This window comes from Chironomus tepperi, unplaced genomic scaffold, assembly GCF_022539635.2.
Source record: "Chironomus tepperi strain 1889 unplaced genomic scaffold, CSIRO-AGI_Ctep_v1 contig_85, whole genome shotgun sequence".
NCBI classification, from domain to species: Eukaryota; Metazoa; Arthropoda; class Insecta; order Diptera; family Chironomidae; genus Chironomus; species Chironomus tepperi.
The window spans coordinates 6,923,919-6,996,007 of NW_027226207.1; the positions used below are offsets into that span (position 1 = coordinate 6,923,919).

General features: G+C 31.8%; 2 protein-coding genes across 2 annotated transcripts; both read right to left on the minus strand.

Moving 5' to 3' along the window:
* Positions 1–2,813: 2,813 nt before the first annotated feature.
* Positions 2,814–10,790, minus strand: LOC139086335 (uncharacterized). Its single transcript, XM_070634754.1, has 8 exons — positions 10,240–10,790; positions 10,018–10,179; positions 9,850–9,954; positions 9,761–9,771; positions 9,511–9,689; positions 7,348–7,461; positions 5,336–5,638; positions 2,814–5,191 (listed from the first exon to the last, which is right to left on the minus strand). Exons 1-8 carry the CDS (start codon positions 10,258–10,260, stop codon positions 5,001–5,003), a joined length of 1,086 nt encoding a protein of 361 aa, XP_070490855.1. The 5' UTR covers positions 10,261–10,790; the 3' UTR covers positions 2,814–5,000.
* A 9,518-nt stretch (positions 10,791–20,308) lies between these two features.
* Positions 20,309–48,936, minus strand: Dfd (homeotic protein deformed). Its single transcript, XM_070634489.1, has 7 exons — positions 48,159–48,936; positions 46,818–46,921; positions 46,575–46,755; positions 24,043–24,217; positions 23,924–23,944; positions 22,772–22,928; positions 20,309–22,535 (listed from the first exon to the last, which is right to left on the minus strand). The coding sequence occupies exons 1-7, from the start codon at positions 48,790–48,792 to the stop codon at positions 22,335–22,337; spliced, it is 1,473 nt and encodes a 490-aa protein (XP_070490590.1). The 5' UTR covers positions 48,793–48,936; the 3' UTR covers positions 20,309–22,334.
* Between the last annotated feature and the right edge of the window lie 23,153 nt (positions 48,937–72,089).

Consider the following 72,089-nt stretch of genomic DNA (forward strand, 5'->3'; position numbering starts at 1 on the left):
GACTACTGCTAAAGTTGAATTATCAATTCAGAAATATTCTAAAGAACCGAGAGTAAATTTCTGAATTTTCCATCAAATATCACAAAAAAAATCCCCAAAAAATCTCAAAACTGATGAATTTTTCCATCAAAAATGGATACAAAACCTCGATTAATATGAATTTTCAGGACTTAAGACTAAGTCTAGTCCCGCTAATCTAAATAACAGCTTAGGGTATGATCTTGATGACCATCTCTTGTGTCTCGGTACACTAGTGTCTAGAAACTATTGAAAATTCTAAAAGTAGTCAGTTTTAAAATCAATTTTGTCATTTTCTAGCAATAACCAATGTAACCTAATCAAATGCAAGTACCCGAGGGGTTAACAATACTTTAAAGCTGGTCATCAACTGGACATTAACTTGCCATCAACAAATTATTACGTATTCTTGTCCCCTCGGTATATTTTAGCATCCATGCACCTTTCCTAATCTCAACACTTCCTCTTTTTAAACTCCTTAAACCACCGACACCCATAACCATCAACATCATCATCCAAATTCCCTTCCAAAAGCAACTTCCACCTCTATATAAATATTATCATTATTTTTTATTTTAAATCCTTACTTGACATTTTCTAATAAAATATATATATATACGTTGAGATGAAGGTAGATTAATGAAATGACACGATAATCCTCAGGTAGATAATAGAAGTGAGAAAGTTAGCGAATGATTGAGCAAGCAAGCGAGAGGAAGAATTTACAAATCATCTCATTTAATTACTGTAGTTTGCAATTTAAATCAACAACGAAATAAATGCTGTAGCTGTTTGGTCATTAAAATACATATAAATGATACCACAGACGGTGGCACGAAAAATGAACATTTATATTGTTGGCGTTTAGCACAGTTCATCATACATTCGTGAATATAAACTGAATGCTGAATGGAATGTTTGAAATTTGAGCGCGTCATAATAATTAAGCTTCTTTTTATGGTGAAAAAATAAGAAATAACGTAAATTGATCCCAGGTAATTCACAAATTGGTTTTTGTCAAATTTATTTATTATGGGGCAAGTTTTAATGATTAGACAGTACGTGAGACTGTTAATTACTATGTTGATGGAGTGAGGAATTTTTGAATTATTAAAAATATTTTAATGATGTCCTTCAAAATTGTCTCAAAATGGTGGTTTGAGATTGAATGAGTGAGTCAGGGGTGGATTAGAGTTTATTCTGCACTTGTCATCTGTAATTGGCAAGCGGTTTGCAAGCGATAGAGCCAGCTTCATATGCAAACTAAGAGAGATCATGGATCACAATTGAGGAAGTGAGTATCATTGATATTCTTATATTCAGAACTCAAAGTCGACTTCAATTTTATGATGTTGAGTCGACTTTAATCGACTTTCCCATTCAAAATTCGAGTCGACATCGAGCATTGCTAATATTTTTAGCTTAGGAACTTATGGAAACAGGCTATTGAAGCGTTCACTCATTGAACACAGCCAGGAGGTTTAATAGGTTGCAGAAATCAAGGAGCTTACTTAAGCTTGAATAGTTTAGCTCGAATAGCTCAATTAAAGCTAAATTTTGCCCACTTATTGGTTAACCGCGCAATATTATAATAAAAAAGACAACATTACCCTTAGTATGAGTAACTGGAAGACGAAACACAGCTTCACAAGCCATATAAATGTAGCTATGGACTAAAATTGATCTAAGAAGTCAACAGAATAGTCGTCAACTCACCACGTTCCTGTTTTGGCTAACAACATGCTCTACACAGCATGAAATCTATTAAATTCCCATAGATTTAGGTGTCAGTAGCCTTTTAATCTAAAGAAATATTTATGTATGCCTATTAAATCTGGAATCTCATGATAAAAATCATCTGAGAATTAATGTATTGAATTCACTGAAATTTTAAAATATTTTTAATATAGTCAATTAATATGCTTTCAGTATTTTGCATAAATATGACAAAAATTCACCTAAAACTATTTTAAAAAATTTAATTTTAATCATCAAACCCCAAAAAATGACTCTAATAATCACCATGGATGCTGTGCATTATAATTTAACGATATCTGCTTATGCCAATTATATCATTAATGTTTAAACTAATAATTTCATATAATATGAGTGTCGAGAGCTTTTGTGCCTGTCCCATATTTCCTCAATACACAAAGCACATGTCATAGACACAAAAAAATGTGTTGCATGGGTAATGACACATGCTATGCATGTCCCATATAATTTAAAATTAATGATATTTTTGTTTAAAAATCAATTAAGGAGTTTTGTGGATGTGTGTGATTGACATTTATAAATTCATTTGTTTGGATAAATTATCATAATTGACTTATTGATGTAGATTCAAATTTAAAGAATATTTTTTGAATTTTAGAGAAATCTAGGGATGTAAATAGAGTTAAGGAAGATTCAAATGGACGAGAAATTCTACTAAAATATTTCAGATTATGTCTCTAGTCTTTAGAGCAAGAATAGCTGCAAGAAAGCCAATATTTTGTATGGAATAGTCAATTATGGTTGAATTGGCAGCTGTCCCGAGTGGGAAAATATGACAAATGTTCCATAATAAGGAGCTGTCAAGTCTACTTCAAACTATGCTCTATAATAGACAACTAGAAAATTTCAAATTGCTAAATCAAATCAACTAATTCTTATAAATCTGCTAATTTAGATGAGAAGTCACAAAATATTAATTAGATTCTAAATAATTAGTCTAAATCAGCTAATTTAGCTACAAAATGTCAAAATATTAAAATTACGACTAATGCATTAGCATGTACACATTTAAAACTAGATACTAGTTACTGAAAAATTATTATGAATTTAAATTCGAAATTTTTTTATTGCTTTTCAAATTAGCATACTCAAACTTCATTTTTATGATTCAGAATAGAGTAAGATACGTACTTATTTTAATATTAATAGGATTTACTAGAGTTTACTAGTGTTTAATAGAGTAGAATCAAATATCAAAGTTAACATGAATTTTGTAGAAAATTAAACAAGTTTTTCATACAAAATTCATTAAAATTGTACTTGACATCGAGTTTAAGTAGAGTAAAGTTCAAAAATCGAAGTCGTTTTAGAGTTGATTTTATTCAACTCTAGTTAATTTGATCAGTGTTGTTATGAAGCTCATATTTGTTGACTTTTTTCTTGATCGAAGGTCAAAGCCAACCCGAACAGCACAACTCTATTAACTGTTCTAAAATCCGGCACCAAGCCTTTTTGACATTGGAATTGTGCCAGATTCAGCAAAGAACAAACTTTAGGCATACATGACCTTCATAACAACACTGAACTAGTTCGACTTCTTTCCGAATAGCTCAAACTGATTAATCGATCAAATATACGGACCCAGATCGACGTGATACTGATCTGGTCAATGTATTTAATATCGAACTTTGGATCGATCAATCGGTCTATGTTATTCGGATTTATGACTTCAAACTCTGATAAAAGTCTAAAAAATAAATATCAATCAAAAATGGTCCATAACTTTACAGAGCAATATCCTCTTGTAGTTGTCTTGCAATTTTTAACATAATTTTGATTGACTTTCTCAAAATCAACCATTTGGTCCTACTTAAGTATAGCAAAAACAATAATGCGTTGAGCGGCAAGTGCGAGGAAGTAAAAAATCTAAAGGTTTCAGTCAAGGTACTTCCAATAATTTCAAAATTTTTCATTAATCTACCTTCCTTCATCCCAAAAAAATCAATTTTTTCTTCCCGTAAGGATTTTCAAAATTATTGCTGCTAATTATTCACTAAAATGTATCAAATTTTTTTTTTCTTAAATTTTGTATGATTTCTAATCATTTCAAATTGTTTTTTAAGCACCGTATATAACGCCAAATATTCAAAATCCTAATATTTCTCCTTTTCTTTGCAATTTCATTTGCAAATTTCCAATTAACAATTCTTTCAATATTTTCAACAAACAAGTTTTGAATTTTCATGAATTTTGAGAAGTTTTGTTAGATTTTTTGGTAAATCACTTTAAGTAATTAGGGATAAAGGTTCAGGTTTTGGGCGGATTTGTCATTTTTGAGACCTTAGCCATGGACGTTTGAAGTTCTCAATTTATGGGGTTTCTTCAGTTTGGACTATTAGTCTTTATGACCAGAATCAGCTAGTGATCATGAATCATGAATCTATGGATCACACTCAAAAGCAAATTTGGGCAATTCTTGGAATAACGAAATCAGTCAATTTTTGAAAGGTTATATGCACACAAAATATCACTAGCTGGTCCGAATTCTGTGTCATTGGAATTAGTGACTAGGTTTTAAGTATTTTGATCACTTATACACTCGATGTTGGTGCTGCTTGTATTAGATTCTTCACAAAAACATTTAATCGAAGTGATTTAAGCCTATACAGAAACCAAAGCTCGAAAACAACTCAAATTTTAAATGGAATCGCAATACAAAGTCAAGTTTGAGCTCTGACAGAAATTCTGGAACATTGATAATGAGTTTCAGAATAAATAACAAATAAAATTAGCTAAGTTAGGTACCAGAGTAGGTACTTAGGTTGTACTATTTCGATCTTCATTCAAATCTTTGACTCAACACAATTTTTTTGGCATTTTACTCTTGGTTCTATTAATTTTTCCTGAGTTTAACAAGCTTCATTAATTCAAACTGACATTAATCAATTTCTCTGCTTTATTTTGCGATTTATATTAAAATATTGGACAATACTAAGGGATTAAGGAATACTATGGGGTATTGTTGGATTAAAAGTGGCATCTGCGTTAATATTGGTGGTTCTTTGTGGCTGTTGAGTCAAGGAATGTGAAAAAATTGATTTATATCCAACAAAACTTCCCAAAAATCACGAAACTCTAAAATTTTAGAGCTGTTCCTAGAACTACTTGAGACTAGGCCATGAATATCAATACCAGATCATATTCATTAAGTCACAAAATGTCAACAACTCTATACCAAAAAAAACATTCTCCAAAAAAATTCACTGTTACTGTCGCGCTCGATGCTTCGGTGACGAAGATGGAGAATTAAGTGATGACGAACGCGACACAAGTGATAACCTAGATCCACTCGATCCACTTGATTTACCTAAATACAAAACAGAACCCGTCGATGGTCGTCCAATATTATTTATGTCAACACGCGAACTGTGTGCTGAGGTGGGTGCTGAAGGTGAACCTTGATAAACAAAAAACAGAATGAAAAAAAAGAGCAGTAAGAAGCACAAAACAGCAATAAAATTAAATTATAATAAATTAAGTTTTTTTTTTTTGTCTTTACTTTTTCCCATAAATTAATAATTATAAATGTTAAACTACCAACCTGTATACGAACCATAACCGCTACGCTGTTGTTTATAAGTGTTACTATAGCTACTGGAACTACGATGAAGTTGTCTACAATCATTATTCATATTTGATGAGGATGGATTTAATGCTGAATTGAGACTAGCTGATGATGCTGTTGGAGGTAAATATTTAGAATGTCGGGGTGATGTAGGGCATGATGTTGTGCCTGTTGATCGACTAGATTGAACACTTAAACGACTAGATGAGGAAGCTGTTGATGGTCGACGACGAAATATTCCGCCTGTATATTTTGCATCATGATTCATGCGACAAACGCCTGAAGGAAATTCATTTAATTTTTTCAGCAAATTTTTTTTGATTTTATTTTTTTCCTTAAAAAACTTTTTTTTCGATTACATCAAAATCGCAAAAGGATAAAAATTGTCTCTAACAGAACTAAATGTGATTAAACTTAATGACTAGAAAAATAAGTGAAAATTCTTCTAATTTAGCTTTTAATGGATTTGATTCATGATGATGACTTGATGAGGCTAAAAACGACTGATTTCAAAATATGCAAACTTTTCATTTTCTATGACTTTTTCGTCTAAAAATAAATAAATAGAAATGAAAAAAAAATAAATATAAATAAAAAAATGTATCAAGCTATGATATTGTCTCAATTGATTTTTTGGTGATGAACAAGCACACAAATGAGGTGGATGGGAAGGAGGTGCAATTATTGATGATTTACGTGTTTATAAAATTGAAATTGAGATTGACACTAATCTATCATAATGAAATTGACAGACTATAATTTGGTTTATTGGTAAATCGATTAAGAAATTGATAATTTTTTTTGATTCAATATGTCATGATGAATTATTGATATAAATTTTAGCACTTGAAAAATAATTGTTGATTATCATCATTTATCAATATTTACTATCGATGCAGAGTTGTAAGGTGTGAATTTTACCCGGATTTTTAGAATTTAGCGTTCAATTACAGAGGACATCTCAAGGATATTCTAAAAGCAATGTCATAATCTGGACTTCTCTTAGGGATAGCCCTATTCTAAGTCATACCCGACACATTGAGCTACGGATTCAATTAATAAATTTACAATACTAAATTTGAGATCAGCTTCTTGCGCCACAACCAAGCTAAGACGTGACCCACTTGGCTCATGGGTGACAGTAGCTAGACAGTGAATCACTTGGCTCGTGAGCTCTTGAATACTGTGCCAAACTGCGCCTCGCAAAGTGACCTACAGAATACATGATCTATGACATGTTGAGCACATATTGTGCATTATACATTTGGTTCTCTATATAATTAACACAATATTATAATGTGTGACTGTATAAGGTACATATGGTTGAGTGTCGTAAGGATATAAGCCCCATTGATTGGGTTGAAATGAGATTCTTGTAATGGCAGACATCATAGGGTCACTATGAAATATTGTTGAATAACCCCGTGTAGCTCAGTATAGGAGCAAGCGACAATAAATCGTAGGACATACCTTCAAATCCACTCAAAATCAGTTATTCAAAATTATTTCATTTTCTATTAGATCAACAGCTTGCTTTAATATCGACAATATACAATAAATCCTCCATAAATTCCCACAACTACAACAACAACTCTGCTCAATCCATCAACAGGTAAAATAGTAAGAAAAATCACCACTTGACATACTGAATGAGTCAGTTTGTGTACAGCACACAACACACAAATTATCCATCGCAACAATAAAACCCATTAAAATTGAAAGAACCCAAACATTTTGATAAATGACAACACCTTCACATTCAGTAAGGAAAATTATTTTCAAGTAAATGATATCCACAACGAGAGAAACCCACCCCTCCACAATGTATTGCATGCATGAACCTCACCAAGTAATTACAGACATACATACATATAAAATTGGTATTTATATGGGAAAAAAATAAGAGTATGAAAACCAAAGCATGGATGGTAAATAATGAATGAAGCAATAAAAGCACATTAAATATAAATGGTATTGTACACACTCACCTGTTGGACAGTTCTCATTTCGCTTACAATTAAAATGACACAAATCATGTGATGTTATTAATGCATCAAAGTGCTCTAAAGCTCTCGCTATATAAATCTGATCATTTTCACGTACTAAAATTGTAATGAGTAAATTATATAGTCAGTATTAATCAGTGGATATAAAGCTTTTGCATGTAATCGTGCAAAATCAACTTCTAGAACTATATTATGGCTTTATTTTGAGCAATGACTATGCAAATCCACGGAAATTCAATTTATCGACTCCCCAACCAAACTAAAATTTTTAGTGGCGCTGCTCCTATATGAATAATGCATACGAGCCACAAACCACAACAATCTCATATCATCATTCATTATTCAATTCGAGTTTATTGGCCTCAAGATATGTAGGCTAAAAAGGCAATCCATTACACATGCCATACATCTTCTCTTGACTTTAGTAAATCTCAGTGAATGAATTTTTTATCGATAATATCCGTAAAGGATGTGCGGATGCAAAAGGAAATGGCTTGATTGGCCTTGAAAAAAATTGTGCTTTTTTTTTTCGTCACCTTAAACTGTCCGGATGAAGGTTTTGCAGCAGAAAGTTTGCTGAATATTTTATGGAGTTTGTGGATTGCTTTGCAATTTTGATAAGATTTTTTATGGGATTTGACGTGAAATTTTTGATGAGTTTTATGCTTTTGTTGGGCATTTGACTTTGAGATGGTCCTTGAAAGATTGTTAGGATAATTTAGAATTGGCAATCAGGAACTTGCTTTACATAATAATTAGGCTGAATAGCACAGATCGGTTAAATGATCAAAAACCCAGCCTCAGGCCCGCATGCCGCTGCTTTGGTTCCTGATTCGATTTAAATCCGCTACCATGCAAGTGTCACGTCAGTCTTCAACCTGATTCTGGATCGATCAACCTCCTCAATGCTATTCGCTTCCATTAACCTTCACTAACCCCCCAACCACATAAATTATGAGCATATTCATCAAGTTAACTCAACAAACAACAAAAGCCTAACATTCCAAATATCAAGAATTTCCGCGGTGTTCCGGTAAATGCCAGAAAAAGGGAGGAACAAAAATATTTTTTTCAGGTAGATGAACTCAAATTCAAGGAAAATAAGCTATTTCCTCATAAATGCTACACGTCAAGTAGAAAAATTGCGTGTTTAGGCTTAATGGAAAATTGCGGTGAGTTTCTGGCGCGAATTAATTTTTTTTAGAACTGGAATATTCTTTTCTTTTGAGATTATTCAGCTTGAATTTGAATTTATAGTTGAGAATTTAGACAGAAAGGATGTAAAAATCGACTGCCTACAACTCCTCCTACACGATTAGTTTGAGAAATTGTTGATTTTTGTTATGGTCTGACTATGAAGTTGAGGATTGCTTTAAATTTATTTATAGAAGATAGGCTGGAGGCAGAACAATTAAAAATAGAATCTAGGTCGGCATAAGATAGCTAATTGAATTCAATATTGACCTCAATTTAACATAAATTATCTGGATTGTACAGTTTTATATTATTATAATAATTAGCTCTTTGGTTTAAAATCCTCAGGTGGTGTCAGTAACTGCTTTTGTTTGGAATGTCATTAAAGGAATCGATTTGGATTCAACAGATTTTTATGAAGTGGATCATTTTAAGGCTTTTGACATCTGATGAGATGTTATTGATGGAAAATGGGATTTAATGAACATTTCAGGACAGAATGAACAAGCATGAATAGCACAAGATAGTTAATCGATCCAAAATCTGACACTAGACCTGCATGACCATTTCATGGTCCTAAATTTCGAATCCGGCACCAAGTCAGAGACGTTAATAAAGAGACTAAACAGGTTTCTGTTTCCAACAATAATGGCAAATTCTGGTAGTTTCCATCACCGTTGCTCCTCCTATACACCCATATTATTCAACATTTAGAATCAATTGTTCAGCCAATTCAAAGGAGGAAGTACAGTTAGGATGGCACAGAAAAATCCATTGTCTTACATCGCATTTACCAAGGACATTTTGAAGCTTTTCAGAATTTATATTCATTTACTGCGTCATACCCAAAAACCCCTTTGTGAATTGCCAAAAAACAGTCTTTCAAATCATAAAGCCATTGTTTCTCAAAGTAGCAATGCTCAAAAGTAAGAGATAAAAATCCACACTTACTTGCCAAACTAGGATATCTCTCCTTCATCCTCCTCCTCTCATCATCCACCCGATTATTCTCAAACTCCTGCAGCTGTAGTTGAAATCCAGAATTAGGATTGGCAATTTTACGACCAACACGGACAACCCGCAATGCATCACGCCAACATAGATGTGAAACACTCATGATATATGCGACACTAAAAATAATAATAATATACAAAGCATGTTAATAATTTAATGAAATGTTCATATTCTTTTTTATACTTACCATATCGTCACCTATATGTGTGCATGACATGAAAAAGTAAAGAAATGAATATTTGAGGTCATGGAGCAAATTAAGATAAAAATCCTTACACTTCTCGACATGCCGGCTAGACAATGTATGAGCACATTACAATCCTGTCGTAATCGTGCACCATGAATGAAGTCATTACACACCGAAAAGAATTGCGATAGATCCTGTGGAACAAAGGAGGTACAGGATTAACTTCTGTAAATCACATTAATAATTCAGAGATTTACTTGATCAGGATTATCAGCAGCCATAACACACAAATAATGCTTCTCAGGAAATAAATGCTTTGGATTATCATGTATAGCTAGTATATGAGTTATTTTGTGCATTTCTAATTGATTTAAATCCTTTGAATCCCTGTAGTTTCCAATATATATACCTGGAAACACCTATAACCAAAATATACACCTTAATCAGGTATCATCTGATCCATAATCAGGTACACTTACCTTATTCATCCCATTTCCCATGGCTACAAATTTTTTTTTTTGTTTATTATTTTATTCTAGATAAATCCACTAGAAGTTAAAGAGATTATTCTGTTTGTAGTGGAAATGGAAACTAATCCTCTCGACAAAAAAAGAGATTTTTTTTTTTATTTCAAGGACATCAAAATGTAGCTGTTTAGGGTCCTCATCTCATGAAATATTTAATTCCATTTTTCCCATTCTTTTTATGCATTTATTCTAATTTAATTATCGCACCGCGATTAAATATCACTTTCCTTATTATATGCTGACTAAAGAAATAAGTCCTCCTTTTTTTAATATGCCTTGTGCCTTGATCGATTTTCTTCTATTTTGCTTATTTTACAAAAAAACATGATTGATTGTTTCACTTTTTTTTTGATATAATTTCATCAATATGAATCGACATTGAAGGTTTTTAAACACTGATTGAGTTGTACGATTGAGGATAAATTATTGCTACATTTTCATACTTAAAAAACTAGGAATAAAAATTATAAAAATGAAAAAAATTTCTCCTTTCCACTCACGAAACACACCGAAAAAGTAGAAAAGTTATGAATGAATGAAGAAAAGTTCTTTTGTTGTTTATTTTTTTTCGTTGTGTAAAAAAGTTGGATTATAACAGTTGAGGAAGTCGAGACACATGTGGATGTCAAAAAGCTACTGTGGTTTGTGTCTTTGATAAGCTTCTCTATGGTGAGTTTGTTTTGTACGTGAATTTGCTGTTTTGTACGTTTTCTACTCATTATTGCATGAACTTACTTGACTGCCTGCCTATCTGCAAGTCAATTGAGTTTTCAACAGCCTTAGTTCCTTTTCTACATCGACTTGACAATTCTATATCAACACAACCCCAAAGAACCCTCCATACAGCCTCACATTCATCTCTCAAACAACAAAACTTCTACCTTCGTCCAACTGTCTTCTTTTTACCCATCCAAATGTCTGTCTAGCTGATTGAAAGGCCATTTTCTCTTTCATGTGTCTTTACATCTCTCTTTAAAAAGGAAAAATATTTCTCCCTTTATGTTTTTGATTAATGATTCACAATTCTAATTCTGATAAACTCTGAAATGTTCTGAGTAGTGTTGCAATAGATGAGAATATTTTTTAGAAATTTTTGAATTTTTTTTTTTGTGCTACCCTTAGAGAAAGAATTACTTCAAATGGTCATTTATTGAGACTTTTTTTAGGGAATTTTTTGAATTTAGATATGGAGTTTGGAATTTATAAACGCATTTTTTGTAGCCAAGAATGATTGAATTAGATTTTCTGCTATTCTAACAGGCGCAGAACCACAACGGTACCTAAAAGCGCTATATTTGCGTATTAGTGTTATGAAATTCACATAAAAAAGCAATAGTCTTGAGTTATCCTGGTTGTGGCTTTGAATAGGTTCCTAACTGTATCATGAAGGCTTTTGCACTTGCCTTGACGATAATTTGACTTAAACTGACTTTAGTCTAGGAAAGGTCATTTTCTGGCATATGAAGCAGTTAATTATTACCTCACATATTTAGTTTTCCATGCAGATTTATAACAGAAAAATTGTGAACTATGAAGCTTCTGAAGATATCGCCTGAAGCTAACTATACTGATGTGTAGAGTTGGAATAGGCATCGTAGGTGTGAAATGATAGCTATGTCTTTAACTTGGTATCTGATCTGAGGCTAGACAAAGGCCAAATGCAAAATTGAAGGCTAATTGAAGAACATGCTTTGGATAAAAACGATTGCCAAGGCATAGACATTTCTTCGATATAGATTCTTATGCAAAATGATGATCCTTCCAAAATTTCTCTAATAACTGCGTCTACCGGATAGATTGATTGACGAACTAACGAAATAATAAATGAATGAACATACAGAATGACGGTAAACTTAACTACTTCGCTATCCTTACAGACCAATAGTGATCCATGACCTCAGAATGACGGACAGTCAAGACTCCGAGACTGGACAAATCTCGACCATCATCTCATTTTTCACAAAATAATCCCCAAAAAATCTAATAAAATTTTTCCACCCACAAAATAAGCAAATTTTAATGCAAACAAATTTTCACTTCTTCTTCTTATTCTTGTTGAAATAAAATTAAATCTCATCAACATAATCACATTATGTCCCCACTTTACTTTCAATTGTCAACAGTTCTCATCCTTTTGTCCATTCATTTAATTCTTCTCGGTCATTTTGTTGTTGTGTGTATATGAATTTTTGGGAGCAAATGACATTGAAGATTGTATGTGAAAATTTTGTAGCTCCACTTGAGGTTAAACAAATTTGAAGTATGAAAATTGAAAATCATTGTTGTATCATAAATTAGTTTAAGCTGTTGAATAGTATGCTTGGTTGTTATTGAATTACTCAGTCAGAATTGCATCATTTCATTCATAAAAAAAAGTGTAGATAAAAGGTACGTTGAAGATTTCTTTAAGGTTATCGATTTTTTGAATGTGATGAAATGGAGATTTTGGGTGGATGAAAGGTTTGGAAATTTAATGAATGAGATTATTTAATTGAGATTTATTTGATTTAAAAGGAAAAATGGCGATTTTGATTTGAATTTGGTGGTAGATTGTGAAATATTAAAGGATTTGATGACACAAAGTCAACAAGATGCTGGATCTTTGTTTTGATTACTATTTGAGATTATCATGTTACTGGATTTCAATCAGTACTTCTATTAGTGTCAAATTTAGTAAGATATGGACTTGATAGACTTATAATTAGTTGAATTCTTTCTACTTGAGTGATTTAAAGATTAAAATATGAGAAACTTGAATGAAATTCTTGAAAAGAATTCTAAATAAATGAAACTCTAATTTTAAGCCAAAAGTATCGCAGTTCGATTAAAGAAATGTAAATTTTTGATACTAATCAGCAGATAAACTGCTTTTTGATATGAAAATACTTCAATATCCTTGAAATATTTAGAAATTTTAAAGTTTAATGAATTTTACTTACCTGGATCTTCAAACTCCAATAGATTTTACTTTAAGAACCAATTAGGAACTATAATTCAATAACAAATTTCTTCTAACTTCAAAATAACACTCTAAACTTATTAATTTAAATATCAAAATTTAAATTTGAATACAAATTGAATTATTTCTTTGCTTCCTTAGATGCAAATTATTCGCATCACAATTTTTAAATTCTAAATATCCGTTATAAACAAATTATTGTAAATTATACAAAAGAAAGCAAATTTAATTGCATAAAATGTTTAAAGATGTACTAAATTTACTGAACCTTAACTAAACTGAACTGCATTTGTTCTATTCAAATCAATTATCAAACTCAGAAATAAACCATATATCACAATTGATCTACGGCGAGCGAAGAAAATAAGTAAGAACTAATTATTTATGAAATCTAGATAAAATTATCAAAATATCAATTTCTACAGCAATATCATATCCAACTCCCAACTTGAGTCAACCAAATACTCAACAATATCCAAAATATTCCACAAAATCTCAAAAATCCTCCTCAACAACACAATAAATTAATTGAAAATCCCATCAAAAAACACAATTTATTGCACAAAGAATTCATCAATGCTCAATTTGCACTAAAGACATTCCATAAATACCTTAAATTGCAAAAACTAATTTTTCATTTATTGCGAAAATTACTATCAATTTACTTCAATTTATAAGACGCGAAATAAGCAGCATGAACAATGTTGGCTGAATGAAAACAACAAAAAAAAAATTCACAGCGGATGAACATTTCGTCGCTATTTATTTACCGACGGGGAGTTCATTTAATTTATTGTAGAATAAAGTATGAAAAACTTTAATTGTAGATTCGAGTGGAATTCTTGCAAGATCATTGTGGATTTATTGGTTGGACAGGAGTGTAGGTAGGGTATTTTGGAAGGGGATTGGGTTTGGATGGACAAAATTGGTGAAGGAGTCACTCAAGTGCTAGAAAATCAAAGAAATATGGAAATTTGGAGTATAATTGATGATTCTATGGCTTCGAGAGTCTACAAGCATGAACAGTGCTTACTTACTTGCATAGTTGGTCGTACAGATCCAAGACCTTCCAGAGATGTCACTTAAAGCTTGCCCCATCGCTGCCCATTGCTTTCTAACTTCCAATATCTACTAACTCACATACCAGATCATCCCTAATCCCATCCATATCCCTAAACCCAATTCTAGCGACTCAGTTCCATTTTGATCTTATCACAAAATTCCTCTCAAGTGGGAATTAAAATAGCAACCATGATTACAACCAGGCAAAAATACAATTTTCTGTATTAGACACATTCAAATGAATGAAGTATGTCATAAATTTTGAAGTTTTTTTTTTGTTGTTGTCATGAAGGGAAGGAAAATATGGCAGCGGCAGTAGCATATCTCTTTAATATTTATTTATTTTTATAATAAGGTTCTATATGGTGGGGTTTATTGTAAGTGATGTTTTATGCAGCTCTAGGAGCCAGTATTTGCTCCAATACTGGAACCATGCTCTGATGTGGAGCCTAGGTTTCTACAAAGACCTTTCATCTGACTCTAACAGCCAGTATCACTTGATATATTCAGGAATTTCATTATATTACGGATTAAGTAGGGTTAGCGATCAAAGAACCCAAAGAGACGCAGTTGATGTAGACATCATTGTCCTTAGTACTAGTATTAGTGATTGGCAAGCAGCTATTGGAACAATTTAGGTGCCTTCAAAAGAAGATCATGGAACACAGTAGATTAATGAGGTCAGTAAAGCATATAAATAGTTATCTCGGTAAACATACGGCATAGAAGCGAAACATCAGGCTACAGGAGTACTAGACCCTAGCTTAGAGCTGTCCTGCTCGGTGTACCTTCTGGATTAGGTTAAATCATTCCTAAAAACTAGCATCAGCTACAGTTGACATCATTCCCATACCATCCCCAATCTAAAATCAACCAAAAAGCAGCACATCGAGGCAACAGCAAAAAAAAATCTTTTTAAAAAAACTCACGAACGAACGCATGTCAACTAAAATAGAGTGAAGTGAGCTAGCGACCCTCAGTTCTCAGTCCTCTATTCTTCGTCTATTTTAGACATTTCATCCATGTGTACATTTTCACAACACACAGTCATAGCGATCGACCCTTTATAGAAAAAAATAAAATAGAATTTCTCTCCCTCATATGAACCCTCATTTCCTTTTTGAATGGCAATCGTCGTTGTTGACGTCGTATGTAACTAATTTTCATTTCTTTCAACGTGATTCATGCCATCATTTCTAATTCGAGAAATGGGATTTAGTCCTCTTTAGTTTTGTGCCCTTTTTTTTGCGTACTATTTTTTTGAATTTCTTTTCATTTGGAAATAATGCAAAGAGAAAGGAAGGAGGAATAAAAGAGTGTGGAAAAAAATGGTAGCTGAAATAATGTGGAAAAATGGAAGCAATGATTTGATGTTTTTGTTAACGTTTTGTCCTGATTTTTAAGGATTGCTGTTGGAATTGTTAAGAAGAAGTGAGGATGGATACGCATTGTAAAGTAGGTAGCTGATTATATGCACGAGTTTAGATTGTAAGTTAAGATAACCAAGTATGATTATTGAAGGAATGATTTGGAAATTAAAGATCAAGATAATCACATGAAGAATCTTGGTTTGAAACTCATAGTAAATAATAGAATCAAGGTTAAGTAGCAATGAGAAAAACTTCCGTGTGTCCACCTGGAAGTTGAAAAGCAACTTTTTCTTTCTTACTTTGCTGAAAGTCCTAGGTTCGAATCTCAAAAGAAATAGTATAAGCAAGCTTAAGCAACAATATGCAAAACTTCCGCGTGTCCACGAGGAAGTTGAAAATAAAATCTTACTTACTCATCTTGTTGAAAGTCATTGGTTTGAATCTCAAAATGAATTGTAGAAATCAGACTTAAGAAACAAATTTAAAAACTTCCACGTGTCCACCTGGAAGTTGAAAAGCAACTTTTTCTTTCTTACTTTGCTGAAAGTCCCAGGTTTGAATCTTAAAGTAAATAGTATAAGCAAGCTTAAGCAACAATATCCAAAACTTCCACGTGTCCACCTGGAAGTTGAACAACAATTCTTACTTTGCCAGTCATTCAGAATTATGATCCATGGCTTCTCCCAGATGTCACTTGAAACTACCTCCAGCGCTGTCTACAGTTCATAAACCAACTCAATAATCTAACCTGAAAATCCATAAACTGCGCTCTAGATTCTCCCAAAATCTCAATAATCAACCCCTATTTCCACTCACAAAATACATTATTTTTTCTGATATTATGTTACAAACTTTCTACATCAGTATATACTTACATATATCTATTTTTTTGAAGAGTTGAAATAAGAATGTGTAAAAGAAATTTTGGGGTGTATTATGTTCATTTCAATTTCTATCTCTCTCACCCTTAATTCCATTCCTTTTATATTCTTCCTCGTTACAGAAATGAAATCCTTCAACTCACATGTGGATTATTATAACACATGAAATAATATTAGATATTATGCGTAGATTCTTCATTTTTGTCGAGGGTTCTTACCATGAGAGTATGGCAGACACGACAAATGGAATTACAAAATGAAGTTTAAACGCGAATGGATGTGCAATGCATGACATTTGGAATTATATATTTTTTTTTCGTCACTTTTACAATCCATTTCACTGTCATACACTTGGGGTGTTGTATTAATAATAGTCAAACAGTAGATTGCAATTTCCTCTCATGAGACTTCTGTTCATCCTTTTTGTCGCTTACCGCTTCACATTTTTTGAGAGTAAAAAATTTCTCTGAAATAATAAATCGCAGCATGTATGGGACATTTCATAATTGGCTTAAGAGACATCAACATGCAGTTCTTAAAAAGTCAGTAAGTTATTTCGTTTGTCGGACGACTTAATCCTTTTCTATTTGCACTGTTTGTTTCTGTACTTTTTGTCTATTCATACGGAACGGACAAAGGCATCAAAACTCATTTAAATATTTCTTTTTTGGACATAGAAAAGGGATTAAAAAGGCATAAAATATTTTAGGCGTTGCCTGAGAATTTTGAATGGACAATTGAAAGGCTTAACTTTCATTATCTTTGCAAATATCCCTTTTATTGCCGCAACTAATTTCTTTGACATGCTAGAAACAATTACTTATGGAGCTGGATGTTTGGATGTTGGAGACTGATGGCTTTTATTTTGTCGTTTTGGGTGTGGACTGTCTGTTTTGGAGATTTTTTGGTTTACAGGCTGCTTGGAAAAGACACGGCGTAATAATGGTTGAAAGTCCAGTTCCTGGACAGCAAGACAACAGTACCAAGACTAGAATCCATGAAATTAGGCATCAGGTAAGAGTCAAACAGGCCTTAGGTCTGATTTTCGGCCATTTCTACATCGTATGCTTTCCAGGCTGTAGTTTAATAGAGTTTATGTCAATTTACGATTCTCTGAAGGTAGGAACGAGAGACGGACCTGGTTTGGAGCTGGACTATGTCGAATCCTACTCAAAGCTAGAGTCACATCGACCTGGGTCGGTCTCTACGTCGTATGCCCTCCTGATCTGCTCGTTTCCGATCTAATATTCTGAATTGCAATATGTACTAATTGGTACCATGAGATGCTTACTGAGCATATGCTCATATTTTAGGGCATCTCATAAAATGCGCTCCAATCCCATCCCAACCCACAACTTTCCTTACTTACATTTATTAGTTTGCTTTCTTTTCATCTCGTTTCTTTTTAAATTGGTCACTTCAAAAGACATATCGATTGCTGATTGTCAGCTACTGTCTGCTGTCAATTTTTACTTCTTTCTTCTTTACCTCCTTCTATTTACCTCTTTCATGACGCTGCAAAAATTATACACTTTTTTCGGGTTATTTGTTGTAGTTCATAGAAAGACGTTTTTTTTTCTAAAATATTCATTTTTCATTATTTTTTATTTTTTCTTCATTTTTTTGCAATTTATTTTTTGTTTTTTGAATTTCAAACATTTACAATTTTATTTTATTTTTTCGGTATTTTTTTCAATTTCAAAAAAACTTAAGATTTACTAAATAGGTTCACTTTTCTTAATTTAGGGATTTCTAATATTATTTAGTTTTTTAGATTATAAAGTAGGTTGAATTAGCTTATGGGTATTTTAGAAGGATTTTTATAACAACAGATTTTATATAGAATTTTTACATATTTTTTAAATTTTTAAATAGAATTGTAACTTAAATTTAAAATAGATTTAGACAAATTAAAGTGAATTTATAAGTTGAATTGCAAATTTGAAAAATTTCTAATCAAATGGCACAAAATATAGATTTTTTAAAAGATTTTTCTCGAAATCGAAAAATTTGAAATTAAGAAAGAAATTAATTTAAATTTAAAATAAATTTAATTTGAATTTTATTACAATTAAAATTTAAAAACTTGAATTGTATTGATTTTGAAAATTTGAATTTCATTAAATTTTAAATTATATTTAATTAGAAAACTTTCAATTAAAACTTTTTTAATTTATAATTTAAAATTTTCAAATTTTTAAATTTTCAATTTAAATCTATCAAAATTTCAATTCAAATTTCTCGAGTTTTCAAATTTCAATTTAAGTTTTTGAAATTTTAAAATTTTCAATTCAAATTTAAAAATTTAAAAAACCAAAGTTAAATTTGAGTTGATTTTTAAAAAATTTTTAATTTTGAATCAAAAAATTTAAAAAAATTCAAATTTAATTTAAAAACATCCAAAAAGACTTCAAAAGATTCAATTATAATTTTGAGGTATTAAAGTGAAAAAGAATTTATTTCAAAAATACACAATAAATATTAATTTCATCTATTCACAAAAATTTATTTCCATGATTTCTATTGTCATATTGTCTTTATTAGGTCGGAATTAAATGTTATTTTTTCTCTCTTTAAAAACTTACTATAATATTAAAGCACATGAAGGAAATGGAGAAATTTTTGCTAGTCATGCAAATAATTCACACAATATTATTTATGTCAATCTGTTGCAGACATGGCAAATTTTCATTTTTAATCCCTTCATATCAATTTTTATTTTTATTCTTTTTTGTTTCTTCAGCATGAGAACATTTCTGGCTAATACTTTTTTGGTAAAAATTTTTTATACTTTTTTTGTTTTGTTCAATTTTTGAATTTTTTCTAGTTTTCAAGTGACTGCTTGGAATTGAGACTGAAATGAATGAGTTTAATTTTGGAAATTGAGTGAATTTTGGATAAAAAAGTTTAAAGTAAGGATTCTTGAGACCGACAGCAAGACATTCCAATTCAAAGAATTCCTTTATAGTCTCAGTCTCGATATTGATCAAGAACTTCTCGAAATGAGTAAGTTTTTGACATTTTAAAATTAATTTTTTAATTTTTTTAAATTTTATTCCTAAATTGTTTCAATTTTTGAATATTTTGGGAATATATTCTGTAAAAACCTGAAATTTAACCAATTTTCACATTTAACTTAGCTATAAAGTTCCAAACCTATTCTTGTTCTGGATTTAAGACAATCCTGCTCTAATACAAAACCCCAAGCAGCCACTAAATCACTGAAAACTAACATAATTTATACACAAAAATTCCTTATCATTTTTTTCTTAATTTTCTTTATTAAATGAATCTTTTAATGAGCATAGATTATTACATGCCGTACAGTAAATAAACTTTTCCTTATTTTTTTCTTTCTATATTTACAAATTAACTTCTTATCTTTTACAAAAGAAAGACTTTTCTCGCCTTAAAAACTAAAACTCCTCTGCTTTATTCCGAAACTTAATCCGTTTTTTTTTTGGACTATTACAATTTTTTTTTATTATTTTTTTATTTGTCATGCCTTAAATATTATGTAAAAATTATTATGAAATAAAATACTGGGACGTACATTACACAATATACAATTTATGAAATATTAATTTTGATAAAATTTAAAGAAAAATAATAATTGCAAATTAAAATTAAATGAACAATAAATTCAATTTAGAGGGTTTTATTTTTGAAAATTTTGTTAATTTTAATTCTATGAGATCACCAATTGTATTGTATTGAAGATTATGTTTTTATAGGGTAGTCATGGGCAGTAGAATGAAGAATTTTAATAAATTTTAAAAATAAAAAATAGATTTTTAAAAATTGTATTTTTTTAAATTATATATTATAAAAAAATTGTAGAATTTTCTAATTTTTTCAGATTTAAATTTGTAAAAATTGCCTTTTTAATGATTTTTCAAATTTAAAATTGTAAAAATTGTCTTTTTTAATGATTTTTCAAATTTAAAATTGTAAAAATTGCCTTTTTTAATGATTTTACAAAAAAACAAAAATTTTAAAAATTGCAAAAAATTTCACTTTTACTTTCCAAAACTAATATTAAAATGGATCAAAATATCCCTCAATTCGACCTTTTTTCACCCAAAACATCACTTCTCATAACCTTTTTTTTTCAAAATATTAAAGTTCAAACTCAATAAAGGTCACGATATGATTCTAAAGAAATACTTTTTGGGTATCGTATCCAAAAAAAAATTATATAATTCCATTGAAATCGCATGACATTTTCCATTAAACATAATCTTCAATATAAAAATTTATTTCATTTATTCAAATTTTGTAAATTAATTCCTCTACCAACTTATATAATACAGAGATGAGGAGTAAGATTTCTAATTCATTTGGAGGGAGATTGAAGCGATGTTGTATTGGGATTGATGAAGATGGTTCTAGATTTTGGTAATTTGGGGACATTTGCATGGGAAAACGCTGTCGATAGTGATGGATATGCACTTGATATCGATTGACAGTAACAGAGACGCAAAATAAGGGTGTCTATGGATCTCAATTGATCTGTAAAGCCAGCGAAGTAAGGAAGTAAAGAGCAAAGACTTCACAGGTATAATATACTGCTGCACTAAGTTTAAGAATCACTTCTTTAGCTCTTAAACTGTAAGCTAGCCAATTTTTCAATTTAATACTAATCCCTAGTCCAAAAAGAACTAGAATAGAGTTGGAAATTTGAGCATATATCAGTCTCGAGTCTCAATCATCGTAGATTAAGGAATTGTGTGCAAACTAGAAACTATAGCGAATCGAGCCTTAATTATCCTCACTATATTATTTGGAATAATCTACTCAATAATAGAACTAAGACAAAATGTCACTCATATTGACACTTCCCAACATCCAAAGCTCCTCCATATTCCCACATTACATCTTCATACTTCATAATCCCCCGACTTCAATCAACATCTCACTGAATTAGATTAATCTTAATTCCCTTTAATTCATAAAATTAAAACAATAAAGTTCATTTGTATATAAATTGAATTAAAAATAAATATTTACATATATGAAAAAAATTACAAATTAAAATAACAAACAATGACACCATTTTGAACCAATGAAAATGTATCAAATATATTAATACCATAGAGGATGATGCTGCTGTAGCAAAATAAGCATACAAAATTAAACCAATCGATTTGTATCATTTTTTGATGAGGGGGTTTGTTTGGATGTGATGTTTATGCGAGAGGGACAAAAAAGGGGAAAATGTTGAGAAATGGTGGAAATTGGTGTCCAAAGTTGCTTTGACTCTATTTTGGGGCCCAATTCTGTTAAATCTGACTCAAAAGCACAGTCATGCTGGTCTGGTACAGTATTTTCCGAATCATACTGGACATGTGCCTAATATACAGAGACATTGGACTAATAATAGGGTAAGAAGGGGTTAGAGTGAGTACGACAGAGGTAAAGAAGAGACTGAGTAGTCATAGAGAGACATTTTGAGTATTTTAAGATACAATAAACTTGTAATATCAATTTAGAGCTCAACTGGACTCAATTATATCGACACAATCGACTCTAAACCCAGAAATAGTATAAAATAGCCAGAGTCGGAGCTCGAAGTCGTCTCCAATTTTTTATGACTCAAGTCGACGTTTCCCTACAAAATTAGAGACGACTTCGAACTCAGCCTAGAGTAACACTCCAAATCCCCACAAAACATCACATCCAAACAACCCCATAAATCCATTAAAATTAGTAAATAAAGACATCAAAAAGTTATTAAGAATAAAGAAAAAAATAAAAAGTTATTCCTTACTAAATCTACAATGTCGTTAGACCATAATCACTTTTTATATTAAGGGCATCATTCAAATTTAAATGGTTGTTATTGTTATTCGCCACATTTGTTTGTTGTTGCGTTAGCACAAGGCCTGTAACATCACTCGATGAAATGAATGATGATGCATCATTTCTACTTGTTAAGCCATTTTCAGTCATGCTCTCTAGGCTATCCACCGTGCACTGTATTTTATATATTTATATTTTTTGTACATGTGTGCATTTATATTGTTTTTGATTAATGTTAATTTTTCGTTATGTATTTGTATGGATGTGTGCATGTGTGTGTGTGTGTGAGTAAAGTGGATTGCATTAAAGGAAAGAAATTCAAGAAGAGAACAAAAAAAGGCAATTTTTTAATCTCTCAATTTCTATAGCATTGAATGAAAGTCCTCATCTTTAAATATTTCCATCTTTACCTCACTCTGTGATGTCTGTTGTTGCTGTTGTTGACTCTTTTTGCCACCGCCGCGTTTTCCTTTGCCTTTGCCTGTGCCTGGTGTTACGGTGACTGAACCGTCTGCGTTCTTCTTCTTGACATTCTTTGTGTTTGGGAGTTTATTGTCCTTTTTCCATCTAGAGTTGAAGGGAAAAATGAGAAGTTGGAGATTAATTAAAGTAATTGATTGAATTTTGGTATTTTTTGTGATATTTTGAGATTGGCATAACAATGACAAGCAAAGAGACCGATTTTAGGTACCATATTGGTCGTTATAAACCATGAAAGCATGCACATTGCCTGTTAGAGTTGACTTGAGACAGAACTTGAGTTTGAAGTCTAATTTAATTGTTAGGGTCAAATTCGACTCAAATCAACTCGATTATATGTGAAATTTTAGTTGATTTCGAGTTTTCAGCTGAACGAAATTGATTAAATGATATCAGTGACTTAGAAGACGTCTATTGTTGCTTTTTTAAAGACGGTAAATTCCTTAAAGTGTCCAATTGAATGACCCAGGACAAAAACATCCCCAAAGAAGCCTATAACAAAATTATCTGGCTACGCCCTTGACCCAGGGTATGTCAATGCAATGTACCTAATTTTATTGCGTGTTTTTCGAATCTCAACCGAGTTGACGACGCCAAACCTCCCAATTCTGAGCAGTTGTGTAGTTTGTTTTGCTCTTACTTCACTTGCTTAGTCGCAAAGCTCGGTTAGAATGGAGGACGTATTATGAAAACTTGAGGAACCCGAGTGTGTCTGTTAAGGATGTATTCTGCTTATACAACCAAAATATACCATATCTACACCATCCACAAAGCAACACAATACTGCACAGTACCCAAAATATTCAATTTCACTTATTTAACTTACAGCACACCATCCCAAGTACAAAATTTCCCACATACCTATCAAAATCAAGATTAGATGATACTATAGATGCGTATAAGTATGAATAATTAACACCCAAACAATTCCCTTCAAATAAACACTCCTCAAATTAACAAGCCCATTTAGACACTCTCATTTCAAACCCCCCAGAAATGCCTTCAACTCAATCTCATTTATCACACAAAAAAAGCTATATATACAAGTTAAGAAGATGGATAATGGAAGTGTCAATACTTACTTCATTCGTCGATTTTGAAACCTACACGAAGACAGCATAAGAAGAAGGAATAAAAAAAAAGTGCATATTCGATCAGATAAAATATTGGATATACTTTTTCTATCTCATAACAATCTTACCATATTTTAATTTGACGTTCAGAAAGCACCAATGTGTGAGCAATTTCGATTCGTCGACGCCGTGTGAGATAACGATTATAATGAAACTCTTTTTCTAGTTCGAGTATCTGATGACGCGTGTACGCTGTACGTTGTCGTTTTGGTATATCCATGCCCACTGAATATTGACCGCTTACTGTGCATTTTATGTGTCGAATGAGGAAGAAAATGAAATTAAAATTAGAAATCAATTTAATCTACTGAAATTTAAGTAATATTATGCTGTGTGAGACTATTGTAGGGAAAAAACAACTCTCTGTGTTTCTTTATATCATTAATTTTATCATCCTGTCACTTGAAATTCACAACCGAGAAAGCAGTTTGAGGGAAAAAAAATAGAGAAATTTTCATTCTCAAATAACAAACAGAAGAACGAACAAAACTTCGACGTTGAAAAATGGTAAAAAATTATCAGAGTGAATTGTAAGTGAGTATTGAAAGTCCTTTCTTTTGTATTAAGCATCTGCCAACTTGCCTTCAAGTGAAAAAAGAAATGAGAGAATGAGAATGGAAAGATGAAGAAGAATTTTTTATATTTTTTTTTTTGTGAGAATAACAAATTTTTATTCTGTTGTGGATGTTTTGTCAGAATTTTAGAATTGGAAATTTTGTGATCAACTAAAGTTACCCTTTAAACTACTGCGGAGAACAGTCAGGAAACTTGTGAATCAGTTTACTGAATCTGACTCAAAGTTAGAGTCACTTTTGTGGCATGAAACACTATTTTCCGACATTTCTCCACCAAATGTCTGTATACCAATCAATTTTGAAGCAAAATTTCAACAAATAGGTATTAAATGCTGCACTATGTAGGATTTGCCGAAGTCTTGGTTTTGACTAATTGTCCAAACTGAAACTTAGACCGAGACCAGGACCAAGATCTAGATTATACGACAATTCTTCGAAAAGAGCAAGAAGTCTTCATCTTTGTCTCAAGAACTGTTATCACAAAAGCGTTTCTGAACTACTTGGAAGCTGGTGACTGCTTAACGAGTAATAGTGTACCAGACTGCCGAACTCTGATGATCTCCAGTTAATAGTGGGGTCTAAACCATCTATGACTGTGGTGAGCAGCCCTTTATTTTCACAGCACACCTTGGTTGCTCACCACTGAGCTACGTTATCGCAACTATGTATCTGTGCAATGACTGTGAGCCGCGAAGTCGTCTACCGAGTCTCAAACCTATGATCACAGTGTCAGTGTAGCAGTTATCAGATCCCGAAGTAATAAGCAATTTCGCACATTGATCCACTAAGCCTTACTAAATTCATTACATCAATTAAAGGCTTTAATCTCAATGTGGATATGGAATTTCAACAATTTTGGTATTTTTGTATTGAATTCTAATATTTTAAAATTTAGAAATCATAAAAAAATTCTAAATTTGACTTTAATCACAATTTCCTCTTGAAAATTCCCACAGAATCCACCACAAGGATCCAATCAAATAATAAGAAAACTTTAACTCAACGAAAAAAAAGAACATATCAGCTTCAAACGTTTTCTTCCTCACTTCAGTGATTAAATTTCATGAAAAACTTTTTTTTTCATCATGAAATAAATTTATTTTTTAGCACTTAATGCTGTTTATTTGGGACATTAAAAAAAATCTTTTCTTGATAATTTTTCACATCAAAAAATTTAAAAATCTTTATTTAATATTGAATGGGGTGAAAAAGTGTCAAGAATTTTTATTTTTCTCTAGACTTTTTTGGTAGTTTTTCATCTCCCCTAGTTTTTATATAATTTTGAAACATTTATTAATGTTGTGTCAAGTGAACGACCTCTTCGGAAAAAAAGGATTGAAATATTTGACTTGAAAATTATTTTTGTTGATTAAAAATTGTTTTGGCAAAGATTTATTAAGTTATAAAGATGAATTTTGAGATGAATTTGTTGAGATTGTGGGGAGTTAGGGGTTGTCTAAATAGCAGATTAATTTGATTTTTAGTAAATTTTGAATTGAAATTTTGAGGATTTTTAAATTCAAATTTAAGAAAAATTTTTTAATAACTTTTAAAAATTGAATTATTTTAATATAAGTTTAAAAATTTAAAAATGTTGTCCAAAAATTAATAATTACAAAATGCAATTAGAGATGTCAATTATTTGGGTTTTTACTATTTGTACAAATACCCAAATACCCAAATATTAAACCCCAAATATTTGTACAAATATTTTTAAAAAAATTTTGGTCTAAAAAGTAGGCCTAAGGACAATTTCCAGAATAATTCTTTTAAAAATTGTTTTAAATAACTGCTGGGCATTTTTTACAACATTGCAAAGGTCATTCACCGCCTAGTTTAATTAAAATAATGAGTTAAAAAAGTCAATCTGGTAAATATTTTAATTCTTGTACCCACTTCGGACCAAAGTAGTACCCACAAGAACTGAGACAATGACAGCAGATTCTTTATAAGTTTTAATTCTTCAGGAACATTTTTGTCTCGTGCAGATCAACAAAATTTTCTTTTCGCAGATTCAATTTTCTATTATCTGCACACAGGAATATAATTATCTCTCTGTAGGTCGCATATTGTGTCTGTAATTTTTCCTCAAATTTGGAGTAGATCTGATATAATCAGTTTGATTTTTCGTTAGGATTTTGGGAATGATAGTGCTAAATTTATGCAACTTTACTATACTTTACTTTACTATACTTTACTTTCGTCTTAAGTACATTATATAACCAAAATATAACTTATATTCAACATAAATGTGAGATTAAATTCAAATTGGCAAAAAATTGACACTAAAAATTTCAATGAAAATCAGAAATTTTATGAAAAATTTCCTGAAAAGTGAAGATTTTAAGCAGACCCAAATAAATTTGGGTTTACACCCAAATATTTGGGGTACCCCAAATAGTGAGAAATACCCCAAATATTTGGGTATTTGGGTATTTGTATTGACATCTCTAAATGCAATATTATAAGAATTTCAAAATATTTTTAAAAATCAAAACTTTAAAAATTGCTATAAAATTTAAAAAAAAATCAAATTTTAAATAAATTATTCTTAATAATTTTATCAAATTTTAAAAAGTTTAAATTTAAAAATAATTAAAATTCAAACAAATTTTAGAATTCATTCAAAATTAAAAATTTAAACAAAATTCAAAATTTTAAACAAAATTTTAAAAAATTAAATTTAAAAATTATTTAAATTCCCAAAAATCAACTCTTCAAGTCTTTGACCTGAACTCCAAAAATCACCAAATCATTATTTGTAGCTCATCATTTCAGTTCCACAAATAAAATGTTAACAAGCAATTTAACAGTCATTACCTTGAAAAAAGTCATGACTCATGTCTTTTTATAAAATAATTAAAAAAAATCAAACATATGTAAATTTTCAATAAATGCAAACAAATCATTGATGCATGCTGAATTATTAATCAAATTTGAATTTGATTGAATGTGCTTTTGTTGACTTGTATGAAGTTATTGCTGCAGCTTTAGTGATCTTTTCCTATTATTTTGTTCAATTCAAATTCATTTACATTCCATTTCTATACTAAATTATATGATTTATTTGAGAAAATTGTATAATTCACACGAGAATATGGGATCACATGTGATCTACATATGTAATCAAAAACAGCTATTGCAACCAGTAATTTCGCTAAATTGCTACGTCATGCAATGATTTTGATGAATAAATTGCCACTGGGAAAATAGCAACTTTAAAAAAATAAATGGCTATTAAATTATAATTGAGTTGCATTTACATTTATCATTTTTGAGTGTGATTTAAGTGGTTGAGGTGTTGGGAATAGTTAAGGATAGGGAAGTGTTAAAGTGGTTTCAGGTATTCTTGATCAGAGGTCTATCTAGTCTTTCCATAATGTCTTGAAATCAGGGCTCAACGTCGACTCGGATTTCAGATGAAAAATTTGACTAAAGTCTACTCAACTCCATACAAAATTCGAGTCGACATCGTGCCCAGCTTGAGAATTATCGAAAATACCACATCTGGTACGACACGGTGAATTTCATTTTACGACATAAAAACTGGCCGACGACAACCATCACGGAGTATTTAAAGAACCATCAAGTGCTGTTGTTAATACGACGATAGTTTGATGTCCAAGTGACTTTGAAGTTCTGCTCGAGTATGAATTGGCTAGAAAACATGTTTAAACTAGGCTAATATCCAGCTTAGAACCAAAATTTTGAACCTAAAGATATATCCTAGAACACATAACTTAGCCAAGTACAATTTAAATTCGAATGCAACGCTGCATCATTCTGTTGATGACAATAAGTCATAATAGCATTTAAATGATTTTAGGAACCGTGTCCGGAGATCAGATGGTGCAGAAATGACGTAAAATTTAGCATTTAGTCTATTAAGTTACTCTGGTTTGGGATGAAATTCAGTGAAACAGGGTTAACGCCTGAAATTCGCCCTTTTTTGAATCCTTAGTTTGAAATTTGCAACATCCTGTCGCTAGAGTTAGAATCTTGAGAATCTCTTTAATAATTTTAAATCAATTTTGAACAGGATTCGATTTTTCCTAGTTCCAACACTCTCCATTTGCACAACTTAAACATCAAAAGAATCCCAATTCAAATAATTAAAACAAAAAATTCAAAGCTTCTTCCAAGAAATTATTCCATCATCTCCTCAATCCCAAAACTAAAGTTTCTGTTCATCTCCTTTCCGTCATGTCAAAAAACGAAGTCCATCCAAGAATTGAATTCTTTTGCCTTTTTTATTTTCGACATGAGAAAAATAAAAGAAACTAAAATGAAATCATTAAAGGAATATTTCAGAATGGCCATATAGCATAAAAATATCACAGAGAGGTTGCTTTTTTTTTGTTCATTTCTTTCTCTTTTTTTCTGCCTTCTTTTATTTCACATATAACAGCTCCCCTTGATTTTTCTCTTTCATTTTCTATATGCCAATCAAATTTTTACCATTAATCAAAATTCGGAATTTCCTTCATTCTGTTTAGATTCATTCCATCTTTATACACAATTTTACTGAGTATATGGCAATAGAACACAAAAAAAAACTTCTTCAATTCAGTAAATTGAAACCAAATAGAATTGTTCGCATAAAAAAAAATTATTTCATTTCTATTTCATCGAATTGCAAGACGAATGGATAAATTGTAATAATAAAAATGAGGCTGACATCGTGTTGAAATGGGTGACTAATGCGCATTTTTGTTGGATGAGTGGATTTTGTAGCTACAGAAGTTGATTTATGGAAGTTTAGGAACTAACTTGGAGTTTATGAGAATGTAGTTAGACTTTATGAGGTTGGTAGAGATTCTATAGGATTGGTTAGAGAGTATTTGGTGTCATCTAATGACTTAATACGAGTACTAGACATTCTAGGAGGTAATATAGGTTCTATAAGATTCTAAGAGACTTTATGAGATAGCTTGAGACTCGATACAGATACTAGGCACTCCAGAAGGTCACATGAGACCACTTTTGATTACTAGAGACTCCAAAAGATCCATACAGGCTCTATAAAGTCATTAGAAACTCAATAAGAACACTCTAGATTCTAGAAGGTCACCAAGGGCTTTACAGGGTCACTTAAAACTCGAAACGGACATTAGAGACTTCAAAAAATCAATAGAGACTCTATAAGAGACTCGTTACGGATACAAGAAATTCTATAACGTCAGGAAATGATTTTAAAGACACAATAATATCAACTAAGGTTCCAAAAGGTCGACTGAGACTTTTAATTTGAGACTTTGCTTTCTATAGCTTATTTAACTCTATAAGGTCTCAATAAGGTAACTAAAGACTAAATAAGCCCAAAGTATTATCGTTAAAGACTTCATAGGTTTGCTTGAGAGTCTAAAACCTCACTAGTTCCTCTACAATGCCATCAAAAACCCAAACTGATCACCACATCCATTTTCTATCTTCCATAAAATCAATCACATAAAAAGAGATTTTTTTTTTATTGTTGAATGTCTCAATTGATGTATTCCATTTTTCTTATTATCATCAACGACTAAAGAGAATGTCGAGAAGAATAAATAATATATATAAAGCTATGGCAAATGAAATAAGAATGTATGAAGTGATAAGAAAATCCAATATTTCAATTTGTATTAAAGACTCATGATGAAAGGAAAGTTTTACGTCAGTCTTTAGATACAAGGAAGTAAATCAATATTTCAGTTTTTTTTGTTGTTTCTTTTGTGTATTGCTTGGGGGAGGAACTAGGAAAAGAAGTGAAGGGAAAAGTTTTGTAGATAGTGTAAGTTTATAAGTTTGGGGATTTTTGGTGATGAATGTTGTGAATATTTTCGAAGAGTTTAGGGCAGTTTTGGAGCAAGTTCATGAAATTATTATTGATTTTGGATTTTTAGGGGTTGTTTGGTGCTGGTTGTTGTTCTGTATGCATTTTAAGGATAGCAAAAGTGTAAATTTGAATCATTTTGATCATAAATTGATGAAAATTGTCCAAACTGTGCTTACAATGGCTGATTAAGGTGTCATACAGGTGCCTGTACCATTTTATACGCAATTAGTAATAGAAAATTGGAATATATTGCATAAAAAGGCATAAAATTGTCCAATACTCAAACCAGAAGCACTCAAACACCACATAGCAAGTCTAAACCACGTCAGACCTCAAAAACCTCTATTAAATCCTTAATAAGCTATCAAATTCACAAGCAATTCAACCAATTCATTCAATTTACCCTCCTAAAATGCAAATCAATCCACACAATTCCCTTGAATAGCCCACATACCGTCATAAAAAATTGCAATTCCAGCTTAATAATCTGCATCGCCAGTTCAACAAAACCTGTCACTCATAACTACTCATGACTACCATCAACTGCCCACCATAAATCAAATGCCTACACAATTTTCAACATAAATTTCCCACATCGTATGCTAAAAGCGTACAAGGAACAAAGAGCAAGAAGCAATCAATTATGCTTTCAGAAAATAGTAAGCAGTAGTAATCACTACAAAATAGCTCGATGATGGAAGGAGCTTATCAAGTATAAGATGAGATAATTTTCACTTTTCATAGTTTTTTGTTTCACAAGAAAGTTTTTCATTGAATATTTTGGATTGTTGGGGATTTTGTGACTGATTTATTTAATTTGGGAAGGATGATAGTGATGATGATGAAGAGGACGTGTCGTGATTAAAGGTGAGATTGGATGGATGATGATATAAATAGGTGTTGGGGTGGTTTAGGGGAAGTAAGAAAGAGTTTTGGAGTTATTTTGTGAATTTTTGATGAAATTTCTTTAAAATATTCGAATTGTTGTAGTTTTTTCAAGGCAGAATGGCATTTAGTATCAAATGGGACGTGAAGTGAGTGTCCGGCTGGGTTATTCTAGTTCCTCATGGAATTAGACATCCTACCGATCATACACCAACCTGGTACCGATCTTATTCCAGTTGTGTCTTTTAAGAAGATTCTGGAACTAAAAAACTGTAAAATTTGGTCAAAACTGATGGATTTCGAAGCAGTTTCACGTCCTCGACTAGTCACCCTTCCACCCTAACCCCCTTCCATACAAACACCATCCACCATACCCAAAACTTAAGCAAACAAAAACAAAAACAAAGAAAGCCTTCCTCAACGCGATGACAATGATTATGTTGAATGCCAAACATTAAACGATTAATTATCATTTAATTGGATTATAGTTACCTACTGTATACCATACACATCTAGTAGCAAAATATAGCTCAAAGCTATTTGTTGAATGATAGAGAAGATGACACAATCATTAATTTCTATTATTTGTTGTTTACCGTAAAATGACAATTTAATGTCTTTTAACAATTCACTTTAGCTACTGATGACAAAAAAAGAGTTTTTTTTTGCTGTCTATTGTGTTAATTGCCGCACAACTGATTCTGAGTAATACAATGTAATAATAAGAAAATTAGTGAGAATATGGGAAGGCTTCCTTTGAAATAATGTTGTGATTATCGATTGATGTTAATTGATTGACAATTTCTGGATAATTTGTTTGATAATCCATCAATTTTAATGAGGATTTTTAGTGACGCAAATGAGTTGTTTTGTTTGTTTAAGCTAAAAGGTATGGAAGAGTCGCTGGGGCATCATTATGGTTAACAGGGTGAAGGTTTAGTTACAAAATGTCATGAGGAAGTGAGGATGGAGTTAAAATGTAATGAGGCTAAATTATTACGTATAAATATGGGTATACTATTGCTCTATTAGAGTATATAGATTAAAATTGGCATCAGGATGAGCTGTGGCCATTGTTTGACGGCTTATACTGAGTTTTACAGCAAATTGCTTACCTAGTAAAGGACAGAAGGCTATATTACATTCCTAAGGCTCTGAATGACCCAAGAATATGGAAATTATAGCATGCTACCCAAGTTGTCATTTAATATACAATGAGTGCCTCATTTTCTAGATTTAGCAAGCAAAAGCCAGCTATATAGGCCATTTCAGGCGGCATCAGAGGGAAGCCATTGATCAAAATTGATCTGTACAGAAAAGTAAGTAAGCCTCATCCCATTAACTTACATCATCCCAAAATATCGCATAAACGTTCTCCATCATTAGATAAAGCACCTCAATATTCAATTAATTGACATCCCATCTAAGTATCATCATCATTTAACCAAATTGAATAAATCACCTTGATGACTTAATAGACATTTTTAAGCGGCACTTTGCGCAAATTTCTTTGTTACTAAAAATTATTAATGGACTTTTTTCACATCTCATTTACAAGCAATTATTGTTATTACACGGGAGAGTTTTTGAGGTGTGCAATGCAATTTGTGTAACACAAAAAATAGTAATTATTATAATTAATAGTTCCTTTATGCACTGAGATATTGCAATAAATAGTCGAACCTTGACACACATCCAATAACTGCATTTTGCATGATTACATCTTCTAGTGAAATAATGCAACAAAAGTAAACGAGAAACAAAATCTCATCATTTGCAAATAAAAAAGGAAAAAAAAAATTATTCAACATTGAAATGGAAAGGTGGAATATAAAAGGCAGGCAGGCAGGCAATAGAGAATAAAAAAATGAAATGTAATGTTGGCAATGTGTAAAGAATATTATGAATATGAAGGAAAAAAAAAACATATGATCATTGCTGGAATGACTGTAAGTAATATTACAATCGACAACTATGACTTGCAGTTTCTTCTTGGCTCTTTTACACCTTCGTGTAAATTTTTAGGTAGGAATATAAACACAAACATAGTTTCCCTTATTTTTATGAGAAGCAACACACTGAACTTTTTTTTTAGCAATGTTTATTAAATTCTGTTTGTTTGATTAGCTTTATTGACTGTTTATCCGAATGTTTGTTAGTTTTTACAGTCAACAGCTAATCTGCTGGTCCTTTAGTTGGTATGCTTGAATATTAGACTGCAAGGATGCTACCTTGGCTTTGATATCCAGTGATGGATTCAAACTCAGGCTCTATCCAAAAGGGGGCATTGACTAGAGTTGATCCTCAAAGCCAGTGACAAGATGATCTTTCATCTGAATAGCATGAGTCGGTCAATTGATCCAAAATTCAATTTGGCCTGCATGATTCAGTCATGGTGCCGAATCCGAATATTAACCGAATTCAGCATCAAGTAAGACTCACGCAGACTTGAGGACGACTTAACTTGACGCAACCTTTGACTCAGTGCCGGTTTTTATTTGAATTCGGCACCATGCCTGAGTAACGCCGGCCTGATATCGAATTTTGGATCCATTAACCGATTGGTGCTATTCTGGACAGCGTCACAGCAATTAAAAATTAAATTACGAACCTATTAAGCCCCTAAGCTACTTTATTTATCAAAATGCGCCTTAGCCACTCTTCACTAACCACATCTCTACCTTATCTTTTTATTGTATGTTTCCAAAGAGACTCCATATGGAGGATATACCAATAAAAACATTATAACAACATTGTCTACCAACTAACAGCAATAAAGAATGTAGAATGAAAAAAATTTTCAGGAGTCATTCTTGAACAGAAATCGATAATGTTGATTTAAATAGCTGAATTTCTGTTATTTTTGTGTGGCTGTTTTGTTAAATTGTTGTTTACTTGAATTTAGTGATGTTATTGTGAATTATTGGTACATGAATAAGCTGTTAATTGGCCATTGAACTTGATCTTGTGAATAATGTTGTGATTGATACACATTGATCGGTTATGTTGTTGGTTTCTGAAGTAGGAGATTGTTAAACAAGTAACAATGGTGTAAAGGAACTTTAAATAACAACATTTAAGAGTAGTATAGCTTGTTAAATTAATAGGAATCTTCTGAATAGTAATTTTAAAATCAGTCGAGGCAAAAAAGGCTCAAAATACGATTCATACACAGTATATCCAACACTGCTGTAAATTGTACTTCCAATCATTCCCTCAAAAAATATCCATTTTAATCCAATTTTGATTTTTAATTTATATTCAAAAAATTTTAATAAGTTCTCACTTAGTTTTCTTAATTCAAAACCGCTTTTTCATTTTCTCGATAATTACACTTCAACTTGACTTCAACTTGTTTTCAAAAACTAGAAGCACAAAGAAATTTATAGATGATAAAAATGTTTATGATTAGTATTGTAGTAGGGTGACTAGAGTATTGATTTTGTAGATGCAAATTGAGGCAGAATGATCAGTGGAGTTATGCTTAGTTTGCAGAGATCTTGTAAATTTACAAAATGCTCTGATTCTTCAAGTAGGTATTATGGTTACACCTCATAGAATCTTAGCTTAATCAACACAACCATCAACACAAACACCAAAGTTCAAAGTCGAATTTCACATAGAATCAAGTCGACTTATACATACAAAATCGAGTCAACTAAGAGCTTCGGAAAACACTTCGATCCTGATAGAGTTAGATACAAGCAGGCAGCTTATACACAACCCATATATTTAGCCAAAATTGCACAATGTTGTTAATTGATTCAAAATCTGGCACCAGGTAGGTATGACTCAAGCGTGACTCTAACTTGGTAGTATATTTGGTTTAAATCGATGTAGTCACGCCGACCTGAGGCCGAATTATTGATCAATTAATCGGTTTGGGCTGTTTGGGTAGCTTCAAGTTCGATAAAACTTGACTTTTGCCTGAGGCCGAATTTTTGGACATTTCTACGCCGTATATCTTCCATTTGAGCAATCAGATAGTATTAATGTTGACACAACAGTACTGAACAACTCCCAAAAACTCAAACTCAAACTCAAAACCCCTCAAAAATGCTCCCAAAAATCAACTAGACACCCTACTAAATATGCACAACTTCAAACTCCCAAGATACAATAGATAATACCCAACTTATTTGAAAATTATCGCTTCTATTTAAATCAGCAGTAAACAACAAAAAAAGAGTTCTTTTCTCACAAAACACTCACTGTATTCATAAAAAATGCACAGTCTCGAGTTTAAATAAGAGAGAGAAGAATTTAAATAGGTTTTTAATTTTTAATTAGCGAGATATAAATCAGTTAAATAAGAAGAAAATTATTACAAGATGAAGAATGACTTTAAATAAAGAAGAAGAAGTTTGAAAAAAAAGCAGGCAGCAACTTCACGTGCTTATGAAATATTTAAACAAGAGAAGATAAAAAAGGCAAAAAAAAGAACAAGCGAACCACAAGCAGTGAAGATTATTTGATGAAAATAAGAGAAATATACATGAAGGAGACGTAAGTATGGTAAAATACGGGCTTGTAATCATAGGAACAACACACAATATACTTCCATTCCGTCAACAACACAAAACAATTTCAATCGCAGTGTGGTCGCTTCAATTATATCGACAGCACGTCTGTATGGCATACACATCATTTTTCTGTTTTAAAGGCAAAAAGACGTCAAGAGATAAATCATTTCATGCATATGAAATTTCAAGTGAAAATATATTTTAATAAGACGGAGGAGGATTAGTGAGGAATTGGACTGTCTGACTGTCAATTAGCTTTGATGTCATAGATTTATGGGATATTTTGCTGCTAATTTACTTGAAGTTTTTCATTTTTCATAGTTTTCTGCTTTAAATTGTCAGTTTATAGTTTAACGGACTTTAAGAACTCAAATTTTATTCGTTAAACTTAACGAAAGTAGTTGTAGACCCTTTTTGTTTACGAATTTTGAAGAATAAACAATCGATTTGTTTCAAATTGTGTATTTAATTAAATATAGTGATTTTCGAGGACTAAAAATAGTTTCTAGGGCTTAATATTCAACATAGATAAGCTAGGAACTCAAAGAGTAAGAAGGAAAACTTGCTTTTGTCAAATAGTGGGAAAATTTGAAGGTTTATGCAATTTTATCATGAATTTGTTCAAATTAAGACTATCTACAGCTATTTGATTGTTAAATGGAAGTCCGCACCAACATTTAGTACAATCTTTAACCTTAAATGCGCGCCAAACCTTCCAAAAACCATCAAAAATTCCCAAACTTCCAATCTCCCTCTTCGTCCCATGTCCATCGACATTTTATTCCGTAAAAGCTCACTCAGTTAATACGAAATGAATGTTGTAATATTCATATTAATTTTTTTTTTCATCTCTGAAGTAGTCAGTTCCATGAGATTAAACATTAATTTAAAATAAAATAACTCTTTGTTCACTTCAAAAAAATATAAATGCGGTATAATCAGACCAGGCCTTTAAACTCTTCTCATATCTCGAATATATAAATGAGCAAACCGTGTCTAAAGTCATGAAACAAAGGCTTCTTGTCACCATGTAAACTCATTCTCTTTTATTTCAGATTTTCCATACACAAAAAAGACAAGAAGTTTAAATAAAAAATTTCCTAACAAAAAATTTTTTTGTTTGAATTAAAAAAAAAACTTATAAGCAGTCAAATGACAATTTGATGAATTGACCAGACTTATCGTGACATGATACGCTTTAAGTAGTTGAGAATGTGTAATGCTGCCGCAAAAGGAGAAGCAATGACAAACATTTCAACGTGGGTGTGTATCAACAGTTAGACATTAGATGAATTGTTGAGATCTTTTGTTGAATATAAGAGTTGAGGAATAAAAAGTATTAAATTAATGTGTGATAACATGAGATGAGAGGTTAGGGATAGTTTGGATATGATTGTGATCAGGTTTGTAGCCATGAACTTAACATAATGTCTTTAGTTTAGTAAATTTTGGAGTTTTTAAAGCTACATGGTGTAGAATATTGAAGAAAGATTGTCAATATGATGTGCTGACATAGAATTGAAGCTGAAAGAGATATGAACGACTCTCATAATTGATTATAAGATTGTTTTCCGGCTGCAACTCATTGATTGAATAATTTAAAACAGTTAAATTGGGAAATAATGTTTGTATGACCAATTTAGAGACATTTGAAGCTAGTTGAAGACATTCAGAGCCTAAAATAAAGTTATTTTGAGCCTAAACTATTCATTGAGAGCCTAAACTAGTCAATCAGAGCCTAAGCTAGTCATTTAGAGCCTAAAATAGTCATTCAGAGCTTAAATTAGTCATTTAGAGGCTAAATTAGTCATTAAGAGCCTTAATTTGTCATTCAGAGCATTAATAAGCCTAAACTAGTCATACAGAGCTTAAATTGGTCATTTTGTGACTAAATAAGTCATTCTGAGCCTAAACTAGTCATTCAAAGCCTTAAATTATTCAATCAGAGCCTAAACTAGTTATTCAGAGTCTAAACTAGTAATTTAGAGCCTAAACTAGTCATTTTAATCTGTCACAAGCTCTATGGCTGATGATACCTAAGGAATGTCCAGGTCATGTGGGATTCTTTTTCATTTGGACCTTGCAATAGGATCCTTTGAGGATACTAGCCTCATCCAAAGTTATTAGAAGCCCAAAACCACACAAAACTTCCACAGAACTCAATAACTTCAATTCCCCAAAAACTCCAAATAATTCAAATCATAATATTAGATACCTTCAATTTCAGCGTACATATTTTGACAGTCACTGTCTTGAAATTTATTTTATCTCCCCTTCAAACTCTTTAATCAAAAAGAATAATTCAAAAAAAGTAAAAATAAAATCATCTTTGATGTCAAGAACAAGAATATGAAAGAGAACAGCTAGAAGCATCATAATATGAAAATCTCAACAGCACTTGATGATTGATAACGATCAAGAATATGACAAAAAATATGAAAAAAAAAACTAAACATTCAAGTTTCCATCAGTTGACTAGATACAAATTTCTCGTTAAATAGGCATAAAAACAGTAGCTGTCATATAGCAGCTCATTCGATTCATATTATGCTCATTGTTTTTTAAATTAATTCAAGCTACTTAATGACGAATATTCAATTTTGTATTAAATGAGTTGAAGACATCAGCAGCAAGCGACGACAAAACAAGAAAAAAGAAGTCAACAGAAGATTGATTTGACATAAAATTGTTACTTAAGAAGTAAGAGAAGCTGGATATTTGTTACATGGTGCACATTGAAAAACATACATCAGGTAAGAAGGTCCAATTTATCTTGATATGGAATGAGAATGAGAAGAACATTTTGAGACAGAAGTGTGTACTGTAAAGGGATATGTGTGTTGATGATATTTTTTATTCGGTTAATGAGATTATGATCTGAGAAGAAGGAGACAGTGACATAAGAGAGGAAAGTGAATAATGTTTTGGATGTAAGGTGACAATGTTGCTATATAGGAAGGTGTGTATTGGAATATATTGAGACTGGATTTGAAATGAATTGATAATATATATTGGAATACTATGGTAAGGTTGCTTATGGACATGGCTGCGTAGTTAGTAGTTAAATCACATTTAATCAGATGTTTTAACCAATTTTACATGAGCTCAGGTTTGCTACAGGTTGTTTAAAATTCCTTTTTAACTACTGCTATGGCAAGTGACTAAGCTTCATTAAGCAAATATACATAGAATTTTAGAGCAGGTGGGATAGGCCAATTAGTCGTAGTTTCTATTTATCTTGGCGAATTCTAAAGTATTTATCCTAGCAGGCATAGACTGCTCTCAAAAGCAGAGTAAGCTGGAAGTAAAGTTCGCAAGCATGCTGACCTAGTATATCTAAGTAGAGCTCCTGTACGCATAATTGCTTGCAAGGGTTCAACTTTAGGGTAAGTGACTTGGAGAGTAAATGATTAAGTTCGGATCATAAATGGACAACTTAGTCTTACAACATTCGATCCTTTAAATTAAATTTTAGTCAGTTTATCACATATAATTTGAACTGATTTTGATGAAGCATCAGAGTTCTCGACTCTCATACGACTCTACAATGAATTCATGCTGTAAAAATATCTCTATGATGACAATCTCTTATGACCTATGGAACGATGCTGTCGATAGGAACAATATTGTAATTGTAATCAGGAATTGGCAAGCGGTAGGCAGCGATAGAGCCAGTTTTAGACGGCATCTATGTAAGACAATAGATCACAATTGATCTGTAAGTAAGTAAGTAAGTAAGTAATATTTATTACCAAAAGGTATTTAAATGACAATATAATGAAATCGAATTCGATTATAACAATCTGTACGGCCATCCAAGTAAGTAAGTTAGTATGACGATAGTCAATAGCAGACCATAGAGCCATATTCAGACAAAATCTAAGCATGACTGATTAATAGAAGCTCTGAATTCTTTTAATCATACATAATAATCCTCAAATATTTATGAAAAAATTCCGATTGATGCCTTTAACTTCATTCCAAAAATTAGTCATCCCCAGAAATGTCCAATTAGTCCATGAAAAAAAATTAATCCTCTCAAAAAAATCTTAAAACAATAAAAAAGAGTCACATGAAAAATTAAGATTAACATTTTCAGGGAGCGTTCTACGATCACGATTATCTCTGTACGGAACTAAAACATTTTATTCGATTCGATGACGATCCTAACAAAATTTTAGAATCGAGATAAGCTGTAAGCCTTGTGTGACCAGATTTTTTTTCCTTAGTTTTAAATTAATGAATTATCACTTGAAAATGATTTCAATCAACACAATAACATCAAGCAACTTGTCGGTAGTTGTTTGTAAAAATTCGAAAAAAAAAATGTTGAAAAAATTATTTATTATTTTTAAAAAAGAACGACTCAAATGGTGATTAATAGTGGAAACATGTGAACTGGGTGGTCAAATCTGTTATGTGTGCTGCTTAATTTTTATTTTTTTCATACATTTACACGAAAAAAGAGTCTATACATTGAAATGGCGCGTCCATTTAAAAAATCGTTTATCTAAAAGCAAGCTGGTTCCAATACAACAAGCTAGTAGTGAGTTTCGGGACTTAAAAACATTTTCATTTTTGCTTCCATGAATGAGAAGCATTTTAAAGTCATTTATTATGTCATTATGACCAACAAGTGTTAAGTGTGCAATTAATGAGTCTTTAATATTATTATGATAGCAATTTATAATATCCACCCGAAAAACCTCACATCACCATCATTATAGTTATTTATTATATAAACGTGTGAATATTAAATCATATTTTTTTTGCTATGTGTCTACGTAATTAGTTCAGTAGAGACATATGAGGCTGAAATTTATGAGATTTAAATTAATTTTTTTGAGTGTCAGATGTCCACTTCTTCCATATGTGACCTGTTATGAACGTTATGAGGAATTTTGGGGTTGTCTGATTTATATTGAGACTCATATTGATCAGGGCAGTGAGTTTACTGGAGGAAGAAACTCTAACAAGCGGAAACCGGCGATAGAACCAGTTATAGGCGTCATATGAGGGAGGCTATGGATCACAGTTGATCCCGATTACAGGCAGAGATCGCTTATAGGTACCATAGTGGCCTTTCTGTATCCTCTTTACCTGATAGGGTCAACGATGTAGTTAAAAATGCGAATGATCTGAGCATGTTCTTTAACTGAGAAGAGTAGTGTCGGGAATGCATTGGAAGTCAAGTGCTCGTCCACCCCTCCCTCTACATTATAGAAATTCTTTAATTTTCTAGGATTTTTCGAGCAAAAAGTTCTGAAAAATGTCGATGGAAATTTTCAATATTTCAAGGCAATTCTGAAGAATTTTTGATAATTTTTAGGTAAAATTTGTAAAATTTTTAAAGAATTCAAAGCATTTTTTGAATATTATTGACGTTGTCATAATTTTTTTCAAAAGTCTGAGAATTTTCAGTTTAAATTTGCAAAAATAACACTAACAATAGCTAAAATCAACTCAAACCCCATCCCAGCTCCCTCTCAACTATCTCAAAAAAATCATATCAATTCCACCAAATCTCTTACACCTCCTAACCCATAAAATTCTCAATAAAATATCAAAAATTTATATTTATTTTGAATTTACTAAAACATCACTCACAGCTACTGCTTTAATATTAATGAGATGCCATTTATCATCGCACTGAAGAGAATTTTATACTCTTTTTTTAAAAATGTAATTTTTATTATGTCACACCCTATTTAAAATGTGTTTTTAAATTCCCTTCCGTGAGATTGACAATATCTCACGGTAAAAAATATAAGAATTATTTTTTGTGCGGTTATTTGTTTAGTTTTGAGATTACGGAATGTTGGTTTGTGGGGTTTTTAAGGGGTAGACACTTGGAATATTTGAGTGTGTTCTTCGGTTTTATTGAATTAATATATATTTAAATATGATATGTAAAATAAATGTTTTCAAAATTCAAATATTTAAATAAATTTCAATTGAAAAGTTCAAAATAAATACAAATTCAAATTTTCAAAGTCTATTAAAGTCTATTAATATTAAATTTTTATAGTTTAAAATTTAAGTTTTTGAATTCAAAATTCAAATTTTCAAGATTAAATTTTTTTTAATTCAAACTTTAAATTTTTAAAGCTCGAAATTTAGACTCCTAAAATTCAAAATTTAACGTTTTCACATTTAAATTTTTAGAATTCAAAATTTAACATTTTCAAATTTAAATTTTTAAATTTCAAAATTTAATATTTTTAAAATTCAAGTCTTAAAATTCAAAATTTAAAATTTTTGAATGTCAATTTTGAAAATTCAAATCTTAAATATTGCAAGTTCAGAATTAAAATATAAAACAAACTATTACTTTTAATCTTCGTACTCAAAACAGCAGTTAATTTTTCAATTTTTATATTGAGTGTCCAAGCCTAGTTGTGACTTAGATTTAATTTTTCTCGAAAAATGTTTTCAAAAAAAATCAAGAAAAAGATAAATTTTGATGGATTTTTAAACGACTTTAATGTCGGTGTTTTATGAACTTGATATAAATTAATGATTATTCTATACTTTAAGTCAGTTGTGGGCAACCTGTGTGCCACCAGAAATATTTGTAAATTCCATGAACCGTCTGCCGTGTACATTTTCGTTTGAGACTTACCAGCAGGGGTGTCACAACTAACAAAAGGTTCCCCACCACTGATTCAGTCTATTTAATACTAAAAAACTAAGCATTGCACTAGATCACATCACAGCCAGATAAAACATTAACAAATTGATGCAATTTTTCATCAAAATCTCACAATAGACGTCAAAAAAAAATCAAAATTTACCCCAAATAGACCACAAATCAAGCCCATCAGATCTCCGTAAAAGATCAAAAAACCTAACAAAAAGTGCATAATTTACTTTAATTAACCAACACACATCGGAGACCTTTTTGTGTTCCTTATTCTTCATCATCGACCATACAAGACATGATCAATTGCGACTCATTAATCACTCATTGAGTCTTGGAAGTACAAAAAGCACTTTCGATAACCTATTATGAGTATCTCTTCTCCTTTTTTTTTGTATTATTTTTTTGTTTTGTTGTGGAGATGAAAAGAAAACATCAAAACATCAATCCATCAGTTGCGCATTGGAAATCAGTTAAGAAATACCTGAACTGAGACTATTTTACTGTGTCTTATTAACATTAAATGAAAATGGCATTGATTTTTAATGTGATGGGTTTCCTCATTTTTCTATAGAACTGTTTGATTTTTACAAATTGCATCAAATTTATCAAAATCATCTTGAAGACTGGAATCACTCAAGGGTGGGTTGAAATCACTCAAAAATTCCTTCTTATGTCTTTCGAAACGCATCTTGTTAAAATACAATAAATTTGTATGTTTAAAGTACTGCTGTTTACAGCATAAAAGGAAGACAAATGGCGAATACGCCCTTATTGTTAATTTATTTAACTGACATAGCTGGATGCTTATTGAAAATAAACATTTCGGTATGGGAAGCTCAAATGGGGTTAAAATAGATAATTTATTGTCAAATTTTTTACTCATTTGGCTTTTGTTGCTGTCGGTGTTGCCGCTGCTGTTGATGTTGATGTGTTGGTGGCATTTATTTTCAGTTTTTTGATCCTTTTGAGAATTTTAAGACGAATTGATTGAAGTTTTTTTAATGGCATTGAAATGGAATTTATGGGGATTGTTTGGTCATTATTGAATTGTAAAATATGAATTCCTTTAGAATCTTCTTAAGTAGGGATTGATATGTTTCTAATATTCAACCCGAATAGTACAAATTGATCAATGGATCAAGAATCCAGCCTAAATCGGCGTGACACTGAGTCGGTTACTATAACAGGATTTTGAGTCGATATCCCGATTTGTGCTATTCGGGCAATGTTGAATGCTTGAGTCTCAAGCGACACAAATGATGAAAGCGCAGTCACGAAACTATAAAGGCTCCGCTAAACCTCTTGTATTAACAATAAATCAAAGCCGCTTATTTTTGGCAGCGAAATCGAGCCTTCTTCATTTTTGTCGCTTGGGGGTTACTGAATAATGCTTATAAAGTTTCCTTGAATGTCCTTCATAAAGTCAAAATTCTAGCTATTACTAAGTAATTAAAGAAGATTGTAACAAATTATGCAATTAGTGTACAAATTAAGCTTCATCTTATTTCAATCCTATTTGAAATACTTTTTTTTGCAGTAAATGCTAAATCAGTAAAGAATTATTTTTAAAATTAGTCTTAAGATCCATTTGCAATTTGTAAGATTTTCAGCCGGATCGACTATAAAATACAATAGATTGACTTCTGATTGGCTGACCAGAATAATTGATTCTTTGTAATAAATTGCGTATTTATTCTTTGGTTTAAATAGTCAAAGAATTGATTAATATAAAATTCAGTAGCTAGTCTGTGGACAAAAATACGTTGTAACTAGTTAAAATCAACTTAATGTTCTCTTAAAAGAGTCTAAGGATCAACTCCATATAAATTCGAGTCGATTACAAACTTTGGAATTTCTCAAAACTCTAACAAATCCAGCAAATTTCAATATCAGTTGCAAAAATAATTGTAGGAATTGTTTAATTTGTATTCTTCAGAACTTTAATCAAAATTCTTTCAAATGTATTTAATGCTTAATCATTGTGAATTTTTAAAGGTACACAAGAATGACTCAATGACTATTTCCTGAAAAATTCTCAGAAAAAAAGAACTCGGGGATGTAATTGAAAAAATTGGTTTCTGTGGAATTTACTTCAATAGAGCAAAGTTTGAAGTCGATATGAGTTTTGTATGGAGTTAAATCAGTTCAATTTGACTTTAATTAACTAAAATCAATTGGAATCAGTGTCGGAATTGAGATCTGTATCATTTTTAGACAAAAAAGTAAACCCTGATTGCACAAAAATGTGTTATAACTAAGGAATAGCGCCCAAATAAGGAAATAGAGACGTACTTAGAGGATGAAGTCAAATATGTTGTAAATATGGATATGCAAGCATTGCATGCTTCCAAAACCAAGCCTTAATATTCAATATTATGTAATTTTCTTACTAATCAACACAAAATCCATCAATTCCCAAAAGATCACTGACTAATTACTCGATAATTGAATTTTTATCACAAAAATCTTCATCCTAACCCACATGGGATCCACAATCCTAAGATAATCACAGATAAATTAATCACGAATATCCCATAAAATTTCAAATCTCAAAAGACACACAAAGAAATCACAACTGTGTCAAAAAAGTAAATTTAATTTTCAAGTCACACACGCATTCCATCCACACAATAAGTCATCTGACCTTAACTTTGACATAATGAACTCACGACAATATGAAATTAATTGCAATTCACATCTTGAGCAGCTAAAAAAACTACTTTTTGGAATGTTCATGAACAGACAGAAGCCAGTACTACCCCAAATATCAAAAATGACACGCAAACTGCTGAGCAAGAAAAGGAAGCAAAAGAACCACAACAAAGGGCAAAAATTAAAATTCGTTGAGCATGCAGCATAAAAGTTAATCCTGAGTCACATGTTGTGGACTACTTTTGTTGGGAATGTAAGTAAATCAGGAATGAAAAGAAATATGTTTTTGAGGAATAAATCTGCAGTGATTTCTGACATTCCAGAATGAGAAAAATGTTGACCATTGGTTACAGCATTGAAATGAGCCAGCAGAATTTTTTACTTTTTTGTGTGCATTTATTGGATGGAAAATGGGATTAAAGGTTGTGGTTTGGCTGACTTTCTAGAAGGTACTTGATGTGAACATGAGAAAAATTTGGCTCTAGATAAGCATGAGTTTAACTTGAAGTCAAATTTCATCGAATTCGATGCAAGTCAAGGATCGCATTGGTCTGGGGCTGGATTTTTCGACGGCATGTTCCTTCTAAGGGTCAATACTAGGTGAAAGCGTTCTAAAGGAACAGTAATCACTGGTTTTTGTCAATTTTGATGGGTTAAAATGAGATTTACAGCAGTATGTCTCTTGGGTGCTAAGACTGTTAGCAGAAGAACTATTAGTTGGCATTCAACCGTTTAGTAGGAGGCAGACTAACAAAACAAGACACTAGCAGAAGTATCCGTTTTAGCCAGACATAGTCACCTGTTCAACCACTTTATTAACACTCTACGATTCACAGTCTCTTTCTATTGATGTGGATCAATAGAAAGTTATCTCATGCCGCTCGGGTCCTATGGTTAAGAATAAGCGTTTCATTATAAAGTCCCGAAAGATTCCACAAATTCCTTAGTTTACTTGTTCATGGGAATGGTTCGAATCTCAGTGAACAAACCTTCTTAAAGACCACAAAAGTTTTGGAAGGACGTTGTTGACAGAGATATTGTATTGAACTTGTAATTGGCAAATGCCGGACTTCAGCCAGCTATAGGGCCAGCATCAGTGCTTAGGATTCAATCTAAGGGATCATTATGCACAGCGAAATATTTAAGCAAATTCAAGAACAAAATCTTAAATCCCCCATAAAAATGCGCTCCTATCTTTTCCCATCTCCATGTCCTTTACAGTCATTGTGACTATTTCCTTAAATTTCTTCTTCTTTTGTAGCCGAACGGCTGCTTTCGAGGGTTTATATATAATACATAAGCAAGAAAATCGATATTTTTTCAGCCTTTTGTTATACAATATGCAAGTATATAGCAGAGAAAGGAGGATGACGATGATGTTGATATTTTTTTATATATACACAAAAATAAGTTTTATTTTTACAGAGAAGGAAAGGAACAGCATGAGAGGAAGAAAAAAAAAAATTTATTGCAAAATGGCGTCAAAATAAAATTTTTTTGTGCTTACCAATTCCTGCAACATGAATCTTCTTCATCCATGGATAAATGACGCGTTCACCATCGCTTGTCGTTGTACCATCTAAATCATCATCGGAATCAATTTCATCATCTAGGTCGTTGTCTTGTGAGCCTAATTCGTCCGGCGATCGATCTAGTAATAATCGATCGTCATCATCAAGCATGTCTTCCTGTAATCAAATTTTATTGAGTCAATGCGGGTGAATTTTTTTGTGGATTTAAAAATGTTTACTTGATCTGAATTGCCGTCATCTAGACATCTCAATCGCATTCCTAATTCTTGAAGTTGTTGACCAGCAGGAACTGCTTCTTCTATTCGTTTGTCTAATTTCATTCCTGGGAAAATAAGAAGAAGAAGGAATTTTGGTTGAATATTTTATATTGATATGGTTTTGGTAGTTTTGAATGTGATCTTAAAAGGTTTAATAATAAATTATTAATCAGAGTTGGAAGTTGACTCCGATTTTGGATGGTCTTCATCAACTCAACTTCGTATAAAATTAAACTCGACTTCGAGTTCTGTTATTAAGAGTTTTAAAGTTTTTGTTATTTTTAATGCTTTTTACATTAAATGTCAAATCAATAAGTAGTAAAAATTGGCAAAAAAGAGATGCAGATGTTTTTCCATAATTTTTCTGATATTATAAATTTCATAAGGATTCGAACCGTTATAACATTACAATTACAGCTAGTAATTTTTACATTGAAACTAAACAATCATGTAAGAATTGGACAAATTACCTTATTTAAACTGCAACATACTAGAAAATTAACTCTAATTTTATTTTAAAAATTCCTAAAAATTCTGATCTGTGATGTCATTTATTCAGAAATTTAAAGTTACATCTGACGCATGAGTGATACAAGCTTTGTGATATGGCAAGTAACAGAGCCAGATGGAAGGTCTTTTTTAATAACTTAGGCTCCAAGTCGGAGCATGGTTCCATATGACAAAACTCAATATGGACTCTAATCTAGGTTTGATGTTATTAAATCAACATTTTCATACAATTAATTGTTATTCAAAATTTTTAAAAATTAAAATTTTTGCAAAAAAGAAAAATAAAATTCGAAGCATTCATAGACGGGAATCTTTTGGTGTAAGATGTTAGGATTTGAACCTGTTTCATTTCTAAATAAACTCTCTTTTCAAATGTTTGATATGATGAAATTTGTGACTTTTTTTCAATTTAAATGATTTAGTTAATTTTAATTAATTAAATTGAATCATTACATTTTTTGAACTATTTTTGACAATTTTTTGTTAAAATTACTGTTTTTTAACTGTAATTAATTTTTAAAAATTTGTTATTAAATTTTAATTAAATATGTATATTAATCAAATTATTCTTTTGCAATTTAACCTTAAAAGCATTAAATTTTTAAACAAATTAAAAATAACTTTTCAAAATAACTCATCCTATAAAAATCCATTTACCGTCGCTAAACAGCCCACTCAAATATTCAAAAAAAATATTTAAAATTCCCAACAAGTAAGAAGAAAAAGTCATAAAACAAAGACCGAAATAATCCATTTATTTGTTTATATATTGATACTTTTTTTGTCACATACCTAATTCTTGTAATCCTAAAGCTGTATTCGTAGGTGGTTCTGCCGTACTCGGACATTGTAAGGGCAAATCCTGTGGATTATGATGCCCATTTGTATTTGTATAATAATTATTATAATATCCCATATTACTATCGACATTTGGTGAATTTTCACTAACATTTAAACCATTCACAACAGATTGCACTGGAATTGCATTTGTGCCCGTATTTGACACGGCTGGAGCTTGAACTATATTACTACTTCTATTACCAATGCCACCATTATTATTACTACTATTACTATTATTATTTATTACATTTGTTACATAAGAATTCGTTTGTGGTACTAAATTTGGGGATACGGCATTTGCAGGATGCATTTGGGGTGAACCATAAGGCGGATGATGATGATGATGATAAAATGAATGTGTCGATGGCGTCGGTGTATAATTTCCATAATTATATCCATTATGATACGAATAATCCACATGATTTGCTGCTAATCCATTCATTGCACCATATCCACTATGATGATGATGCAAATGATGGAAGTCTGGTTCACTTGGTGGGAATTTTGGCTCGTATGCCGCTCCCGTTCCACCCATTGAGCCTTGAACGTGAGGATAACTCATTAGAAATGAGCTCATTTTTGTCATGAATTTTAAGTTTTAATTTGGTAACTACTGCACTTAATTATTGGTTCTTTATAAGCTTTATTATGCACTTATTGTTGAGATTATTGATAAAACTTTACTTTGTATTTTCTTCTCATTATATTTTCAATTTTTGAGTAACTTTATTCACTGTTTTATCACAAATCAAAGTTTTTTATATCCAAAACTTTTTATATTCACCAAATGTGCGAAAATATTGTTTTTAAGGTCCGAAAATTTTGCGTGATTTATAAGAAATTAAAATTTTTTTTTGAAGTTTATTTGAACTTAAATTTAAATTGAATTTGTTTTGAACTCAACGTCGCTTTTTTAAAATTTTAAATGTTGTTTAAAAATGTTGAAAATTGAATTTTGTTGTTTAATTTACATTGTTTAGTAATTTTTTTGATAGCCGAGATCCTTTGTTAAGCAGCTGATGTAAATTGTTGAAATGAAGGAAACTTAAAATTTGGTGAACTTTTAAATTTGTTCGATTTTTGCTGTATTTCGTTAAAATTTTGAAGAATTTGTATCTTTCGAATCAAACTTAAGTTGTTGCAAAACTTAAAGTTAAACTAAATTTTTAATAAACTTTAAGTTGCTCTCAAACTTCAAAGATTTATTTGTAATGTTCTTCAGCTAAATCAGTTCAAATTTTGCTTGTTTTGATGCAAAATTTTCAAATCTTTTGTTGAAATTTCAAATATTTTTGAATGTTATTGAAACTTTTCGCAAGTTTTTATGATTTTGAATTTAAATTTTAATATTTTTAACTTGAATTTTTTGTTTTAAAAACTTGAATTTTTATATTTTAAATTCAAATTTTAAATTTTCGATGTTTTTAAATTTAAATTTTCATATTTATTATTGATTGCTTTTCAATCTTTCAAGTTTTTTCATCAATATTTTCTATTTTATCATCAACTATTCATTATTATCTCACAACGTAATCAATAATTCACTTTAAATCATTCAATTTTTTGGTTTATTCTCACAAATTTTTGCTTAAATTTCATCAATTTTCTTTATATTCTCATTTAAAATATTATATGTTATCAATATTTCCACTATATATATTCTCTCAATTCACAATATTTCACTTTTCATCTCTTCCAATATCTTCCATAACATCCACTAAACATTCCGTCCATAAACAATAAATGCACAACATTCATTGCATTTTTCCAATTCAATATTTTGATAAAAATAAAAATAAAAAAATTTTTCGACTTTTATTAAAGCACGTCCGATCGCGTCACATGAACAACGTTAAATAATTCAATATTTTTCTATATAGATTCTTTATTTTTTTTTTTACTACTATTTCGTCTTTGCCATAAACACAATTGAGTGTATGTACTCTGCGCTCAAATCAAAGTCTCTCAAACTACAAAATAAAATAAAAAAGCAGTATAACTGAATGGAAGTGACTCTGTATGTGAATAGAGAAGTATTTATCAGAGTCAGAGTCGCTTTGTTTGTTTTCGTTTACTGAACATCGACTGTAGCAAAAAAGGGGGCATTGAGCAATCTCTTCGGTGATAATACATACAAGTACCAACTACAATTGTGTGCATGTATGTGTGTGTGCTGCTTGTGTCTGACTCTGAGAGAAACAAAAAGAATATTTTTTTTTGCTGAGTGTAAGGAAAAAACCAGTTTTTCTTTTCTTCTTCTTACTTCCTTCTTATTTTTATGCTCTGCAATGTTTTATGCTATGGAATAAATTTTTTATGCTTTTTTTTGGGTACCACCCTTGTGATTGTTATGTACGGCGGTTTTTTTTCTCGTGATTAACAAGAAAAAAGAGAGACAAAAGATGTGGAATTTTTTTCTTTTCTTATTCTGGTTTTTTGGTTTGTTTGAAGCTTTTGTGAGCATAAGAAAAAAAAAGCTCTGATATTTTTGATATCAAAATAATGAAACAGATGATGTGCATTTAAGTTTGAATTGGCGGCTTATGAACAGAGTTTGAAGATGATTAGAATTTGTATGGATTAGTCGACTAAAGTTTGACTTTCGTCTAGAGTTTGACTCTACTCACTTCAGGATCTAATTATGATCTTTTAAGCAAAATCAGCTTTAATTAGATGAATTAGATGAAAAAATATTAGGATAGTATTGCCACCAATACCCGAGATGGTTAGCAAAAGGTAGCCAGCGATAAAACCAGCATAAGATCCCATCTTCAGGACAATATTGATCATTATCAATAAATAATCCGGAACCTAATAACTTTAGGCATTAGGTTCTATATTTTTAAATAAAGAAAATTCGTCATTATTTAGTCCTTAGCGATACAACTGTGCTTCCCTGTTGATAACCAAATGACATGGCCATGTTGGCATTATTGTCAGAATGACGATAAGGTCTCATTATGACAGTATGAAGATTATGTGCGTTTTTGGTTCATTTGACTTCTATCTCGAATAGTTGAACTCGGTTAATCGATCCAAAAGCCACTAGGCTAGCGTGACTCTGGCATGATATCAGATTTAAGTCCAATTATTCTAGGTTTAAACCAGAATCAGACCGTTCTAGTGTCGGAATTTTGAACGATTAACCAATTTGTACTTTTTGGGTATGAACTGGTCAGGGGAGTACAAAAGGGGAAAATGAGCCTATATAAATTAAATTCAAATTTTTATTCACAAAATAAAAATAAAGACATACTATTTAACAAGAAATTAAGTGAAATATTCAATTATATTAAATAACCTTAATTCAATTGTAATTCATTGAAATTACCCCACATTTTGAGTGCTGATCATCTCCAAACATACTAATGAGTGCACCCGAGTACACATATTAGTGCTCAAAATTATGTCAAAATTATTAAAAATTCATAACTATCCGACCTTGAACTACAACATAAAATAAACATAACCATCAAAAAAAAGTAAAAATTAATAAAAATAACCGCAAATAAAAAAATTATCTCAAGGTCATTTCCATCATTCCATCATTAATTACCTTTTTTTAAATGATTACATCTAAAAATAAAACTTTAATTACATATACATAACATTACAGCATGAAACAAGCAAAAAGAAGAAGGTTTGTATGATTCATCAACATTTCATGCCACCAGACACAGTCAATGATGCCTTTCATTTCATCATTTCGCCACACAAAGACGAGAATTTTTTACTTTTTTTTTGCAAAGAATTCAACACTTTAATATTTCATCTATCATTTAAGCTATAAACATTAATAATAAATCATTATCACATGTATGGAGCACATTTTCAGACAGAAAACTTTTATGTTGCTTATTTTCAATAAAGTCTACACTTTTTTTTTTATACTTTACTGTTCATATAAAGTCACACATAAATAATAATAAATATGTGAAGCTTTAGAACATTTACTACAACTCCATATTTGAAAAATATATATTAGCAATTTTATTTATGGCTTATTTGTATGTGTTTGAAGATTTTTTTATTTTTATGGACGGTATTTTTTTGGTTCTCTCACTGACTATGTGTGTTTGAGTTTGTTCTGCTCTCTCAGTTTTTACTTATTTTTATTTTGTGTATGGATGGAGAATGATGAGATGGTCTGCCATAATTGTTTGTTTATGAGTAGTGAAATATGGTCAAAATCATGTAAAAAATCAAATATCAATTTCTGTTTCAGGTTCTGGATTTTCATATGGTTATCCTGCAATAGAGAAGTGTCGCAATTCAAATTGTTTGACCCATAAAACGGCACTCCCTTTCCTACACTGTAGTTTCAGTGTTCATGGTACCCAGAAACTAAATTCCAATATGACTCGGAATTTTTTATAAGTTGACACGAAGTTGTCCTCTATGTTATTATTTTTTGTCATTTATGTAACCCATTTTGGGTCTAGGATGTTATAACATATGATGGACAATGGTGGACAATTATTTTTCGCGACGCACCTTGGTGGTAAGATTCGACATAAGGCTGCAGCCCATTAGACTCATAGGTTGCCGTCCATAAGGCACACAAATTGCCGTCCATAAGGCACACAATTTGCCGCCCATAAGGCACACAGGTTGCCGCCCATAAGCCACATAGGTTGCCGCTCATAAGGCACAAAGGTTGCCCACCACAAATTAATATCATCCTTAAAATACAGGATTTAAAAAGATTGGTTCTTTAGGAAGACCTACAGTTTTAGACGAACTATAAACGAACAGTAGGAACTGTAGGTCTGATCACCTAAAATACAGGGAATTGAATTTTGAATGTATACCATAAATCAAGTAATTAATAAAGAACATTGGTCATTACTCTTCAAGAAGATTGGTCCATATAAACCAAAAAATTGCATAAAATTTAAGAATTCGAATGTTCAAATCCTAATATAATAAAAATATGTATAAACTACTTGTCGGCAAAAACATTTTTTTGTTAAATTAAATTTGCCTAATGCACAGCAATACTAAAGATTCTATTACAACTTAAAATCAACATACTCAAGTTGCCATCCCTTACTCTACAAAATAAACGAAAAATAAATTCTCTCATCACTCACATAACTCCGCCCATATTTTGCACAAAAACATTTATCCTCTCTCATTCTTTCATGTTTCATTTTTTAAAACCACATCTTGCATCTCTTTCATGCTCATAAATTTCAATATTTTCTACATTTTCACAATGTTTATTGCCTGCTTTAGAAGCATTTAAGGAGCAACTGCTGACTTATTTGAAATATTTTTTTGAGATATTTTAATTGGAATATTTTTGTTAAAGTTGAGAATTTTAATTGACAATAATTTTTGATGAGAAATCATATTAAAGAGATTGAAATGTAGATGTTGAGGATTATAGGGGTAATTTTGAATGGAAATGATGATGGAGGGAATTTTTGTCAGGATGTCAATTTTGGAAAAAATAATATTTGAATTATTTTTGAAAATTTTTGTGATTTTTGACGACAGATTTAAATAAATTGAGATTTTTTAATGAAATTTCGGACTTTCTGGAAGATTTTGGGCAAGAATCGTGGGTCTGCATTACCTGCATTTAAGATGCGTAAGCCTGCAGTTCCTGGCGTGACCTTATAAATCGTTTAAGTCAGTAGATATGCATGTTCTGTCTACAATTCTGTAGTTTTGGACGAAACCTAATTTTAAGTCACTTATAGGTATCAGCACAACTCTTAGCGATACAAAATGTGAGAATGACTACGCATGGAAGCCATTCCTCTTCAAATTTTGTACAAATTCAAAATTGAGGCTTGTGAAGCTCGAAAACAGACGTTATCTTAGTGGTGGGCAACCTTATGTTTTTTGCGGCACTCCTTGATAGTAAACCTCGGTCCAAATTGCACTTGGCATGCTGATTGTAGCATTTACAACAATATTATGGCTGCACTACAGTGTGTCGCGGCTCATAGGTTGCCCAGCATTGTGTTATCTTCTTTCATCTCAGTGTTCATGCTATTTCACTTGACTGCCAATAGACCATAACCTAAGAATATCTAGTTTTAGGTTCCAGTTCAATTTGAAGCATTTCTAAATCATAATTTTACGTCACAAAATAAATAAGCGTCCAAATAATCCAAATATCCATCATTTTTGCACAACCTCCTTATCAATCTCTTCAAAATCTAAATTACCTCTTTTAAAAATCTATCTCAAAATCCTCATCATCCCACAATTCCTCTCAATATTCCGCCAAAAAAAACTCCGATTCCAACCTCAATTATTCCGCCAAAAAAATAAATTATTCTTCTTCAATCTCCACTCATTTCCTTCTCATTTTAAATGTCTCAATTAAGAATAAATTTCACATTCTCATTCTTAACTATTGCGATGGATCATTATAGTGCGCTTAGAAGACGAGACCGAGTAGCAGCAGCAAAAAAAAAACTGAAATTCATTCACGATGTTAATGATACAATATAAAAAATTCTCAGATCATCGACATCAGGTAAACAACAATATAAAGAGAAAGTAATGAAAAATATCATGATTAGAATATTTTTCGCTTGTGCTTGAAAATTTCCATCAAAATGACTTCATTCATTATTCAATTCTTTAACTAACCATGATAATCAGTTTTTTATTTCTATTAGATATTTGACTATACAATTAAAAAAAAAACTTTAATTAAATAAAGTGCGCAACTACATTTTTCAACTGTTTTTTTGTTTGGTATAGTCGCACCGACATTAATTCTCTTCGCGGAAAAGGGCCTACACGCGCATCAGCCTTGGAAGTAAGGATTAAGTTTAGTCGCACCAAGTAGGGTTGATCTCAGTCAATTGTAAGATTTGACAGAGTTCAGGACTGGGGATTGAGTTTTTTGGTTCGTAGAAGCATAGCACTTACTTACTTACATCGCTGGCTCTACATATCAGGCAGTGATTCAAAACCTCTTTCAGTTGACGTCTAAAACTATCTTTATCGTTGGCTACCCTTTATTAATTGTCAATACCAAATGCTACATTGTCTCTATCAACAGTCGTCTTCCTAGAAAGCACAGAAGTATAGTAGAAGTATAGAAGAGCCATAGAGGAAGTCTTGTTTAATGCTGGAATGATTTAAGGTTAAATTCAGTTCTTCTGGATCGATTTTTAGAGCTTTGAATTGGATTTCAAGGTGTATCTTGAGGTTTCTCCGAGATAATGTCATCTGGAGTACTTTTGGAACTAGTTTGAGTATAAACAGAGATCATCCTAGTGCCTACCTAACATATACCCAGAAAAACAGCTCAAGTACCCTTCATTGAACTCTCTTTAGGTCTAAACACCAAAAAATCCCAAAAATCGGGTTCATCCTAGAGCCTACAGCACAAGGAGTCTAAGTCACAAGCAAACCCATAAATCATTCAAAAATTCGTTAAAAATCCATCACATTGAGCAACCGTACTTCAAAATAACCCGCTCTATCCCATCAACGGTCCGACTACACCCAAAAAACAGTCTGACATCTTTCAATGCCATTTTCTATTCCTTCATTCATTGTGTGAATATTAAAGTCACTCAATTTAGATTCATTCATTTCATTTAATTCCATTTCATTGCCCGTATGTTGAACTTGAAAAAGTTTTTATTGTTTTCATGAACAAACGCTTTTTTTTGTGGACGTCTAGAATCATCCATACCGCTACAAAAATAATAATAATAAATAATTTTTTTTATTCTCATCTTCATTCATACAATCGTCGTCGATTGACTTAAAGCTCAAAGAATGTTGTTTGTTTGTGGATGTGTTTATGGTGTTTATGGGGTTGGTTTGGAAGTGATGGACTTCAGGTATCAAATAGAATGATATTGAGTGGACTGAGGAGGAACAAGTTGGACTTACTTGCTTATTTCGCTGGCAAATGTGATTATTGGCTTTCCGTAGGTGTCATCTGATGCTGGCTCTATCGCTGCCCATGTGCAATACTGTCTGGATCAGCAGCTTCCTTTCAAGAGCTCTTTGGACGCCTTCGTGATCATATGTCATCCACAAAGTCATAATGTTGCATATTATCAGATTCAAAGTTTAAAATAGGATCCAAAAGAGAAATTCTCGAATAAAGAAGGCTATTGAAGTACATATAGACTCAATGTAATCCAAGGAACTCATGGAAAGAAGCTGTCGATAGAAATAGTGTCACACTTAGAATTGGTAATTGGCAAGCGGTAGCCAGCGATACAGCCAGCTTTAGGAACCGACTTAAGGAGGCCATGGATCACACTTGATCGGTACGGCCAGCGAAGTAAGTAAGAAAGACTCAATTTCAGTAAGATTCAGTCAGGCTTAGTCCACAGACCACCAGAAACCCTACTAAATACCCTATTCACTCCAGCAACCTAAATCCTTTATAAAATCACTACCTAACCTTCAAACTCCCCCCAATACATATGTCTGCAGCACATTTTTATGCTAAATCATCGAGCAATCAAAGCAAACAGCAAGAATGGGAATGAGAGAGCAAAAATAGAAATGATTCAAATCATTAAGCAGCTAAAGAAAAGAATTGAAAAAAACCAATAAGAACTACTTTAAGTATTACTAACTACTTTCCATAATTTACGACTGAGGCGATAAAACACGTGTAATTGATGAATTTTAAATGCTTTAAGTGTCATAATGAATTTGTGAGGATGTTAATCAACCTCAATTGCACAATTTTGATGTCTATCGACACAATTTAGAGATTTTTCCAATTTTTTTTCTAAATATTTGACATTCAAACTGCACGTTACACATGTTACACGTCAATGAGACACTTTTTTTACAGCCATAAAATTTATGATGAGATAATGACTGTCAAAATATCATTTTCATCATCCAAAAAATAAAGTGTCGCATGAATGTCGTCTCTCACTTCTACTTCTTGCCTTTTTGTTCCGTGTTATGATGATTTGTGTTAGAAAAAAATGAATTGAGATACTCGAAAATTGTGTATTGACAGTTTTGTGTCAGTGGACATTTATTTTAACAAGTTGTTGGTTTGGGGATTATTAATAATTTTTTCTGGGGTTCTTTGAGGAATTTTTGAAATGTTTTCAAAATGGATTTGCTGCAAATTTCATTTTTTGCCGTAAATATGCCCTAAAGTCAGACATCAGGTAGCCGTCAAGACACCCTAACGTATTGCAATCAACAAATCGTTGTAGCGGCGTCCTAGCGATTTGGCGACCTAGCATATTTAGGATTTGTCAAGGATTTTTATGTTGTTGATTAGAATTTTTAGGAATTTCTAGGATTTTTGAATTTAATGTTGAAATTTTAGGTGCTTTTAAGTTGAAACCTGCTGTTTCAGATTGTACATGACCTGCTGTTTAAGAATATACATGGTATAGAAAAGGTGACAAGTGAGGCTTCAGGCTGGGCTTAGGACCAGTTTAGGCCTGACTTATGGCTGGATTTTGAGGAATTTTATCGAAAAACTCAAGAATGACGTCAACCTGGGTCAGGCATTTCGCCTTTTTTGCCCTGTGCCTTCCGGCGATCATTACTTATTTTATGGGTACAATACCTAAATTTACCCAAGATTCACTAAGACCCAAATGATTCTAATCCTACAAATGCCTAAATTTGAATCTTTTGTCAAATACTGTCCACCATTTCAGACTTTTAATGACTCTACTCACCTTATTTTCATATCCAAAGGAGGATATAAGGAATAACCTTAAACTAGCTCTAAACATCAATTAATCCAACGCCATACCCAATTATATCTCAAACTCTTATCTCTCAAAATCTCAAAAATTCTCAAAAAGCCCCCAAAAAATTAATCTGCAAAAACCATCTCATTGATTTCTCATTATTTTGCCGGCAGTCAATCCTCAAATTCTCCAAAAATATTCTCTTTAATAAAAAAAGTCTTCATCATCTTCTCCTTCTTAACAACACTTCTCTATACTTAATCATCCTTTCTGTCTATCTACATTTCAGTACATGATTCTCAGTTGGATTTAGCATAACATAAAAAAAAATCTCAGACATTAAATAAAGTATCTACTGACTGTGTTTTGTTCTAAAGAAAACAAAATTGATTACAAATTAATAGCATCATCATAATTCGATTCAAAAGCAATCCACAATAGACAACCAAATGTGGGCAAATGAAGGAAGACAGAACGATTTGAAATTGATATCAAATTTATCATGTTGACTGCGTAGCATCCATCAAAGGTATCTGAATTATTATGATTATTATACCTTCCAATAACATTTATTATTCGGTTCTTTGGGCTATTCGGGTCAGTTAGGATGTGATGTCTAGATTTTGAATGGTAGGCATGGTCAAGGATATTGTAGTGATGGAGGGAGTCTGGTAGTGATTGAGGGAATCTAAGAGTGATTAAGGGAGTCTGAAAGTGATGGAGGGAGTCTAGTAGTGAAGCAAGGACATAATGAGTCCGATTTCTACATGATTTATGTACCTAAAGTTCTCAGATTGAACAACTAGCTAATTTATATGATCAATGCCTATCAAAACAGCTCAAGTCGGTTAATCTACCCTGAATCCGGCATCAGACTGGTGTGACTTAGCCAAGATACCGTATTTGGACCAAATCCGCACAAAGATAGAGTCAGGCTGACCTGGTACTGGATTTTTGACCGATTAACCGGTTTATGTTGTTTCGGAGTAGCTACAAGGACAACTAATCGATGTTTTATCATTGATGCGGAACCGATCAGTTCCGCAATTCTTGATCCGGATGATATTGGTCATCCTTGTCACTAGAAATAAGTACTAAATCATCAGATCGCCAATCTATGGTCTATAGCTACACCCAGGCATTCAAAGTCAAGCATTTGAAACACCTTAGTCCTTTAATGGACTCAGCAACATAAGACCTCCTATAATTATGTCCCAACACATTCATAATCCTCCCAAAATATCCATCTTAATGATGGACGTCATTCACAAATTACTACGCATAAAAACAAAATATAAATCAAATTCATGCAGACTTGTTTAGGTCAGTAACATGAAAGATATCCCATTCCACACATATATCTATCGACCAATTACAGATTGCAATTGGAGCCAATGCAGTCAAGATATCCCAGAGTGCATTCTATGTTGTTTTTATGTGTAACAAACATTTTTTTTAAAAATGAGAAGCTACAATTCTATTTCTAAATATTTTTAAAAAATACAGCACGATGAGGAACAGTAAGAAGGAGATACATAGAAAAAAAAAGATATTTCTACATGAACGAGTGATTAATGATCATTTTTGATTTTTACACAAAAAAGGGAAGAATACATAGAAAAAAAAATTCACATTTTTTTTCGGACTACAAAGCTTCTCAGCGACGTTGATCGTTCTTGAAAAGATGAAGAGAAAAAAAAACGTCAAACACCTTTATGTATCTACTAAATACTATTTAGTTCTTATTCTTTTATTTTTTTCATTCTATCAAATGATTATTAGTTGGATTTGGGAATTTGAGGATGTTGATGGTTTGTCCTGGTGACTGAAGGATTTGGTAACTAAGAATTAATACTGTTACTATAATCATGTTCCTATGCGGAGCTTGGGTTACAACAAAAGGCTTTCTATTTGATTCTGTTGTTTGTTTTGCCCCCGAATTCCTCCAAATTTTCTGTTCGGAGCTTGAGCTGCATTAAGGGGAAACGGATGGTGTAGTCTTGTTCCTTAAGGGTTTTAATCCTGAATATTTTAGGTAAATAATTGAACTAGACTCAAAAAGTTCAATAGAATCCCTATCAATAGAAACACTGCTAAATCGTCGTTTTGATACAAAATTGTAAAAGAATTGCTAAGCACTGGTACATTGCTGCATTTACTATATAATATTCGAGCGACACAGATGAAGAAGACTCTGCTACGGAGTTTCAAGACTCTGCTAAACTTGTTGGCGTCCATATGACTCCCTCAAATAGGAGGCTTTCATTTGGTGTTAATATGAGAGTTTTAAAGGGGTTTAGCGAACCTTCTTCATTAGTGTCACTCGGGAAAGATGCCATCATAGCCCTGAAGCAGCTGCAATCAACCAAAAACAGCCAAAAATTAGTTTTCAGGACGTTTGACTTGAGACAGCGTTAAACTGGAATTTACTTGCAGTATTTTTCAAATTCTAAGTTCTAAGAATATGCTTTTGTCATTTAAATGAGTCAAATCCTTCAATATAAATTCCAAAAATTCCATAAAATCCCCAAAATGCTTCCCATTCCTCCATTACACACTACCTCAACAATTTTCAAACTCATCCCATCATCTCACTCGAGAAAAGGACCGTTGTTGTTATTAAATATTAAAAAATATGGCTATACACATGTGGCTATGGAGTTTCTAAGAATCTCATGATCCATCCAGTCAATGATGAGCATGAAGAATACCAAAAAATTCTCATCAAATTAATCCGAACGAGATGAAGAAATCATCAAAAAATTGTACAGTATAACATGAAGAAACAATGTTCGCATAATTGGACAAACTGACACAATGGAATGGTGTCCATCAAGTAGAACGGTGACCTAACGAGTTTAGTGAAACACTATATATGGGTTTTTTGTGCTAATTTGTGAAAACAAGAAAACAACTTTTAAAAATTTTGTGAAGGTTCCTGCACCGAGATATGAGCATTTAAAGATGCAATTTTTGACGTTCTGGAAGTCAAAATGTAACTCCAACATAACAGCACCAAAAAATTTGAAACTTTGCTGTTATTTTGTGCAACCCATACCCAGTAAAATAAGCCAAAAAAAATTTTTCAAAAAAGTTCCGCTACAGAGTTATATCCATTTTTCGATTTAAGTGCCGAAAAAATAGTGAAAAACTCGAAAAATGTTCACTCTTTTTAATCTGAAATCTACAAACCTTCACCAAAATTCTTTAAATTTTGCCTGTTTTTTGTGCAAGAGTTACCTAATAAAATAAGCATAAAATAATTTTTGGATGTAGCTTATGTGGTAAGATATAGCCGTTTTCCCGTGCAACCTAAACTCAAAAAATTCAAAGTTTTTTACAATTTTGCATGGAAATTACGCAAGACTTTACCAAAATTATTGAAAATTCTCCTGAATATTGTGCATATATTAATTGTTCATAAAAAGTTTAGTAAAATATAATTTTTTAATTATATATAGAAATATTGCCATTTTCCTCTCCAAGATAGTGAAAAAGTTAGATTTTTTTTAGATTTTTAGCTCTAACTTCAACAGGAAGTAGCAAAAATTTTTGTAACTTTGTCTGATTTATTTGCAATCATTACTAAATGAAACAAAAAAAGTTTCATAAATTTTAATCAAGGTTTGCATTTCTGAGAGTTAAAAATATGAAAAAATAGAGATTTTTAATACTTTTTTACACCTTCATATATGAAAAAAATTGCCATAATTTTTCAAATAATTTTTTTTCAAAAAATCTTTTTGCTTTGTTTTATTAAGTAATGTTTGTAAATAAATCAGACAAAGTTACAAAAATTTTTGTTGCTTCCTGTTGAAGTTAGAGCTAAAAATCTAAAAAAAATCTAACTTTTTCACTATCTTGGAGAGGAAAATGGCAATATTTCTATATATAATTAAAAAATTATATTTTACTAAACTTTTTATGAACAATTAATATATGCACAATATTCAGGAGAATTTTCAATAATTTTGGTAAAGTCTTGCGTAATTTCCATGCAAAATTGTAAAAAACTTTGAATTTTTTGAGTTTAGGTTGCACGGGAAAACGGCTATATCTTACCACATAAACTACATCCAAAAATTATTTTATGCTTATTTTGTTAGGTAACTCTTGCACAAAAAACAGGCAAAATTTAAAGAATTTTGGTGAAGGTTTGTAGATTTCAGATTAAAAAGAGTGAACATTTTTCGAGTTTTTCACTATTTTTTCGGCACTTAAATCGAAAAATGGATATAACTCTGTAGCGGAACTTTTTTGAAAAAATTTTTTTGGCTTATTTTACTGGGTATGGGTTGCACAAAATAACAGCAAAGTTTCAAATTTTTTGGTGCTGTTATGTTGGAGTTACATTTTGACTTCCAGAACGTCAAAAATTGCATCTTTAAATGCTCATATCTCGGTGCAGGAACCTTCACAAAATTTTTAAAAGTTGTTTTCTTGTTTTCACAAATTAGCACAAAAAACCCATATATAGTGTTTCACTAAACTCGTTAGGTCACCGTTCTACTTGATGGACACATGGAATGGTCCTCATTATAGATCTCATCATTCAAACTACATCAATTGACCAATAACTGCTTTTAACCTTACATCAAGACTTATTAAAGATAATTAAACTCCTAATGAACTCTAACTAGAGAAAAGAAGCACAAAAAATTATTAAATTTTTACTTCTATTCGTGATTAATTGATTGTGAGAAGTAAAAATCTATAAATTGTCAAGATGTCGATGCGATTAGAAATAAATGGAAAATAAATTTGTTACGCTTTTTATGAGTAATAGTTTTGAACAACGTAAAAGATAAATATGTGAAAAAAATATATAAAATAAAATATTAGGTGCGTTGTGTTGTGCGAGTATTGAGGATTGGAAACTCAGTACAAAAAATGAATAGTGATGAAGTATAGACACCGCTGCAGTTGGTGGAACAAAAAAGAGGGTAAATTATCTTCGTGAGGTATAGAGCTTTTATATAAATGATTCTGAAGTAGGATTTGAACCTTTTAAATTTTTATTCATAAACTGAATGTGTTTTAGCAATTTAGCAATTGAACGATGTCCAAAATGCTAGCAAATCTCAAATATGAATGATCTGAACAGCAGCTAATGCACACTGGACCACGATATGATAACATTATGGACTAACATGAATGAAAGCAGGCTCATTTTTATAAGGAATTTAATATAATTGGTAAGCTAGATTAGTGCTTCCTTAGATCAAACGCATGTGAAGTCATGTCACATGGAGAGAGCGTCTGAAGCCGACTCTATTCATCAAAGCACCTTGCCAGTTAGGATATTGAACATAGCTAGTATATTGCTGGTTCTTATTTGACTAGTATTTCTAGTCATATTATGTATATTCGATTCAATTAATTCATTAGCCAAGCTCGAAGTCGACGCAGATTTAGAATGATTTCGAGTCGATAAGAGCCAACTCAGGTCGACCCAGATTTTGTATGAAGTAGAGTCGATATGAGCCGACTCAAATGGACTCGAATCCATACAAAATACAAGTCGACTTCGAGATTTGTCGATTAATCAACATTTTGCACTAATTTGTATGAAATTGTCCGCAAATTGTCCTATGGTATCGACAATTCCTTGGCTTAACATGATTCTTATAATTCCTCATTTACTTCTTAGGTCGTACAGATCGACTGAGATCCATGGCCTCTCTCAGTTGACGTCTAAAACTGACTCTATCGCTGACTGTTCTTTATATTTTATTGCCAATACCAAGTGCAACACTGTCTCTATCAACAGAATTCCAAAAACACCCAAGAACCATTCCAAGAACACGCATCTAACACTAGCCATTCTCCAAAAAAATCCCCAGCTCACCACCCTGCCTAACACACATTCCAATATATACATACTTTTCATAATAAAATCCCATGAATCATAAATGTACGCGAAAAGTAAAAAAATTTCAAGAATTCATAAAATTTTCCATCAACAAACACCGTACATTATGAGCAATTACAGTCATTAACCTGTTAAATAACTACAAAACACGTCAAAAAAAAAAAAAAATTGAATTCAAAGAAAACATTAAACTATTACAAAAATCTACATGCATTAAACATTTCCTAATTATTCCCAACATAGAGAATTTATTTGGTTAAGCCACCTTGAACATTTCACCAAATTTGATTCTGATCAAAATCTACGTCTTAATTAATAGCATTTCCAATAAGTTTTCTAATAATTATTATTATTATGAGAACATATGTATGAAAAATTGATAGAATGATAAAAGTCTACATGCATGGGACAGCACACAGACTGAGGGACTTTCCATTTATTCGTGGGCAGGGTTGGTGTTGTGATGATTTTGGTCTCGATCGAGATATTCTGTTCCGCCGTTAATTGAAATTTGTAAATAAAGGATCCTTATTATTATATTCGATCGAGCCGACGATAGAACCAGCTGTAGGTAACATCTGAGAGAGGCCATGGATCACAGTTGATCTGTACGGCCATCAAAGTAAGTAAGTAAGTAGTGTGATTTAAGAGATGGGCTGATGATAAGAGACGTGCAGTCATAAATTTGACTTAATAATTTAAATTCAAAAATTGTCGATTAGCTATGTATGACTCGGTGGCCTAATGGATAGAGCCTTTGATAAGACGATAGAGTATAAGAGTAAATCTAGATGTCGTGAGTTCTATTCTCACTTTAATCAATTTTTCAGAATTTTCAATGTTTTAACGAGTTTTAAAAATTCAAAAATTCAACGCTGATTGTCATGATATGACTTGACTGAGTAAGATTATCAGGCTTGCCATAATCTTAGGTAGACCTGCCTAAAGCCAGCCATAATCTAGAATAAATGACTACTAACCCATCATTCTTAGTAGGAACATCACTGGAAAAATCACATTAGATTCAAATCTGTGATCATGCCAAAGTCAAGTCTGCCTGGTGTCTGACTTCAGATCGATTACCCGCCTTGTGTAAATTCTTAGTGCCTTACCGGATCGACACTTATTGAAATGTTGCCTCCACGGCGACAAAACGTCAGTATACTTAGAACCAATTGGCAGCCACTTTAGGAAAATAACCAAATATGTACCAATCTGGTTAGTTAATCCAACCCTGTTCCCCAACATTCAAGTCAATTTTCATTTTCATTCCATTCGGTTCACTCACTTTTCAGAATATATAGAAAGTACTTACTTTACTGTTTGGAACATTATATGATTAATGACTTACATTCACGATTCTGTTTCTGGATATGTCGAAAAATTATTATTTCATTTTCACTTGAAAAAACGCAGAAAATGTCGTGGCATGTTGCTTCCATTTCTTCTCTTTTGTTTCTTCATGCTTCCCTCCGTCCTCTCCTTATTTATTATTTTATGCTACTCACAAAGTTTATTTAATGAAGTTCTCGTGAAAACGAAAAAAACTCATAAATTTGTGCTACTTTTTTGCTTGCTACGTACTTGAAGGAAATGAAAGTGAAAGAAGTTTTGAAGTTTTGTGATGAATATGAAGAACTGATAAATTTATGTACGGAAAGTTTAATTAATTTTGAAGGATGAGTTTTGTTGGGAATATTTAAAAAAAATAAATAAATTGCTTACTTAGATTGGATTTTGCGATGATTTGGTTGAGATGAGTTTATGGATTGATTTTAATTCAGAGGTCGAAGTAAACTAAGAATAATTTGGAGTCGAGTAGACTTGAGTCGACATTTCTGTTCAAAATCCGAGTTGACTTCTAGCCCTGGATTTGATACATTGATCGAAATTTTCTAGAATTTCATATAAAGAAAGCAATAATGTCCTTCAAGAAGTGGTGACTGAGCAGAGTGAAATCAGGGGTTGATCAGGGGTCAATTAGGGATCGATCTATATGTAGGCAAGTCTGTCAGTGCAAGAGCAAGGTCTCAATGGCCGAGTGATTTGGCAAAAATCAGAAATCTAAATTATCTTATGTAAATACGTTGCGTGGGTTCGTTTGCTACCTGGAACTTCATCTATCTCTCAATCTGGTACATAAAAAGTTGTCGATATGACTAAGATTAGCACTATGTGATTCCTGAATTACACGATAATGAGTTCCAATCCTTAAACAATTAGGATGCAGAGTTCGTCCAAAATTGGCAGACCTGCAGACAAAAACCTTGGCTCTGCATTCTTGGACAAACTGTAAGACTGTAAGAAGCCCAAAACTACAGATCTGCGCATTTAAAATACATAAAATCCATCTCTGCTGTTCCTGACCTTCTTGATTAATATGTTTTATTATGTGCTTGTTCTTGCCATGGATCACAATCGATCTGTACGACCAGCGATGTTAGTAAAAAGTATGTGCTGTATTACTAGTTAGGGTTCGAATGAATTGCATTGTCAATTGTCAAGATGAATTTGAACAGTTCTGATATTTGCCGACAAACATTAACTTCCTGAAATTACAATAGCATTCTTACTAATTTCCAATTTAAACCTACTCCCTAAAACCCACAATTCCCTAAAGACCATCCATACATTTTCGGCAAACAAACTTCCATCAAAAACATCCATTGATAAGCTGTTTACCGATCTATGACATTTTTTTCCCTTAAAAAAGAAAGTCTTTCAACATAAAAAAAGACAATAAGAACTTGTTGACGGTTTCCATCAAACATCCAAAACACATAGCAGCAGTAGCAACAGAGCTGAAAAATTTCATCAAAACAAAATTTTTTCGGCATTTCTGCTTACATATTTATCTCCATAAATAAGCATAATAAACAATGCGGATGTCAATGGAAGCAGAAATTCTTTTTTGTGTCTATTTTTCTTCTTTATTTTTATCTCTCATGGGAGTTAGGGCTACAAAAGATGGCATGAAAGTATGTAAATATGGAAAAACTTCTCTATGCTTTCACGGGCTACTGTTTTTGTGCCTTTATATCTATATACATAAAATTTTCATAAATATTTCACTTTTCAATGGATATATGGCATGGCTGACTCTGTGGATGAGAGAAATACAAAAAATAAAGGACCGACTGACACTTCTTTCATGCTTCGTGTAACTTTTTATGATGCTGACAAGTACAAATGATGTTGCATATTTTTTGGATGTGTCTAATGTATCTGTCCATAGGTTTTAGTACTTTTTTTTAAGACACGACTAGATGTGCAATGTTCTATATATTTTTTAAATAAATAAAGAAGAATTTAAAGGATGATGAGGGAAGTTTTTTGTGGATGGAGACATTCTTTTGTTGTTGGATGGGATTTGGGTTAGGAATGTTAGGATAGAAATTATTTTGGGATAAATTAGTTATTTAAATGTTGGGGATTTTGGGGAAGTTGAGGATCGACTATGAAGGTGATTCGTAAGAACGGCGTGACTCTGACATGGTGCAAAAATTGAACCGATTCAGCATCAAGTAAAAGTCACACCGTTCTAGAGCCAGATTTTAGATCAATTTGTACTATTTGATTAGTGTGTCGAGTAGTCTGTCAATGAACAGAACTGTATAAAAGCCAATTGATGGTTAGGCAATGTCTAATTCGATTGATAACATACACGAGCACCTTAATGAATCAGCTTATTCATCACCACGCCATCGTGGCATCAGCAAGACGTGAAGATGCCATGACGACAACATATCGGTCATATTTGGCTTATTTTTACATCAAAAAAATTAAATTTGCCGTATCTCGTGGCTTGGGAGATCTAAACGAGTGGGAATGATATCTGCATAGAGTCGAGTCTGAAGTACCGAACCATATATATTTTTACTGATGCAAGAATAACCCGAAAAGCATTAGTAAAGCACATGCTTTGGGCATTATAGTGTCGACATTTTTGAAAAAAGAATTTGTCGAATTTGGAATTTTTTGCATATTTTTGTCTAATTTCAACATTAATAATCATCTATTTAAGCTAAAGATTGATCTACAAACATGTCCGTAGCATGGCAAAACAGTTGATCGATCAAAAATCCATCCCTTAGCCGAGATTACTCTGAATTCTTACCGGATTCGATTTAAATCCAGCATCACGCTAGAGTATCATTGATCTAATGCCCGATTTCGGATTCATCATCCTAGTTCGTGCAAGATTTAGACTTTTTATGAGTCCGTGGATACGATTCCTATCAGTAGCCAATCCTCTCAAGTATTTTGCATAGATTGCAGTCGATAAGACAATAATTCGCACAATATGCACGACATTACAAACCTAAAAGTTCAATAATTCTCTTCAAAGCTATTGAACCTAGCAACAAATAACATTACAAGTCACAACCCCCAATGGCACACGTGCTCCAAATGCAAATTTCTTTAAAACATTCTCTTTTATTTTTAAAAAATATTTAAAAATATCCACAATCCATCTCAATTTTTCTTATTGTCAATTATTCATAAATAAACATCAAAATATTGTCATAAAAAAAAATTCCAAAAAAACTTCTCAACTCCCACAAGACATGCCACTTCATATTCCATATGACAGTACATTCTCCATAAATATTTCATGCATTTTAGCCAACACATAAGTCATAAAAAGATGATTGAAGATGCAAAAAATGTCTAAATATTTTCCTCATTTCTATAAATACAAAAATAACATTTTTAAATTGACGAGCGAATCTCCCGAGAGACTCGAGACAATTTCAAATGGCTCATTTTGTTACGCTTGCATGAGCAGTAATTTAAAGTCTTTTGACTATTAGTACGCACAATTGAGTTGATTACCTACGATGCATTGTGTGTATGTGTGATTGAACAGTTAACACTGTGGTCGCATGAAAATGTAATTTTTATTTTGAAAGTGCACTCATTATGGAGGTAATTTATGATGTAGATGAAGGGAAGATATTGCCTTTTGGATGATTTTGTTAGATTTTTTAAATTCATTTGAGAATGTTTCGGATGCTTAGCTAGTTATGCGAGGTTTAAGGTGTTGTAGCAAGGTAATTGGAGCTATAGAGCTAAGAATGAGCTAGTTTTAGGTTTATGGAGTCTTAAGTCATCTTATGGACTAGAATATGCCATAAAATTGAGAATGTTGGTTCAATGATTAGATTCTTAATGGAAAAATTAATAAAAACCTACTTTATTGCCATTTGAATGCCCTAAAAACTTGGAGAGAGCCATTTTACCCCAAAAATGCTTATCTGGATCCGGTCCTGAGCGTACATTCTTTAGCTAACCTCAAGAGCATAAATCGGTTGATAGATCGCCGGTCCAGGCCGGCGTGATTCTGACTTCACGAAATTCAATACAAGGTTCACCTGATTGTTGCAATATAGGTATTTTAATCGATTTGGAATCCTTATGAACTCCAAACTTCATGTTGCTTCAAATTGACTGCCAAACAAAGTCATATGCTGTTCAAAAAACTGGATTTTTGGGTCAATATGAGTTAAAACTGTATTAAGTTTCTAATTTGTAGAGTTAAAACATATTTGGATACTAACTAAATACTGAACAGACCCGATGTGGATTCGGTATGAATCTGGCATCTTGACAGAATCCCTCCAGCCTAGTACCTGAATATGAATCGATTAAAATTACCCTTGAATCCCTCAAACCATTTTCCTATACAAAAATTAATCAAAACCTCATTAAAAATCCACACAGTGACATCCCCAAGGGAACATAAACCTAAACTAGCACATCACTCGCAAGGTGGCTCTTTTCCTTTGTTATTGACTGATAAAAATCTCAACCATTTTTTTCTTTTAATTTTTCAAGATTATTTCATCTTTTTTTTTCACTTCTTTTTCTGCTTAAAATTCGTTCGGATGAATAAAAGACGAAAAGATGTGCATTTTTCTAGGCTATAAAAGCACAACATTTCCTTCTTTACTTTAGCATTTCTTTTCTTATTCTTATGTATTTTTATGTTTTTTCTATGCTTATTTATTTCGGTGCCTTAACAATGAAAGAAAGCCCATGTCAATCAAACATTTCGAAAAATAATTAATCAAATTACGACAACAATAATAAGAAAATGAAAAGATGTAACTCGCTGTGCGATGTGAGAAGGAACTGCGTTATCTGCTTAAAGAATAGAGATTAAAAAATATATTTTAGACCTAAAGGGAATTACTTCTTTTTTTTTTTGGATTTTAATTTAAAGAGAAATTCTCAATTTTTATGCTGAAGCGCGTGGTTGTCTTAATTATTGTTTGTACACGGGATGTGGATGAGGATTCAATGAATGAATGGATGGATTGAAAAATTTGCATTGTAATGGTTTATAGTAAACATTTACATATAAGGAAGGAGATCTATTAATGATTTTTAAATGATTTTATGGATTTTGAATGAGTTACTAGTTTTCTGAGTGGCTCAACATAGTCGATGGGTCTCCGGGACGTCTATAGGCTTATTGTAGCATCATCTTATTGTGTCTACTTGCAAGCCAAATTCTGATCCTGAATTCTCAACAAGAATAAAATAATGTTAGGACTAGTTAGAAAGGTTTCCTGGGGTCCCAGTTTTGACGAATACTGGAGACAAAGACTAAGATCGAGATCAAAATTAGGGACGAGATCGAGATTAGGGACGAGATCAAGATAAGGTCCGACTTCGAGACTAACAACGAGATGGGATCAAGACCTAGATTGGGACGGAGACCGAGATTAAGACCGTGACCGAGATTAGAACCGAAATCGTGTCAAGGACCCAGATCGAGACTACAATCGAATTATTTGATGATTGCATCACAACAAATCTCAAGACTGACGCTGCTAGTTCTTAGTCTCAATCTTAAAAACCCTTACTAGCTTACAGCAAGCTAATGTTCAGTTGTCATCAAGTTTTAACAAATTTATGGCCTTTCGTTACAGTTTTTATGTTTTTAGAAGCCTGAATGAACTCAAATCGGCTTGAACCTCTAACCTGAAAGACACACGGTGTGGAGAAGTCGGAAAATAGTGTCACCCGGTCGGAGTAGCTCTTGTTTCTAGTTGGATTCAGCACAATCCGATCCCACGATGCAGGGATGTCTAGGACATTTTTCGATGTTTTCATTACTTCCAATTTTAAAAATTCAATATTTTATTAAAAAGTCTCAAATTTCCTTTAAAAAAATCCAATATCCATCACATAATCTCATTAAAGGCTTCTTGCCGCTGCTTCTTATTTTCTTAAAGACGTGCACACTTCCTTGTCTGTCGCTTAATATTCAATTCATTAATTAAACATTGTCATTTTAAAAAATAAATTAATGAATTTTTCTTTCGAGGACAGAAAAAATTTATTCCTTAAAGCTTCTCAGCTTGAAGCCTTTTTTTTCATTCATTCATGGAAACAAAGAGAAGAAGAAAAAACATTCAACAGCTTAAATGACTACGAAACTACTAATTAAGCAGTATCATTTAATTTTTCTTTATGGCGACGTCCTTGTAAGAAATGAGGACAGCATTGGAAATAGTTTTGTACGTAAATGTAGAAAAATGATTAACGGCTTTTTAAAATTTGAATTTTTTTGAAGCTGTGGTGAGCTTGAAAATTGTGTCTCGGCTAATTTTGTGTCTCGGCTAAGTCAGACTGTAATAATTTTTTTGAAAACTTTTTGTGTATCCTTTTTGAATCACTTTGCAGGATGTCCGTTAAGAAAATTGGCACTTCGTGTGTAAGAAATTAAGGTGTTATTGAACTTGAACCTCATTTGGCTATGAAAAGCTTTTTGATTACTTATATCCTTTATTTTATTTGTCTTTTTTCTATTGTTATCCATCTATCGATTAATGTTTATTTATGTTTTGTGTGTGTTTATGGTTTACTCGAGGAATATGCTTAGAATTATTTATTGTCAATAAATTGATCAAATTTTATGAGTTGGAAAATTAGGAAATTTGGAATAGTTTTTGGGATGGTAATAATGGGTTAATTTATGGGGTAATGGATTAGATTGATGGTGATATGTGATTTGTATTGGATATTTTGTGAGAATTAGGTTTGGTTGCTATTGATTGTTTAATGAGGGTGGGTTTGGCAGGCCTCAGTTACATACTTACTTCGCTGGCCGTTCAGTTCAAGTATGATCCATGTACTCCTTTAGTTGGCGCTTGAAGCTGGCTCTATCGCTGGCTACCGCTTGCCAATTACCAATACCAAGTGTGATACTATCTCTATCGACAGCTTCTTTCTATGAAAGAACTTCTGCCAGGCCTCAGACTCGCAATTATTCTTTACGTTAGTACTCCTGTATTGCGCATCACTACCTTTTGACACCCTCGAGGAATA

Coding starts and splice junctions, on each gene's coding strand:
- Dfd (XM_070634489.1), bottom strand. CDS start 48,792: ATGACAAAAATGAGCTCATTTCTAATGAGTTATCCTCACGTTCAAGGC. Junction 23,945..24,042: donor GAACGTCAAATTAAAATATG/GTAAGATTGTTA, acceptor GTCTTCGTGTAG/GTTTCAAAATCGACGAATGA. Junction 22,536..22,771: donor AACAGACATCACAGAGTGAG/GTAAAGATGGAA, acceptor TATAAAATACAG/TGCACGGTGGATAGCCTAGA.
- LOC139086335 (XM_070634754.1), bottom strand. CDS start 10,260: ATGGGAAATGGGATGAATAAG. Junction 10,180..10,239: donor TGGGAAATGGGATGAATAAG/GTAAGTGTACCT, acceptor TTTTGGTTATAG/GTGTTTCCAGGTATATATAT. Junction 5,639..7,347: donor AAATGAGAACTGTCCAACAG/GTGAGTGTGTAC, acceptor AATTTCCTTCAG/GCGTTTGTCGCATGAATCAT.